This window comes from Lygodium microphyllum, chromosome 8, assembly GCF_053477565.2.
Source record: "Lygodium microphyllum isolate KBCC chromosome 8, Lygodium_microphyllum_v1.1.10, whole genome shotgun sequence".
NCBI lineage: Eukaryota > Viridiplantae > Streptophyta > Polypodiopsida > Schizaeales > Lygodiaceae > Lygodium > Lygodium microphyllum.
The window spans coordinates 40571005-40643093 of record NC_141142.1 but is presented as its reverse complement, the minus strand read 5'-3'; the positions used below and the strand labels follow the sequence as shown (position 1 = coordinate 40643093).

The 72089-nt window shown below is 41.1% G+C and overlaps 1 protein-coding gene across 2 annotated transcripts; it reads right to left on the bottom strand.

Annotated features, from left to right (window-relative positions):
- Nucleotides 1-23810: 23810 nt before the first annotated feature.
- On the bottom strand, nt 23811-46919 carry LOC148032192 (zinc/iron-chelating domain protein). Of its 2 annotated transcripts, XM_087682824.1 has the most exons (5): nt 46783-46919; nt 46188-46704; nt 24955-25033; nt 24336-24423; nt 23811-24239 (listed from the first exon to the last, which is right to left on the bottom strand). In XM_087682824.1, coding segments are annotated over exons 1-5 (777 nt in total). In that variant the 5' UTR covers nt 46785-46919; the 3' UTR covers nt 23811-24148. The 2 variants fall into 2 exon arrangements, with proteins under 2 accessions (XP_087538950.1, XP_087538951.1); XM_087682825.1 differs by lacking the exon at nt 46783-46919 and having other exon boundaries at nt 46188-46772.
- Between the last annotated feature and the right edge of the window lie 25170 nt (nt 46920-72089).

Below are 72089 nucleotides of genomic sequence, written 5' to 3'. Positions count from 1 at the left end.
AGGAATATGGTGTTGCCTTTGATGAGGTCTTCTCTCTTATGGTCAAGATGATTATCCTATGCTTAGTACTAGCTTTGGTTGCACAGTTAGATTTGGACCTTTATGAGATGGATGTAAAGATGACTTTCTTACATGGAGACTTGCACGATGAGATTTATATGTAGTAGCCTAATGAATTTAAGGAAAAAGGTAGGGAATACCTAGTGTCCAAGTTGAGAAAGAGCATTTATGGCCTTAAGTAGGCATCTATCAAATGGTATCACAAGTCCGATGCTTTCATGCATTCAAAGGGATATACATGTAGTGATATAGATTTGTGTCTCTCATGATAGTAGCCTTATTATCTTGGTGCTTTATGTGGATGATATATTGATTTATTGGGAGAGCTCATGATGAGATGGATTCCTTGAAAAGTTAGCTCAAGAAGAGCTTTGAGGAGATGAAAGACATGGGACATGGCTTACATATTCTTCGTATGCACATTATAGGCATCGCTCTAAGGGGCTTCTTTACTTGTCACAGAAGGACTACATATAGAAGGTCCTTGAGCGCTTTCATATGCAGGATATTAAGCTTGTTGGATGTCCTTTGCATTTCCATTGAAGGTCAGTTAGGCAGATTTTCCCCAATGAGTTGAGCAAAAGGTTGATGTTAACCCCTGTGCAAGAAAGGCAAAAAATAAAAAGAAGGATGCACAAGAAAAATTTAAAATACAAGCAAACCGGAAAAAAGTGGTCCGACAGCAGAAATAAGAGGGGCAAGAGCTAAAAGCACAGAGACACCTTAAAAACCCAAGGCGAGTAAAAAAATGGAAGAGGCGTATTTTAAAATGCAAAGACATCCCTAAATCCTTGTAAAAGAGTGTTAGGCTGAGCTCTTGTGCAATTTGTAAAGAGTAAACGGGCATGGGTGAAGCCACAATGTAAACAGAAGGGAATATGAAAAGATGACCTATGCTAAAATGGCCAAGTATATAAAAAAGGGGTGGGAAATCCCAAAGGGAATTAGGGCATATATAAAAGCCAAAAAGTGAATAAAGAAGCTCATTCTTGTGTATGGCCAAAACTAGCTCTCCTCTTCTCTTCTTTTTCTTGTTTTTGCTTGCTTGAGCTTGTGCTTTGTTGACAGAGGAAGTGTGAGGGAGTGAGTGTGTGGGGGTGAGGGACCGTGGTGGAGAAGCTCTCCATCTTCTCGTCTCTGTTCTTCTTCTCTTCTCTTGTCTTATGTCTCGCTTGCGGCCATGGATCATGGAGCTTGAGGATCGAGCTTGCACCTTGGATCGTGGAGCTACTAGAGTGCTTGAGATTCCACTTGACTAAACTTGTAGGGGTGAGAGCGCATATATGGCTACGTGAGAGGTAGACATTCCACTTGACTTGAAATGCTTGAAGCAATAAATAATCTGTGGCTCTTGATAGTCAAGCATGAGCTCCCACATTTTGGTTTCATTGTCGTGACAAACAGATTCAAGCTTTGAGTGCTTGCATGCTGCCAATCGAGCATATTCAAGTAGGGTTTTCCCCGAACCGGTGCTTGAGATAGATACTAGAAAGCGAGGGAGTTTGAAGAGGTATTTGATCTCCTTGGCAAGTAAGTTTTGTGGTTTTTTGGATCTAGATGAGTAGGTTGGATTAGTGTAGGCATTTGGTTGTGATTTGAATGCATTAAGATTAAGAAAAACCAAGGAAAAAAATGTTATGCATAGTAGGATTTTTGCTGTTGTAAACATGCCAAACAGGGAAAAAGGGAGAAAAAGAGCTCTTATGTATAATGCATTAGAAGGCTGAAAGGCAGAAGATCAGAATTAAGTAGAGAAGGACTTTAATACGCTAGAAAAAGGTGGGAGAGCTCATTTTCTCATTTAAGAGAGAGAGAGAGAGAGAGAGAGAGAGAGAGAGAGAGAGAGAGAGAGAGAGAGAGAGAGAGAGAGAGAGAGAGAGAGAGAGAGAGAGAGAGAGAGAGAGAGAGAGAGGAGAGATTCTGCGTGCTAATCTTCATTGCAGTGTATTTTGGACTCCAGGTATGTTATGGATGTTGCTTGGTGCTTATTGATCAATGTTGACTCTCTAGCTGCAACCATTAGCAAGGTGCAAGTAGAAATTTTTAAGATTTTTCACCCTTCGGTAACCCGCTGTCGTACTCAAATGCTTGCCACATGGTTCGATTGCCCTAATTAGACTGTCCGAATTTTGTCCACTTGGACACACCTTTCCTCATTCGAGTCACTAAACTTGGACACTCGGACTCAAAACACTTGGAGAAGTTGTCCACTTGGACACACTCATGCATTCGAGTCTCCAGACTTGTACCACTCAACTCGGATGCAGTCACTTGACTTGGACTGCAAGCACATAGATGCCTAAAATTGGGCACTCGAACTCGGGCCGTCCGAGTCAACCACTCGGACAGACCTAGAATTAGAGAGTTGACTCTAGGAATCGAACGACTGATACTCAGATACTGAAACGGAACCTGAAAGCTGACAACACCCACATGCAGCACTAGACCACCCAACCTAGAGCTGAGCAATATCCCTGTAGGCCTCCAGACACATTAAAAGGCTCATAGAGCCTCCATAATCCAAAAATCATGACTTAACGGCCTAGGAAGCGGCTTCGAACACAACCTCTCAGACCACCCATCCGAGATGTCTCAAAGGACCTGAACCTATTGGAGCAACCATAATATGTAGGAGTGGACTAGAAGAGCGTGTGCTACACCACATTGTTTTCATCACAGTCACACACTGCATAAATAATAATTTGAAATGCATCTAGAAAGGTGAAAGTCTAATTTCATACTGCACACAAAAGGAAGCACCTCACGAACCCACTAATAGGAGAAGACCCTCAAATCTTGAACATGTGACCGAGGACGCCAAGTCTTAGAGCAAGCCTCTTGGGGAACACTAAGAGTTGACCCGATTGGGGACTAAAACTTACTCGGGTTGATTAGCTTGATCGGTACTCTAGTAGCCCAAGAGACCAACGAAATGTCAGGATCCAGCACTAATTCTAAAAATGGTGAGCTCGACTTGGGAGACTTCCTAGTTGACATCCCGCAAATGATAAATTGGTATGATTTGCATACCAAAATGGAGCACCATGGTAGACCAGTCGAGGACATCACATCGGACCTTGAGGAAGAGCGAAGACTAGCAAAGAAAGCACTTCAAGGCACAACCGTCTAAAATCAAGAGCAGCAAACTCAGAGGCTGAGGTAGGAGATAGAAATGCGAGAGGTCCAACAAGTTTTAGCACTTGCCAATAGAAATAGGATAGGGCCCAATGCTGAGAGGGAAAGAGGTTTTGAAGCCGACCTTACATTGATCAAGCTCTCACAAAGTGACTCATAAATGACACGACTGCAGAGTAGAGCAGAGAAGCCCTAGCAACTTCGTTGCTAACAGGACTATGTATTACTCTGAATTCCAAAAGCCAAGCAAAGATACCCATAGTTGCCAAGCAACTCAACAAGTATCAGCTAGATAAGGACCCATATAGTTTTGTAGAGCAATTTGAGCAAGTATGCAAGGTAAATGGCCTAACGGACCCTGCTTGACGCGCACATGCTTTTGGTCATTGCCTTGGGGATAAAGGATGGACGTGGTGCACTAGACTAGACAATACCGAACAAAATAATTTCAACAATCTCAAAAGTCTCTTCATGAAGAGATTCTTTGAGGTAGGGTACTAGGATAACCTTATTGTTTACTGATGAATGTCAATAAAAAGGACAAAGAGGATATTTGAGACTACATCACCCATGTGCGGAGTCTCTTTAAGAGAATCCCATCCCATAGAGCGATCTAGCGAATGAGCGGTCTCCATTGTGTTCATAAGTGGAATCCAAAGTGAGCAACTTTACAAGGCCTTGGTGGGCAATTTGAACCTGCAAAGGACGTGCAAGCTAGGGTATTTGAAGAAGCCATATGAGTGGAAAACTTGCTCAAAGACCACAAGCCAAGGTAGGGCAACCTCTAAAACCTCAGAGAGGGTCATGACCACTAGCAAGAGATCAAGCCAGAGCGCCGAAGAGAAAGGAAAGAATGTCGATCAGAGCCAAGAATTGGTGGACATGAAGCTAGAGTTGGCTAAGCTTCATGAGATGATGAGAATGCCCATAAGACCTCACATGCAATGCGTGCATTGTGGAGGAAGTCACCTTTCGACCGAGTGCATGGATCCTAGATCCAGACCCTATGCCAATTGCAGTAGGTTTGGCCATGTTGTAGTGCATTGCCGATGGCCGAGGTGGTTGCCATACCCACAACCATACAATCAGGCTTACTACCTAGGAAATAGATCGCCACCTTACAGAAGGGGAGCTCCTTTAGCTCTTCCAGCACCCAATGATTCAAGGCGAGCTATCCCTAGGATGGACATCAACCCCACACGGATACCTAGACCACATGGACCCTTCGTAACCCATCCACTGAGCTATGCTCCATTGCATTATGTCTAGGAGCCAAGTGAAGAAGAGGCGTATGTAAGCTCTCACATCTCCTATGATGAAGAGGGTAATCCCATTCTAATGGATTTTAGACCAGTACTTGATGATGGCGTTAGGTCGGGGATGGGGGTAGAGGCCTAGGAGGTCAAAACTTAGAACCTATCACATGCTAGACTAGTGATGCCACCCAAGACACATCTCATCTCATTGCCCTGAACGAGAGCAAGCTAATCGAGAAAAGGACGACTTGAGATGACCTGAGTGTGGAATCACTCATTTGTATGCTGAGCGCCCTAGGTGGAAATTGTCCATTAGTTTAGCTATCGTGCCATCCGTATCTTTGGGGCTATTTGGAATCGAGACATTTGATGGCGAGGCCACTTCCATCTCATTGAATATCATGACTAGGGCATAGAGAAGGCGGCAGACCGGCATCTCATTGCCTAGACCTAGCAACCTTGCTGCATTCTCCATAGGGAAAAGGAGTCATAGAAGGAGAAGAAAGAGAGTTGAGACACAAATTGCACTCAAAACTGATAGTGCCACTACACTACCGAAGGATAAGGAAGTCACGGATGCAAAAGCGAAAACATCTGCTCCTAAGACAACGGAGAAGGGGAGTGCCAAGGTTGGGGAATATCCCAATCCTAGGAACCAATTAGAAGTGGTTGACAAGGTCAAGGAGTGGGTGAGAGAGGCTCAAGAGCACCTAAAGGATGTTGAGCCCATCCTAGAAGACAAGATCGATGAGCTCTCTAATGTGAGTACACATGTCTCGCCTACTCGCATAGAATCTAGAGAAGCATCTGCACCCCATGTAGCACCACAAAGACAAAGCCTAGGCACTATAGGTGGGCAGACTGCTCAAGAGCAGTGGCAAAAGAGTGTAGAGCATGTTAAAAGGCAAGAAACTAGTAGCTTGTTTACAACATTGATATCGGCCCTTCTGACTTTGCCAATGGGGGATCTGCTTAGGCAAAGTCCCTCATTATAGTGAGAGTTAAAGCAATGGGCAGAGGGAATCTAATGAGCCAAGAGTAGCCGATTTGCATGACCTTGATGCAGTCATACAAATACTGAGCCTAACACTAAATTCAGTGTGTGCCTAAGTCCTTGCATGTAAATGCTTTCTGGGACCACACAAAAATGCATGCAGTCCTACTAGTGGTGGCATTAGGAGATGTCACAAGAAAGGGCATTGTAGACATAGGACCAGGAGTCAGTGTGCTTAGCCATGTAGTCCTACAAGCATGGGGTAACCTGCCAATGCGGTTTAACATCATGCTGGCTAATGGCATGAAAGTTAGGCCATTCGGAGTGCTGAAGGACTGGCCCTTGAAAATAGTGGGTATCAAGTTCTCAGTGAACTTCATAATTATGAAGGGAGTAGACTACGACATTTTGCTAGGCCGACCTTGGTTATGGAATGCATGAGTGATAGAATATTAGGGTAACGGTATTATATTCTTAGGTAACAGGTCAGAGGAAATAAGAGTCAAGATGGATCTTGAAAGGGGACTCACAGGCTAGGAATTTGTATGGGCCATTAACGAAGTATATTCCATGTCCTAAGAAGACGAGCGAGATTGGAAGCATGTGCTAGCCACCATCAACCTACTATTTTTGGACAAAGAAGATGATTATAAGCAAGTAGAAGGATAGTAGGCGAGTCTCGTAAAGCCACCACATCCCAGCTACCGAAGGGTGAGACCCCATCTTCAGCGTCACTTTGCATGATGGCCAAAAGCCCTAGTAAACGACAAACTCTTGCCCCTTTCCATATTCCTTCTAAGACTTGAGCGCTAAGGGATTCTTGAGTGCTTGATGAGGAAGCTAGCAGACAACCCAGCTGCCAATCTTAAGCTACCTCCAAGTCCTCATGGATGAGCTGAAATGGCAATGGACCAAGGTGCACGGCCTAAATCTTATGTACAATTGGGCATTCACAGATAAAAAAAGAACTAAGAATGGTGACCTAGACAATGACAAGCAGCCAGAATGTAGTGATTCTTTCAAACAACGAGTATGAGGAATGTGGCTCCACAAATGAGGAAAGGGAAGAAGAGGCGGGGACGATAGAGTACATCACAGACGACTGACTAATCAAAAAAATAAGAGTAAACTCCAAAGCTTGGAGAGCTAATGCTTTTAGAATTAAAAAATGAGTCTTTAGAAGAGTTGAATGTGGTAGCACCTGGTTGGATCACTTAGGGGTGATAGACCATGAGCAAGTAGGGCTAGTCCAACCAAGTGCCACGCTTCTCTTTAGAACAGAATCAGCCTCGGAGCTACGACCACCAGGGGGGGAGACTCCTTCCTCTAGCAAGGGTTGCAAGTTTAACTCGAAATTGAAAGTAAGTTCTAAGATACCCTGACCATTTAAACCCAGATGCACCAAGCAAGACTTGCTAGTCCATCTAAGGCGTAGATGGTTGAAGGAGGAAAAGAGAGGACAACCAAAGGGGTTGGAGGCTGAATAACAAAGGAATCCCCAGGACTTACCAAAGTGCTTCACTAAATTCAAGAAGGAAGATAGGGTAGTGATCCTGTTGGGAGTAAAGAGGCGGGGATAGGCAAGCCAACCGATATAAGGACCCGCCAAAGTTAAGAAAGTCAACTTAGCAGGGGAAGGGGAGAAGCCTCAACCCATGTTAATAGCCGATTACTTGACCAAGCAAGAGGAGGCTAATCTCGTTGCTCTCTTGCAAGAGTACATAGACGTGTTTGCTTGGTCCTTAGATGAACTCAAAGGAGTCAATCTGAGAGTCATAACGCATAACATTCCAATGACCCTGGATGCAACATCAGTAAAGGAGCCACCTTATCCGATTAATTCGAAGCATGCTCACATTGTGAAGAAAGAGATCGATAAACTATTGAAGCATGGACTCATCTATGAGATTGAGCACATGAATTGGGTATCACCCATCGTGATTGTCCTAAAGAAGAATGAAAAAATATGTGTGCGTAGATTACAAAAAAGTCAATGCTGCAACTAAGAGAGACAATTATAAATTGCCCTACATGGAGCACATGCTTGAGAGAGTAGTGGGAAAAGAAGCCTACAATAACCTAGATGTCTTCTCGGGCTATAACCTAAGTTTAGGTGCACCCTTGACGATAGACACAAGACGACATTTACCATGGAATGGGGTGTATTTTCTTGAATAGTCATGCCATTTGGGTTGACTAATGCACTGGCCACCTTCCAACGTCTAATGTGCGCCATCTTCCATGATATGCTTAGGTGAGAACTAGAGGTATTCATTGACAACCTATGCATACATAGTTGGGTGGAACACCTAGATAAGCTTAGCGCAGTCTTTGAATAGTGTAGATTGTATAGTCTCTCTTTAAACCCCTTAAAGTGCTAGTTCTCGGTAAAACATGGATGTATCCTAGGGTACGTGGTGTCCAAGAACGGCCTTGCCACTAACTTCTCCAAAATCAAGGTTATTGTTGACTTGCCACTACCAATGAATTATAAGGAAGTTCAAGGCTTTCTGGGGCACACAGGGTAGTATTGGTGCTTCGTCTTGAACTATACATTAATTGCTAAACCACTTTACAAGTTGATCGTATTCGAGTGGACCGAGGGGTGCTAACACACTTATAAGGAACTGAAAAAGGCCCTCATCACCACTGCACCTATTCTATGAGCCCCAGATTGGAGCATAAAATTCCATGGCCACATTGATGCATCAAAGTTTGGCATGGGAGCTGTTTTGTGCGAGTCTGGTGAACATAATCTTGACTATTTGGTGAGCTTTGCTAGCAAACAACTCATGGATACGGAGATGAACGACTCTACAACGGAGAGGGAAGGACTGGCCATGGTGTTTGCTATAAAAAAATTTCGGCATTATCTTTTGGCTACGCCTTTCACCTTCTTTGTGGACCATCAAGCTTTAATTTATCTTGTAAATAAACCTTGCACTACAGGACGCATAGCATTACATGGATGATCACATGCCTTGCATACTCACAGGAGAAGCCACTGGAGAGGGGATTATAGATGACCTACCCGAGGCGCACATGTTTAGCATGTCTAGTGAAAAAGACTTGTTCATGGCAAATTTAACGCCATATTGGGCGGATGACATAATCTAGATCTTAGAGCATGTACTACCTACGATACCTATCTAAAAGGCCAGGCTAAAGTGCCTTATCCTCAAGATTCAACCCTATCAGTTAATTGCTGACCAGCTTTATAGATTAGGATAAGATGACTTATTGGAAAGATGCGTGTGTCAGCACAAAATGCATGATGTGCTGATTGAAGTGCATGTTGGAATCGCTGGAGAGCACTTCCATGGAGATATCACGGCCCACAAGGTGCTACAATCTCAATTGTGGTGGCCCACCCTATTTCGTGATGTTTCCAAATTTGTAAAGCATTGTGATGAGTGCCAAAGGGTCAACATCCCTGTTCGTAAAGATAAGATGGAGTTGACCCTGATTATAGCACAAAAACCCTTTGAAAAATGGGCAGTTGACTTCATTGGGCCGACCAGTCCCACGGCACAATACTCCCAAGCTAAGTTCATCATAGTAGCCACTCACTATCTCACAAAATGGGCCGAAACTCAAGCCACCGGGAAGAACGATGCTAGGACTACATCTAAGTTCCTTGGGGAGTAGGTGATCTCATGATTCGATTGCCCCATTGAGCTAGTTAGCGACCAAGGCATGTACTTCATTAATGAAGTGATTGCTCATTTTCTATCCACATTCCTAATCATTCGTAGGAAATTATTACCTTACTACCCTCAACCCAATGATCAAGTGGAATTCACGAATAAAAACCTAGTGAACATCTTGACTAAAGTGGTCTTTGACTCGCACAACGCTATGGGCCTATAGGACAGCCTACAAGATGACAGTGGGGCAAACACCCTTCAAGCTGACCTATGGGACCGAAGTGATCTTGCCATTAGAGTTTTTCATTCCAAGCTGGAGAGTGGTAGTACAAGAGAGATGGGATGGAAAGCAGGCATGGACAAAACGCCTAGTACAACTAGAACATCTTTCTAAGACCTTGAACAACAAAACTAACCTTGAACTTCAGCCCGGCTTTCCGAATAAGCTGATTCTTTAATATTCCCAATGGCTGAATTCTTCTTTGGTCTGCCATTTTAACCTGAAATGGTGCTGCCACAAGTCCTTGCAACTTATGTGCCAAATACATCTCTTCAGGCAAAATATTAACTCCAGAACCTCCATCTAGAAGAACATCATCAAACTTGCTACCCAAATAGTCAACTTGGATAGTCGAAACCTTATAGTCTACCACCTCCATCTATGTGGGAATCACCGCTTGACAATATGAGGTCTGTTCTCGATCCATAGCATAATACTTAAACACTTCATCCTGATTCGACATAATCTTAGCTAAAAGCTTTTCTTTAAACCCTGGAATTAAATCAAGGATTTATTCCAAAGTCAACTATAATGAAGATTTGGTTAGTGCAGCAAACAACTCATGAGAACCATGCAATGCCTCATAAGGCTTCAAACTTTGTGACTGTTCACTGAACTGCATTCCTAACACAAGCATATCCTTCTGATTTTCCTCATGAAGCAGCTGACTGTCTTGAACTTCATAAGGCAATTCTGCAACTTTAAGCTGTTTTGAAGACTGTTTTTTCTGCAACTTCATAACTTCATTGGAAGCCACTTCCCTAGCCTTTTCTTGATCTTCCCAATTAATCTTTTGCTTAGCTTTTGCTCTGGTAATGGCCAAAACTACTATCTCATCCGGACAATCTTCCACAACTATGCAATTTGAACAGTCACAGCTCACCTGCGGCTCTAAACCATGCTTAGTAACATTTAACACACCCTTACATAGCACTTCTTTCTGTAAAGCTTCATGAACTTGCTGGTTCTTTTGATGACTTACTGCCTCACTCTCCATGACTTCTATAGGTAACTCTACTAGGACTACTGCTGCGGGTGCCGGTGGTTGTTGTCCAAGGGGTCGTCCTGCCGGTTGCATTTCTTGCTGCTCCCCAGTTTGCATTCCCCTTTCAGTCCTTTGGCATACCCATAACTCACAGTTAGGTCCAGACATGTGTCCCTGCCTGCCACAGTAATAGCAAGGTCCTCGCTGCCTCTACTGAACATTATTCCACTGCCTTGGCTGGTCATTACCCCATTGCTTAGGTGGTTGACCCTTCCTACCAAAGCCTCTAAATCCTCTTTGCTGTGCCAATTCAGGTGCAATTTGGTTAACTGGTGCCGCTAGGGATGTTGTTTGCTGCCTTGCATTCCGTACAATTGGATTATACCAGCATTCTCTAGCCTCATGGCCCACTTTCTAACAAATGGTACATAACTTTACACTTCTGGAAGTTGTCAATACTCCCATCTCCAACAATTGCTTCTTAATTTTCTTTTCCAACCTTTTTCCCAAGGCCGTTTTTTCCTCTTTCTCTTTCCCCTTCTTGCTATCCCTAGAAGAGGTTTTATCTTTCCTGGATTTCTTTTTGTATCTCTTCTGTCTCCACTTACTTCGATCATCATTTGAGTCACTTGATTCGGTTTCCGACTCGGAGCCTGATGAAGTATCTCCCTCCTCACTACTATCCTCTGAATCAGAACCATCAGAGTCTGAGTCTGAAGAGTCATGTTTACTCTTCTTCTTGGATCTACTCTTACCAAGTCTCTTTTCCACCTGCTGCTGGGCTGCTTCAACCAGCCGATCTATACTATTATTGTTTCCAATTTCTGCATTAGCAATTGCTGCTGCAATTGCTTTGTCCAAACCCTTAACAAAATAAGAGTATTGTACCTCCATAGAAGGTCTATCTTTTGATTCAACCTGTTTAATAAATTTTTTAATTTTTGTTCATAATCCTGCATTAACATTGTCTTCTGCTTGATCTGCTTCAACCTTTTCAACACATCAGTAGCTGTCTTATGCTTTCTAAACCTACTTAAGAAAGCGGTTTTAAGGTCACCATATGTGGTAAAGTATCCAGCATCATAAGTACTATACCAATCCATAGCCTTACCCTTGAAAGTTGCCGCAAACTGCTGTAATTTGACTTGATCCTCAAACATATTGTTGAACCTACTCAACACCCACCTTGTCTCAAACTGAGCGACATGACAATCCGGGTCTTCTTTCTTCTTCCCTGAGAATTTAGATGCCCTAACCTTAGGGTTAAGTGGTGGATTGGGATTCATAGTTCGGAACTTCTTCTTCTTTAATGGGGGCAAGGGATCAAAAGTTAAAGACTTCCTAGTAGTACCCACTTGTCTCCTCAACAAGACTGCACTTCCTAACACCAAATGTTGTAATCGCTGTGTTGCACGATCTGGAGGAGTTGAAAGATCTTGCAAGTTAGGTACTCCTTTTGCTTCATCAGGAGAGCTTGAGGGAGATTTGGTGGACGACGCAGGGGAATGATACATAGTAGCGGTACCAGCAAGGGTACCAACATCCTGGAACTCCTCTCCAAAAGATGGAAACTCCTCCTCATCCAGGGTGTCAATTCCTCCTGCCTCCCGGCTATCATTTTGCAATAACTCCCTCTGTTGTCCTACCAATAACTCTCGTAATTCTCTGGATTTGCTTCGAGTTAGAATAACATTTGATCGGTATGGGTAATTTGCTGACATATATGCAGAAATGCAAAGTTAAACCTTTAATCTACATCATGCTGCTTGAAGCAATATACCATTGCCCCAAGAAGCAACTAGATTTTCATATATATATCATCAAAGAAAAGTATTGCGACTATGGTTCAGCATCCATAAATAGAAAACCACATAAAAAGATTTGAATTGTCTTGATTCTGGTTCTTTGTCTTCATGCAGAAAACTTCTGCTTCACGCAGAAAACTGTTGCTTCATGCAGCAACTTCGAACATCTGGGCTTAATCTTCATCATTTTGAATAATGTTTTGATACAAAGGTTCCATGAAGGCAATGGCAGGATCGCCAAAGTGTTGCTGCCCTTTCTATGTAGAATACATAAAAGAACAGAGAATACTTCATGAAGCAAATACCTAATCTCACACCCAGAAATCATAGAAACTGAGAACTAACCATATGAAAGCATAGATACACTATATTCAGCACTACTAATCAGAAAACAGAGAATGAATCACACAAGACGTGCTACAAACGAGATCAAGACTCCAGCCATGATGGCACCAACTACCAGATCCTCTTCATAATTAGGTAGAAACATCATACATCAGGCGTAATCATCATAAGTGATCAGATAGACAAGAAGAACATACAAAATGCCTCATCAGGTCACGTTTTTGCAACTGCCCCAAAACTGCACTTCATGATGCAGTGAACTTCATAAGACATATAAAGGCTGCTTCACATAGGAAATAGTAACAACTAAGGTAATACACCATTCTAAGGGTAAATGTAGTGTCAAGCCAACGACTAACAACTACCTATGTGCTAATCTATGAAAAAGCACGATGGAAGATTTGGTTTGACAAGCATGTCAAACAACATGACTTTGAGCAAGGTGACCTTGTGTTGCTATACTCTGTGAAGGGCCATGAGCAAAAAATGAAATTCAAAAGGTTAGGGCCCTTCAAAGTCTACAACATTAGTCAAATCGGCAATGTCGAGCTCGAGACCTTAGAGGGCGAGGGCATAGCCTTTTTTAAAGGTAGTCGCTTCAAGAAGTACTAGCCTCCAACCCATCAATTGCATGAGCCAGAAATGCTGTAACTCCTTGTAAATGTAAGAGTGGCCACTATCAAAGAGTTTGAGGACACGAATGAGGAAGTAGTAGCACCTACTTACTTGTTGCGAAAAACAATCTCACTGCTCAAAAAATACATGATTTTGATGCACTTATAACGAATGAGGGAGCTAACTTCAACATCCTGACATGAGCATTGAACTCTCATTGGCCAGCCCCAATTGCAACCCATGAATGCTAAGCTCAATCCATTTGGGGGGTAGTCCTACCCACAGCTATGAAAGTGCAAAGTAGCGGTCTCCATCTCAAGATTGAAAGTCTCCCTATGATCTTGCACTCGATCGTGCATTCAAGAAGCAAGCCCATTGCAATGTTGACTATGACTCGCAACACATTCGCCTTGCCGTTGGCAATGTGCAAATAGTGACGGCTTTCAACAAGGGCAACGTGGATCCATCCAAAGTCCAAGGAGGGGGGTCATGACTTGTCCCAATTCACCAGGAAAAACCCACCACAACCCAGAAAAGACATGGCACAAACCACTAAGCCACAGCTCAAATGGGTGCCTAAACTACAATCACGACCACTTGAAAGCCAACCTACACAGATCCATAATCCCTGAACATCACGCCCATTGCCTAGGCGAGAAAGTCAGCAGTATAGAACCAAACAAATGGCCAAGACGCAATAGGTGCCCAAACATGTATTGCGTACTTAAGGCTATCATGAAGGCAACAACTGGATTTGGTTGCCTAAGATCATGAGTGGCATGCACACCTCTTAGCCATCACCTCTCTTAGCCATCTCTAAAAACTTCGAAACTGCCTAAAACTAAGTTATTGGCCCCACTTATGTACCTCCTTTAGAATATTGGCCATTACTCGCAATAGACCCTTAGAAGAGCATGACATGGCCCACCCCTATTTAGATCAATTCCTCACAGAGGAAGAGCAACACATTGCCAGCAAGATCAGCTCTAGTGACTTCTTAACTAATGTCCTAACCTACGTTACCCACATAGACATTCAACCTCATGACATGGACCGACATACTCACTTGGAATATAACCCACACTTCTATGCTTGGCTCATGCAAAAGTGAAGCACCGCAACATGCGCTTACTGCCCTTAACCCTTCATCCTCCAAACCTAGGAAGGATTTACATCATTCTCGGGGGGGGGGGGGGGGGGGGGGGGGGGGGGAGGGTAAGGTGGAAAAGAAGACATGTCTTAAAATCTCAACCAAATTTTAAAAGCTAAAAAGATAGATGAAGGTCAACTTATGATCAAGGAAAAATTCAAGATTGTTGCTTTGGATGTATGGACTGCTTGAAGTAAAAGTTTTCATTCTAGACTTAAGCATTTCACCTTTGCATAGCTTGCATTCATTATCTACTTATCCTATCACAAAGAGTTGTCTCAAGAAAACTAATGATGAGCTGTAATGTCATGACAAGAATTCGACATGGCAGGTCAAGATAAAGGTAGCAAGCTTACGAAAGAAGAGCAAGAGAAGTATGGCCTAATGGCTAAAATAAGGGCCTTCAACCAGTTCAAGTTCAAGAACATCATGAACTTGGAAGACGTGGTCATGGAAGAACAGGTTGTGAAGCAAATTGTCAATCAACGAAACTTGACAAGTATGCAGAGAAGGTTAGATGACAAGTTGTGGATTACTATGAACTTTTAATGCTGACAGGAACCATGGCACCGTAACGGTAAGACAAGGAGAAGAAACCTGCAAGGTTGAAGTTGAACTGAGCCCCGAATTGGTGGAAAGAGCACTCGGCTTGGCCAACAAAATTGAGTAAAAGGGACGTCTACAGCATGCTAGGAATGGACAAGGCCCTAGTTCTCATCAATGGACAGAGTCAGCTGACCCGACATCCCCAGACCCTGAGGGTAGGCTGTAGGTGAAGATGATCCATGCTCTATTCTCCAGTCAAAGGTACAACACTTTAATGAGTCGGATTGTAGTACCATTGCTAGCGAGCCTCACGGCTAGGTCCTTAGACAAAGTGAATTGGAATGGCTATGTGTCGAAAACCATTGGAGCATCAACAAATACACTATTTACATATACAAGACCAGCAGGTAGGGAGTCCACGGCTTCCACAACAGCAAGGAAAGCACGGAAGAAACCATTGGGCGAGGCCTCCATCATAGGATTTGGAGATGTGCTCACCACGATCATTTAGGAGGCCGTTGGAGACCTAGAAAAGCCTGAAGTAGTGGAAGAGACTCTAGAGTGCTCCCCTGCCCATGAACCATCAACTCATTCACCAGTACAGGTGTAGAATACAATCTCTTTCTCCATAGGACACCTAGGAGACGAGGAAGTAGCAAGGGTGCAAAGGGAAGAAGCTCAGCAGCTACAAGGAAGAGGAAGCAACTAAAAGAGTCAAAGAAGTTGGAGGATGAGCGAAGGAAGAAGCAGGAAAAAGCGAACGAGCGGCTAAAGAAGATTGAAGAAGAATCACGAAAAGCAGAGGAGGAAAGAAAGAGGAAGTAGCTAGAGGAGGAGAAGAGGTTGAAAAAAGAAGATGATGAGCAACTTGCCCTTGCCATGAGGCTGTCAATTGAAGAGGCCTCCTACCCTTGAGAGCTGGTAGAAAGAAGCCTAAGAGAAGAACTAGGATCAAGCACAGCCATAGAAGAGAGGGCTCAAGAACCCATCGTGTTGGGCAAGGGGAAAGGCCTTGCTACACCCACCATCTCCAGCCTTGACGGTCACAATTGCCACCGCTCAAGAGACCTCAAGGGTCCAAGTGGACCAAAGCAACGTGGTGGTGTGGGTACAATACACTTACTAAGCTCAAAGCAACTAGGCCTAGTGCCTAGTGGTGAAGCTCTTGTGTTAGGGGCAAAGAGGTCGGCCTCACAGGGGGAGACGTTGAATCTCGAAAAGATCGAAAGAAGCCCAAAATAGGAATGTCAACAACATCCATGCCACTAGCCCCATCACCAACAATTAATTACAATGAATATGTACAGGAGCTCCAGGGACAGCTGGAGAACATAAAAGAGGAAAGAAAGGCCACCATGGTAGAGCTAGAGATTGAAAAAGAGGCGTTCGTTGTCTATTAGCTTAAGAAGATGAAACATGTGACTGTATATCACAGGAAACTAAATGACCTAAAGAAGGAATTAGAAGCAAAGAAGGAGGTGGAGCTAAGAAAAGAAGAATAAGGCACACAGGAACTCCGGTTAGGGTAGCTCGAGAAGCTCTCGTTGGAGAAGGTAGAGGAAGAAACCAGCTTGGGAACAGATTTTTCAAGCCTCATCCACAGACAAAAGAACATGGAAGAGGTCCTTGAGAAACTGAAGGCGATCACGGACGAGCTCACAGAGGAGCTGAAAAGAGTGAAGACTCAAGCTCATGCGCAATACTGCAAGGAGAAAAGGCAAAAAGAGCTATTGCTCAAGGAGTTGCAGGAGGTTGAGGCCCAAAAGGATAAGGAGTCAACCAAAAAGTTGCTAGAGGTGGAGAATCAACTCCTAAGGCTCTCCAAAAGCAAGAAAGACTACAAAAAGAGTTGGCCCGCCATAAACAAGACAAAGAAAAAATGCTTGACACGTGGAAAGAGCAAGAAGAAGTGATGGCAACGTTATCAAGAGAGTTGGACGACAGTCAAGGAAAAATGGAGAAGAAGGCCAAAGCCTTGGAAGAGAGAAATATTGGAAGAGATAAAGACCTAGCCCAACACCTTGCTCTAGCAGAAAATGGATGGATCATGGTAGAGGCAAGGGCCGATGCAACAAAGGTAGGGCTAGAGGTCCACCTACAGGCCTTTCTAAATAATGTGATTCATGTAACTCCTGTAGGAGATGAGGACAACAAAAAAGGTCTAAAGAAGAAGCTAGAAATCACAAGAAGAGACATAAAGTATGGGCTCCAAGAACACACCCCCAGAACCAACTCAAGCCCAAGCCTAAAGCAACAAAGGCAAATTATGCTTCAAGCATGGCTCTCTAGAGAAGACTTAAAGTAGCTCGAAGTTGGAGGCCAAGAACAATAGGAACATCCGACCACGACCATTGAAGCGGAACCATCAACTGAAGGCGATGATCCCAAAAATTAGTTTGCTGAATAGAGCCCCATCTCCATCAACAGAAGCAAAAGGCCAAGAAGAAGATCTGACCACTATAGAAAGAATCATCGAGGCCAAAAGAAAATGTAGAGAGTTGGACGATTTCACGATGAGAAAATTTAATGCTAGGCCACAATATATTCCTAAGGTCTAGATGCCGCAAACCAAGGGACATCTGCCAATCAATTGGGTACTAAAATTAAACCATTAGGAGCAGTGGGAGAAGGGGGTTACACCATTTGAATTTAATTTCTTCTACCTTGCTGCCCTAAATCAAGTGCTACCCCCTCCAATGGTTGAAGGAGCCATCCAAGAGGCTGGAAAAGTGGTGGCTCGATGAGAGGGCAAGAAAACCCACACTATGGAGAAGATAGCCTGAGAGGTACTAGGAGGATAAGGTCATGGAAGAGCCTAGAAAGGTCAAGGGCTATGAAGCCCAACCTAAATGGCACCAAAGAATCTAGAACAAGAACTTTGAGGCATGGATGGCATTTTGCAACACGTTACCATATATGAAAGGGATGACCCCACCACCTACATGGCTTGCCTAATAGGCACCACAGTCTAGATTTTGACCAAGAGAAGCATGGCAGGTATACGCATTCCCTTTGATCTATAATGTCAATGTCTCCAACCCTGAATAATACCTCATTTTTGGAGCTCAAGACCTCAGGCCTTCCATCTCTCACTTCCTAAATGAGTTCACAGCGTGCCCTGACCCTGCCTTCCTTACCAGCTATAATTACCTCTGTCTCTTGCGACTCTTATTAAAATAGAAGCCAGTACCACAAGAAGAGTGCCTGCCACTGCTCTATTTTGACATCTATGTAGGGATAGACAGCTGTGCAATGACCCACCTAATGTTAAGGGCCCCTCTCTTGCCACCATTTTGCATGAGTCTCCTAGAAGACATGAAAGATAGTATGTTCTCAAAATGTAACCATCCTTTCCTCTCCACTAACCCACTCAATGTAAGGATTAATCAGAAGGGCTACATGCTAAGCCTTGCATTCCTTAACAAATCCCTTTGGCCCCAACGTGAAGCATTTGCAATGGTGGGAGTTGTAGCATGCTATATGGTTAAACCTGGTTGGTGACATTGGGATGTTGTGAAGGGTATCATGAGGTACTTGAAAGGCACTGTAGATATGAGTATTTGCTATGGTGGGTAGGATGCTACAATCGTGGGTTACACTGACTCTGACTATGTAGAACATATAGATAATGGGAAGTCCACCGCTCTGTATGTCTTTACTTTTGCTGAAGATGTTGTTTCTTGGATGCCCAAGGTAGAGTATATTGTAGCCACTAAGGTACTTGCAAGAAGGCCCTATGGTTAGGCAACCTAGGTATTACTGTTACTTCTACACTACATTTGGATTCTATGACTGCTATTTAGTTGGCCAAGAATCTTTTCTTCCATGCAAAGACAAAGCACATTAAGGTGCAATATCACTTCATCAAGAAGGTGGTAGAGGGCAAGTATGTTGAGCTTGTTAAGATCTCAACTAATGAGAAGCATACAGATTGGCTCACTAAAAGTCTCTCAACGAAACATTTTGCCTTCCTTAGTAAGATGATGGGCGTAGGAAGAGATGACGTCTATTCCTCATTCTATTGTACTTTTACATTTATACTTTGTTACTTTTTCTCATTGTCTCCTATAGGCACATCATATTTAAGCGGGAGGTTGTTAGGGGTATAGGTGCATGTGTATATGCCACCCTGTATTTACTTCACACACCGTGACTGTACACATGTACACTACATATTGTGACTAGGGTAAAGACCAATCACATATTGTGACTGTTGGAGTTCCCACATATGGTTTCTCTCTTTCTTGCTCTTTTACTCCATCTGCCATAGCTCTTGTTGTCACTTGTATATTTCCACTCAAGCTCTACCTTTCATTGACTAGTTATTTGTCTAGATAACCATTCAAGCTTTATGATGGAAGTGCGTGGGTGGATAGGGACATCTTGTATCACTTTGTTTGAAAGTGTAAGAAAGTTTTTGTTTTTCTCTTATTTGCTATGTATGCTTTATTTTGGGTCTATTTCTTGCTTAGATTATGTATGCTACATCATGTAATTTTTACAACTAGGCCTTCATGTATGGTTTTTTGCACATTAGGGCATAATCTAATGTTTAAGAGTCATCCCAATTAATTCACATGCTTGGTCCAAGCCTCATTATTCATTGGACCAGGAATAGGAACTCAACAAGTGAATGACCATAAGTGTGGATTGAAGATGTTGGAGTCACTCACAATCCCTAGCTTTGAAATCTCCATTTGTAACCCTTCATTATTATTTAATATACATCTATCTATTTCAATTTGTAATAATGTTATTCTATAATTACATGTGATGCCTAATATATCAATTAATTGCATCCAATCCAGCCCACCTTATATAATTTAACAAAACCTTTTTGTAATTGAATGGATCCTTAGATGGCTTCTTATTCTTATGAAACTAATATTTATGATAATGGTAAGGCATGAAAAGATAATATTTTACTTGATCTTGTGGCACAATTATTTCTAAACATGAACTTCTAGACAACTTCTCTATTCGAGATTTATTTTGGACTTCTAATAAGTGATGAAAATTCTCGCTTTATAGTTAGTTGTATTAAATAAGAGAATGACTAAAGTCAAGGATAAGTGATTTATCAAACTTAACCTTCCCTATCAACTCACGCAAGAGTTACTTATATGAATTTACAAAGGATGGAATTTTTCAAGGGTACATAAGCGAATGTCATATCTTGCTAGGTGTAAGAGAAGAGTGTCAAGTATTGATGCTTGTTAGAGAAAATCCACACAAGAAACTTTGAAGCAAAATTTAGACTTGTAACATCCTACATTCAAGCTTATGGTTATGGTAGCAAATCTATTTTCTTAGAGACAATTGAGTACACAATATTGCTTCAAGGTACCCTACAAGGCCAATGATTAGTTCCATTGGTCTCAAGCAACCCATTGAAGTTATGGGGGCTATAATTTGAAATAGATTAGTCTTGTATTGAAACACAATCCTCGAAGGGCAGCAATTGACTATTTCACCAAGTGGGCTAAGATAAAGGAGTGAAGAAGGTAGATACAAACATTATCGTCTCTTAGATTTGGCTAATGACATGATCTAGTTCTTGGTAGAGCTAAGCTTATCACTCATAAAAAGAAGAATAGCCTACTACCTCTAAGGAAACCATGAGAAAATAATGGGATATGTTGAGATGGAAACCAATACTAATTCATATTTCAATCAATATAATAAACATAATCAGACCTAGAATGAAGAAATAACAAAAGCTTGATTGATGTATGAATGATTGCCAAGTACAATGATAGTAATGCTAATCAATTTATGATTAGGATGAGAGAGAATCACTCAATCCACTCACACTAGGATGAGCTGAAGCTCTAAGCTTTGCTTATTGCACTAGCATTCATAGATAGAGAGCTAAAGTATTCTTTGTGGGAGGTCATGTGGAAGCTTTCCCCACAATCAATCCACCGAGGTTCTTGAAGAATGTGTTGCTTGTCAACCTATACATTGCTAGCAAAACCATATTTAAATATAGACAACAAATTTCCCTCAATAAAATGAGAGGTTTCAACTTCCACCATGATTTTATGTTTTTTCATCTTCTCTTTCAACCAACAATCTCTTTCATAATGTTCCCTTTTATGACAATAGTTATTTTTTACTTTGATCTAGAATAGCCTCTTCCTCTTCCATGAGTATGTCCATGATTTTGACTATTGTTGATGTTGCAATTGTTGTAGCCACCTCTACTCTCTACCTCTATTTATATTCTATTCCTTTGTCTACTCTTAATGGCTTTTGTTCTTTGATCCTCATCAAGGAGAATATGTTGAACCTCATCCAAAGAAAGCTTTTATTTTTGGGTAATCAACCCTTGCGCAAGGTTGCCATATTCTTCACCTAGTCCATTTGTGATCATTGTGGTGATCTCCTCATCTAACATCTTGTCTCCAACAACCCCACTAGCTTTATCATGGAGCTTTTTGACCTTCAAAACATATGAGGTAGCACTTTCTCCTTTGCTACGATGGCTACTTGTGACTTAATTTCTAATTGTTAATTGCTTTGGGGTGCTTTGAGCTTTAATGAGCTGGCCAAGCCTTATCAAATGAATACCAAGCATAGCTTTTCTATCCCATTTTTCTTTGCGCCTCATCATCAACTTTATGGCCTTTGTGTTTATCTTCCACCATGTTCTGGCAATCGTGAAGGGGGAGGATTGTGTCCATATGGTGCTTCCAAACTGCATAGTTGCTCTCATTGAGCTTTGCTAAAGATTCAAGGTTTATATTGGTCAAGGAAGCCAGCCTCTTTCTATCAAGATAGACAAAAGATCAATCAAGAAGAAAACTCTTACACAATTCACTAGGCTTGTAAGTAGAATCACTCATACAGAGTTTCAAAAAGAGAGCAAGTTGAGTCTAATATCATGTGAAAAGTGAACATGATGTGTTGAGATGAAAACATTAACCAATACTCATGCATTAACAATTTTTGGGCCAGTGAAATTCTAGATTTAAATGATTGGTCAAAAGTTTGAACACAATCTCAAATAATTGGAAGAAAATTTCCCATTTTCTAAATTTTGTCAAACTTAAGTTAAAGATAACTCACAAATAGTCCTGATGTTCTAAACTCACTATGGCCCTAATACCTCTTTGCATAATGAACGAATCCATAGTATGTATTGTTATAACAAAAAACTCAACTTTATATATGTGAAGTACCAAATTTCTACTTGCACATCAATTAGATATGTTGACTTTTGGAAAATCTACTCCTTTTAGTTCTTGTAAAACGTGCTTGTAGAAGTCTACAATAAGGAAGCCACTTATAAGGATCATACTCTCAAAATGAGCTTAGATTTCTTCTATTTGACATTTCCATCATATAACTAGTTCATTGGTCTTCTCGTAGGTGATAAAAAGTTGTAGCTTTGCCCATGTAGTGAGATATAGTAAAAAATCTCCTAGCTTTGAGAGTGTTAAACTAATTAATAAAGAGCACCAAAACTTTGCATAGAGATCAAAATCTTGAAATTTCTTGTCCGACCTTATTCACACATTATGAGTCTTATTATACACATGAATAGATAAAGTGTTATATATATAATTGTGAGGTGCATAGGTACATACTTGATTATGACAAAAATGTGAGTTCATGAGTAGGTACAAAATATTACGTCATCATGTGTGTATATGAGCAATATTTGTACATGTATTTAGGTAGATTGGTACTTAGAGGATTGCATAGGTGGTGTATGTCTTAGAGACTTGTGCCAACAGAGTTTGTGGTTCGTAACTTGAGAATTGTTTACAACACAAGCTAGATCTTGAAAAGTCGGTGCAACATAGGCTGGAACAGCTCCTAAAGCTGAAAGAGGACATGGTGTTACCTACCTATGTTTCAGGAATTACATAGTCCAAAAAGCAAGCATGGGTGAACATGCATGCAAAGAAGATTTTTCAAAAGGGGGATTGGGTTGTGGTGTACAATTCCCAACTTGAAAATTTTCCCCAAAAACAAAGGCAAGAAAATGTGTCCCATATTGTGTCACTTATCCATCCAAGCCTAGTCTCCGTGTTCCAATTTCCTCACTAATGAACTTTTTGAAAAACAGATAACCTCATTAGTGTCGTATAAAGTTATCTGTTCTTGTGAAGTAGTGGAACTAAACTCTCCAATTCAACGTCACCAATATTAGCAAACCTCAATACATAAATGAGAAATAGCTTACTACTATATGCCTCTTGGTCTATTTTGGCTTAGTCTAATCCATACATTTCATGAATCTACATCCCTACCTACAATCACATGTGTGTTCTTTATACAATATTATATCACACCTTGATCCCTTGGTGGCATATATGGTGATTCACCCTATGAGGCACATCTCAAATGCATGGGCAAGAAAAAGTGTACAACAATATATACATCTCTTGGCCTATTTGTGCTCACTTTAATCAATATATACATCCCTTGGCCTATTTGTGCTCACTTTAATCAATATGTATCATGCATCTACATCTATGTGTACCAGTTGGACCATATCATGTAATTCCTCTTTGTACAAAATCACAACCCCCCAATCCCCTGGTTCCACCAATTGTACATGGCCAAGGGTGCACACTCATTCCCATCTATATCTGGAGACTTCTCACAATGGGCTTTCTGTGCACTATCTCAACATACATTGCAATATCCTTGCCTCTAAATATGACCTCAAAGAACTTGCATTTGATTGACAAGAGAAAAAGAGAGTGCACGCACGTGCACCAGCTAAACACTCATAGAGTACCAAGGTATAATGAGGTAGCTCAAAAAAACTAAGAGAGGACCCACACAGTTATCCTACTTAATGTAAGATAGATCCTGTTGCAAGTATAGGAGGCATTGGCATATGATCTATAGGGAGCAATGTGCAGCAAGTGGAGCATTAACACTTTGATAACTTGAGATGCACCCCATATGATCTATGGGGAGCAAGTGGAGCGTAAACACTTTGACAACTTGAGATGAACCGCACCCAAAAAAAGGAATAATGAATCAGAATTTGAGACTAATATAATTTCACAAGGATGTAAACTTGGAAGTCTGTAACACATATATGAAACTTTGCCCAATAACCTGTGCCTGATAAGATGAGAGCGTACATCCTTGATAAGGCAGCATTAAAAGGTCAGAAATCGCAGCATGGCCAGTCTGTTTGGAAGCTCAACTGCTGCAACTGAACTCTTGCAGCAACCAACTTGTTTTACGCCTTGAAGCACAACTGATACACTCCAATGAAGTCACAAACCATGCCTCTGACAAAAAACATATTGGAGAAGCTAGCAGTGCCACTACTTCCCAGTGCTTAATGTTTGAGGTGACCTATTTTTTCAAGCTTGCAATCAAGCGCTCAAAATTTTTCATCTCCTTGGATTTGCAACCATAGACATCTGATATAGAATCCCGACACAGACTACAACAAGTAAAGAGAAGCAACATTTAGATTTCTTCCCTTACCCTGTTCACAGCAGTGTTACCAAAAAGTTTGATTTGACAACCGTTGCCTTACCCGCATGCTTCCTTCTCAAACTTGCGACTTGAAATATCAAATAGTTCCTTGAAAATCTCTGGCTCAACACGACAAAATCGAGGCCGCTCTGCACCCACAGAATAATAATGCAGGCATGAAATGATTCAGAATGAAAGTAGTGACTCGAATTGCATTAAAACACAGTATTGTTGCCCAATAAACATGTGCATTTCTATGTTCGCATTGGTTAGTGTATCCTCCTAGGGCGACTCAGAGGTGTGAGTCATGGATGATTCACATCTTCTACAGAAGTTCAATATAAGGTAGAACTTGTGCTGCTTTGCTATATTTTACCCTTTGCAGACCAATTTGTTCAATTTCACTGCTTGCCAATGTTGGGACCAAGCTACACAGAAAAACAAGCCAAAGCTTTCTTACCTTGAAAACTTGCAGTGAAGGTAAATGACCAAATTTATGAAAGAGAACCAATCTGGATCCCTCAATCTTCACTTGTACCAAATTCCAAAAATTGGCATGCATTTTGGCCATAATCCATAAAAGTAACTCTACCTCACAGTTCTGACGCCCTTTTAAGAGTAAATCAGTCTTTTATTAAACGTATGTCTACTAATTCACTTAATTTACAACTGCAACTCACCATTGAATATGGCACATTGCCTGGTTCGTTTGTTGAAGTTTTTGCACCACCCATCTTTTCCAATCATGCTCTTGTACAGCTGCTACATAAGAAACTATGATGAGCATGTATTCGTTCCAATGATGGTAAAAATTGATTTCGGCTTGTTTTCCAGAAGAAACTAACTCATACAGCAAACCAGAAATACCACCTACAAAAGTTCCACCAAGTGTCACTTACAGAAAATTGTACATTGTGCATGACACATTAAAAGAGATCCATCAATATGCAAAATGAGTGGTACAAAGATAGGTAGCTTTGACAGTAAAGAACAAGCGAGAAAAGTATAGATAGAAAAGATCAGTCAGCAAATTTTGTTTATGGACACAATTTTTTGTAAACCATCATTGTTCATCATCCAGCTGAAGTATATCTTGTATCCATTCCCCACTAGTTAACTTTACATTCTGTCATGAATAGACCCATGTATGCTTCTGAGAGATGTGCTTGAAGAGCAGCCCTTAAATGTTGGATACATGAGCTGAGGTGCTTAGTGTGCCAATCTACTTCAACCAGGAGTATATCAGGATCCGTGAAAAGCAGCACCTTATGATGTTTATGACTAATCAGGATTTGACATGTCAGTAGGTACTAGGGGAGATTCCATTTTTTCTTGCCACTACATTGATTCTGGTTATGCACAAACAATGAAATTCTCTTTTCTGATTCTTTCTTTCTGAATAAGCCTTCTTTATTATGTAGGCCAAGATGCAGTCAACTAGTCTTGACCCTATTTGATGCACCTAGAGTGTCGAATGCTGAAAAACATTAAGATTAAGAGGTGTGCTCATTCATGCAGGAGAATATTCCCAACTTTCCTCCCAAACCATGACACAAAATATGAGTGTAAGTGCCAAAGGCCTCCGCGATGCTGAGTGTACCATAGTGTGAATGTATCATGTTCATAAGGCTAGTACACAAAGGAAATAGAGACGTTGACACCGCTTCTGCTGTCAAATGCAGCCTCCCACGTTATCATCTAAGCCAAATGCAGCTATGTTTTGGCTGTCCCCTCCTACCTTGCAGCATCCCATGCTGATTCCTTACCTTGTGTGACACCCGAATGCTGGCTGGTTGCTTTGATTAGGATTGTTGTGTTTGGTACAAAGCTCACAAGTGCACATAGTGTAGACATATACGCGAGAGAGAGAGAGAGAGAGAGAGAGAGTCTTTTCATCATAGGTTTCTTTTCTGTCCGGTGGCATGGAAGATTTAGTCTAATCTATAAGAGATTTGGTGACACGTAGTGGGACCTGTCCTAGGATTGGGTGTTTGGCAAAGCCAAAATTATTGGACCCTATCTAGCCGCACATGAAAATAGTGTTCCACTTTCTACTTTTCTAGGGATGTTGTTTATTTTTTAGTACCTTTTAAATAATCAAAGTCGCATTGCTTGATTGAAAGGCCGCCTTCATTGGCAGCTTGATATGGTGCAACATGCATGGCTTCTCTGGGAGGATTTGGTCTCATGAAATACAGAAATTTCCTTCGCTACTCTACAATCCTTTTCGCTCATCTATGACTCTTGTACTTACCCTTCACTAGAAGAGATTGAGTGCACACGCTTGTGCGTTTGCATGTGCGCGTGCCAGAACATTATTAATAACAATGAGTGGAGATCCAAGTACAAGATCTCTAAGGTACTAAAATACCACTACCAATAAAGGTGGTCACACATTGGAAGGGTATGGGCAACAACCTTCCTAGCACGAAGCTAAAAAGTACTTATGCAAGAGACCATTCAAACCAAGCTACTGAGAGGAACACAATTAGTGTAACAAACCCCCATTGAGTGAATGATGTGAATGTACACAAGGTATGGCAGATCATCCCCAAATGGTAGTAAACCTAATGCCTTGTAAAAGACTTTAAACTTTTCTCTCAATAGAGCCTTAATAAACACATCTGCCACACTGTCCTATGTAGACATAAACCAAGTATTGATTGCATCATTGTCAACCCTAGTGGACTACTACTGAGTTTTGGGATCGTCTCGGGTACAACATGCTATTACAACTATTCCTAGCATCTCCGACACCATTCTCAGCTCCTCTCTACCTTAGTCCTTGAGGCAGATTTGAGACCCATTGTATAATGTACATTCCTAAATACTCATCCTCATTGAGCAATCATCAAATTGTGTTCATTGCGTTGTCTTATTTTTATATTTCTCTAGGTTTGCCCAGGATTTCCTACACAATATTAGAGCCAAAAGCATGGCATTGGTTATGAAGAGACCTTTGCAACAACTGTGCACTTTTCTTCTTTAAACCTTTACTTTCTTTAGTTGCCCATCATGATTAGCCAATCTATTTGCATCAAAGTGGATAGAGAGCGTTGAATTTATTAGCAGCATAGCAACAAAGAAACGTATTTCTTTGCTTTCAAAACTTACAAAATATTTCTTGAAGTAAGAAACATTTCTTTGACATTTGGTTTTTTTCTGGGTGGGTGGGACAATCGGACAATTTTTGACACACCCATTAGTTGACAATTTTTGACACAATCATGATGTTTGAGGTATGAATGGTAGTATATCTTGTCCAAAGACTAAAATGCAATATAAGTCAATAATGGATGGTGGATGTGTTAACACCCCCCCCCCAAAGTAAATAAATAAATACATCGTTAAACATTTTTATTAATGCACATTCGCATTACGTGATATGAATGAATCATGATGGTTGAGGTATGAATTGTAGTGTATCTTGTCCAAAGACTAAATTTTGATATAAGTCAATAATGGATGGTGAATGTGTAATGATTTATTCTCAATTGACTCTAGTCTGTTATATTTTATCACTTACGCTCAATTGGTTTCTTTTTGTTTAAAAGAGAGTTCCATAGAGGTTTAAAACCCCTTTTCCTAATTTAAAACTATAAAAAACAGTTAATAAAAAATACTAGGATTTCTTATTTTACCCCCTCTTGAAAGCAACTTACGAAACACGTTTCTAATATTTTGTTTCTAAACATTTCTGATGTTTCTGGCTGCTATGATTGGCAAGAATCTTGCTGTTAGATTCATTGTGGATGGGGAATCCCAAAATAGAAAGCACATGCTATTTTGTAAAAGCATATATCCACAGATCATTGTTCATATTACATGGCACACTGTTAGAATAATTTGTTGAAGGATATTGGGAAGTTACCATGGATTGATCCTATATTTGAGAAGTAATTAAAATGGTGACATTTGTACTCAAATCATCAGTACCTACAACATGAGTGTAGCAAGAAATTAACTAAGATGATTCACAATTACTCAACACACACGTTACCTTCAACTTCTCGATGTTAAGGTGCTTCAATTCATCCAATAGAGCTTTGAGGCAATTGTTCAATATTGATGAATTCACTACTGTAGAGCCACTAATATTATGTTTTGCACTACTCCCAATCCTCTACAAATAGGACTCTGTATTACTGCATCCTTACTCCCCTCATTCCAGTCAGCCAGTCTCCAGTTACTCTCATTTGCCACTGCTACCCACACACATACCAGATTTCATCACCAGTTCATGGAGCCTTCCCAGAGTGCTTCCCTGCTGCCTACTCCCCAAGACCATTCAGATGACCTGTTTTTAGCACCCTTTCCAGCTGCACCTCATCAGTCATCACCCTCCCCAGCTGAGCAAGGTTATCTAGTAGTCATACAACATCAGATCTTCTATGTTTTGCCTGCTGTACAAGTCACCCAGCACCCCACAACCATCCACCAGCAATCATCTTCATCACCAGCATTTACATTTGCTATTCTAGAGGTCTTACAGCTGTCACATCTGCATATTCTGCTACAGCAGGCTGCCAGTCAGCCACCCAGCCTTTAGAGCCTCCAAAATGCTTATGGCATCAATACTTGCTTCAAACTGCTATCAGTTCTGCGTTTCTGCTGGCATCATCAGTCATTATCAACTTCAGACATTGTGGACTGCTGCTGCTACATTTTGGCACCCACCTTGAGTACAACACACTCTGACACCTTCAAACACCTCTGCCCTGGTCCTAGAGCCACGGAAATTTAAGGTCCCCTGATTGTATCATTATCATTCAAGATTCTACAGATTGTGCTCTTCATGTTCATTTGTCGTGCACTTCGCATTTTTTGTGTTTGCCATACCATTTCTTTACAACTACTTTAGCCTTGGCTTCTACACACTTGCAAGTCGAAACTGTAGGTAGATCCTGAAACTTTAGGATTTTGGAAGGTTTCAAAGCATATAGATGTTATGGTTCAACCAGCTATCCATTTGGTTTTGCTTGTTGATGGTATGCTGCCATGCATTGGAAAGTTTATGAGGCTACAAACCATATGATGGAGAGATTTAGGGGAGTTGGTGTGAGAATGTGCGACCGAAGAAGAACACAAACACAGAGAGAAGGGAAGAGAGAGACTACATAGAAGAGAATGGAAGAAGAAATCTATACTGAACTCCAAAAGAATCCTGAATATGCAGCAGACTAATCAACCGCTGCATGCAACCCAAAGAGTTAGTGAGGTCACCGGATCAAGTTGATGAAAGCTTGCAAAGCAAAAGAGCTGCCAATCAACCGCGCCAGCTATAAATATCGAGAAATGACCAAAATTGGCCAACTACTACAAAAGCATGGCCTAAATCGGACCAGCTGCATCTGGAGCTGCAATTAATGCAGCAACTGATAAAACAAGCTGATTGCCAATGTGAATGCAGCCTTTGAACACTGAAAAAGAAAGGCATTGAGCAGGATCTCTAAAACAGCCAATGTGGACACACTAAAACTGACTGAAAAGTGTAATGCACTGAAATTCACACTAAAAAGAGCTGCCATCTCTATCAAAACACATGAAACAACAGATAAACACAATGTCAAAACTCCTAATGCCCCTGTCTAACTCAAACTAAGGTTCATAGGCACAAAATGAATATGCAAAACAACAGATAAACACAATGTCAAAACTCCTAATGCCCTTGTCTAACTCAAACTAAGGTTCATAGGCACAAGATGAATATCAAAACACATGAAACAACAGATAAACACAATGTCAAAACTCCTAATGCCCTTGTCTAACTCAAACTAAGGTTCATAGGCACAAGATGAATATGCATGATACAAATGACTACTAACACCCCCCTTAGATCCTAGATGTGGGAATCCACAACCACATCACCAATATCATGCCCCTCTAAAAGGGATGGGGGATAGGAGGGAACCACCAAAGGAGCTAGTGAGGGATAGGACAGATGGTGCACCAAGGGAAATGGGTGCGGTAATGGAAGACTACCTTGAAGGGTCCTGCACAATGGAAGGGGAATGGAACCTATATAACCCCCTTTCCTACCAACCTATCACTAGATTGGCTCCTGTAGAAGAATCCTTGACGAATTAAACCACAAGCTGATGCATAAGGTATGCCCTTCATAACAGTAGCAACTGCATCATCTTTTGGGCATTTAGCTTTGCTAAGCTTTGTATATGGCAGTAAAGGCACACCAAGAGGCCTAGCATCAGCCATATTCAATCTGTCAAGTACTTTGTTGATGTACTTGTCCTAGGAGAGAAACAACAAGCGCTGTCCTCTATATCTTTTAATGTGCATACCCAAAATGTGTTCAACTACTCCCAAATCTTTCATTTAGAAAGCTGAACTCAGCTGCCTTTTAAGAGAATGTAGAGTACTTTTATGCTTTCCTGCAATCAGCATGTCATCCACATATAAGACCAGCACAATAAGGCTTCCATCATCAACCTTTTTAGTATATAAGCAATGATCTGCATGATTGTGTTTGAATCCATGGCTAAGCATAAAAGTATCAAACTTTTTATACCACTATCTAGGGGCTTGTTTCAGTCCATATAAACTGCGCTTCAGTTTACAAACTAAATGCTCTTTCCCTGGAATAGTAAAACCTTGGGGCTGTTTCATGTACAACTCTTCATCCAGGTCACCATGAAGAAAAGACGTTTTCACATCCATCTGATCCAACTCTAAATCCAAGGATGCAATGAGAGCAAACAAAACACAGAGCATAGTCATCTTCACCACTCCTGAAAAAACCTCTTGGAAGCCTATGCCTTCGTTCTGTGTATAGCCCTTAGCAACCAAATGTGCCTTGTATTTGGGCTTCCCATCAATATATTTCACCTTATAAACCCATTTATTAGGAATAGCTTTCCTATCCTTGGGCAAAGGTACAAGCTCCCATGTGTTATTTGCATACAAAGACTTAATCTCTTCCTGCATAGCAAGCTCCCACTTTCTCTTGTTTTCACATGATTGTGGCTCTCTAAATGTCAGAGCCTCACCTTCATCAGTCAATAAAGTGCAATCCAAAGATGGCTGAAACCTCTATGGCTACCTTCTGACATGTGTAGACCTTCTTACCCAATGATCAATATTGATAGGCAATGGGCCTACATCCTCAGGTATGTGCACGCTATCACCTAGTGACTGATTTTCAGCATTTTCTTGCTGCTGTAACCTACTTTCAGCATATTCTTCTTGCTGTCCTATTCCATCATGTGCATCTATTTATTGTCCATTATCTTCTGGCTGTAGCACAATAGGCTGTTACTCATTTTCAGCATCAAAAGGGATAGAATCTTCAACTAATGGTTGCTAAATGGCTAGCTATTCATGCTGAAATTTGACCTTCTTTTTGTCAAGATCACTGTGTGTAGCATTTTTTAGCACTCTGGCTCATTAAATACTACATCTCGCCTGCATACTATCTTCCTGTCCTGAGGAAGCCAAACTCTATAACCTATCTCTCCCTCATCTCCATATCCCATGAAGATGCCCTTGATGGATTTCATGTCTAGTTTAGTCCTATGATTTGCAGAAATATGCACAAAAGCATCACACCCAAAGACACGCAAATGGTCATATGAAGTAGGTTTGCCAGACCAAGCCTCTTCAAGAATACCATTTTCCAATGCACGATTGGGAGAGCAATTGCATACATGAACTGCAATTTTAAGAGCCTCTCCCCAAAATTGTTGTGGGAGATTAGCTGTGGACAACAGGCATCTGACTCTCACAAAGTGTGAGATTGTATATTTTAGCCACACCATTTGATAAATGACTGTAAGGGGTTGTCAACTCCTTCTTAATGCCATGCATCTCACAAAACTTTTTGAACTCATTAGAAACATACTCGTCCCCATGATCCGTTCTTATAGCTTTTAACTTAAGTCATTTCTGTGTGGTAAGACCCGTCAGCCCACTAGACCGGTCACCTGCCGGACCTGTGCACGTGGCGATTTGCTAGACCTGCGCCAATCGTCCATCTCTCCACGCGAGCTATTGATTGGTCGCCTGTCACCCACGCCCCCACGCCGTGGTGTCCGCCAGGTCGCAACCATGCCGATGACTACTACCACGTTGGTTGACTGTGCAAAAGTATTGTCACTTGCTATCATGTCAACCTACTGTCGTCTACAAAGAACATGCCCCTCTTGGTTCAATTGTCTGCGACAGGCAGTCAATTGCTGACTCTGACCTATCTGAGCACAAAACGACCTGCACCTTGCTGTCGAGTGACTGTCTGAGCAAAAATCTTCTTCTCGCACACAAAACTGACTCGTACTCTTGGGAAGCACGAACACTGTTACTGTGACTCTAATACCAGTTTATTGTGATAAGAGAGCAATGGAGTGCGAGATAAGAATGGAGCAAGAACAGAGCTAAGAGTGAGAGTGAGGAAATCCCAAGATGAGTCCACCAGTAAAAATTACAGTACACAAAGAAAAAAAATGTATTTATATGTTAGGATATAAATAAGAGTGTGTTCATACTAGTAAGTTTATACACACAGAGATTAATGGGACTTTACACCCAAAGGAACTTTACACCCAACACAGAGATTAAAGGAACTTTACACCCAACACATATATACAAAGATGTGCACCCTTTCTCTGATGCCTTGGCTGCTTTGGGCTAGGATACCTCGGGATAAAAGAAAAATCTATGAGCTTAGGTTGGTACAATCCCTTGGTTCTAGTTTGGGCTTAAGAGGGGGTGTTGAGCTAAAAGTGCATTATATTTTGATTAGCCATATTAAACAACCCCAAAACAAGCTTAATTAATTAAATTACCAAAGTTTCATTAAAAAGAAATGCATTCCTAAAGAGTGTTTGTGTCCCATAAGCCAAACCCAAATTTGGGAGGTCCCAGCCAACTATAAATAGACAAGCTGCCCACCACTCAAGTCTCATTCCTATCTTGTAGATTGTTGGTGTACTTGTTTGGTGTCCACACCCCATTCATGGAGGATATCTCAGTTCCAGCTGCTATTTGCTACTGTCCAACACCTAGTGCCTGATGATCAACCATCTTCATGAGTTTGCGACCAGTCTTCAGCCTATGTTTACTGCTGATTCATCATCTACTACTGCCATTGGTCTCTGCCAGCCTGCCATATGGACTGCAGTCTGTGTTTTGCTGCTAAAAAAACCTGCCATACAGCTACCATGTCATCACAAACTGGTGCATTTGCTGTTTTCTGCATTGTCCAACTTTGTCTATCCTTGATCCAGCTCCTATTACTGTGTTTGCTGCTGTCAAACACAGTTGGAGACTGCCTACTACATTTCGGGATCTGTCGGAGTACAACACACTCTGCTACTCATACTATGTGCCCCAGTCCCTAAGACATGGAAGTTTTGAGGTTCAATATTCACCTTGCATAGTGTGTTTGCCGCATTGGGTTTATCAGTATGTGCATCTCTCATACGATTGTGTTTGTATTCTATAGTTCAACATTTCTTTACACTTGGCCCTATCTGAATGTGCTTTAGTGGTGTGCTACTGGCCACGTGTCTCCTCTTCTGTTGTCCCTATTTCCCCCGTCCCCTTCCAATATACTCAACACCTTAATCAGCTCTATACATATATGGCGTGACCACTTTCGACTCTAACCATGCTATTGATCGCATCCAATTGCATGTTCGAGTCATACAATCAAATAGACTTTACTTTGCAATGTGTCGTGTGAGCCTTCTTGATTGTTGCTAAATGTGTTACACTATTAGCAGACTAAATGTTATTTGCTATTGTTTGATGATGAGTTTCATGGTTATTTGAATGAACTTATGTACTTTGTAACAACTCGTCAATATGAATATTTTCAAAGTAAAGGACCTAGTCATATTGATTCTTTTCTCTCCACACCCCCCTCCCCTAGGCCAAAGTAATTGGAAGCTTATTTGGGTGGCACTGTACCACTTGTTATGCGACTACTATGAGACTGATATCAAAGCTGTTAGAATTTGCCGATTCTATGGGTAGCGCCCAATGTAATTTGTGTGGTGTGGACACTTATTAGTGTCAATGTAAGGTGTGTACACCTAGTGTCTTAGAAACTTAAAAGTAGTGACACTAGGCTCTAGAGTAAAATAAACCTAACTCTAGTTAGTTGGTGGAAGGCTAGTTAGGTCAACCCTTGACCTAAACATAAGTCGTACTTTTCACTCTATCTTTCATTCTTGCAAGTACACTCTACTCTTTTTGCTTCAGCTCACTCTCTTGCTATCATTGTCTCTCCTCTCTCTCTCCATAGCTGGCTGCCATTTTCCAAAATTTGGTATCAGAGCAGCTCGTATGCGTGGATTTCATTCAACCACCGTCAACTGGTGCCATCCCGCCCAAGGTCCTACTACTACCAGCTTGGTTCTCAACTCAAGGAAGAGTTTTCAGCTACTGTGAGGTGTTGCTGAAGTGCAGGAGGAGCTGTAGCTGAGTTGTCTCTTGTCTACTCCAGATCTGTCCAGTTCAGCCATTAGCTCCAAATCTATCCATTTGCTCCAAATCTGTCCAGCTCAGTCATCTGCTCCAGATCTGCTGTTTTCAGTCTGCATGCAGCCCTGCACACAGCTTGAGGAGCTGCTATTTTGGAAAAGCTGCTACTATTTTCAGCTTTGCCCGTCATTTTCTCAGCTCTACCCTCCATTTTCTAATTTGGGGCTTTTGCTCCCGGAGTTCAAATTGACAACCAATTCGAAGAAATTTCTCAATTTCTTGGACATTCCCACCAAAAATTTGGGGCTTTTGCCCGATTGGAAGCCCTTGGCACAAATTGTTACCAAACTCATAGACATTGCACAATTTCTTCCACATTGGCTCAAGAAAATTTGGGGCTTTTCAGTTTTTTGGATCCGGCACACATCAGAGGCAAATCTCAGCTACTGTTCATTGGTGACAAGCATCCCGAGGCCACACTCCTGCAAAAATTCCAACTATAAGGTACAAATTTCTTCAATATCTTTGAAATTTTAGAAAGAAATTTGGGCCTTTTGCCCGACACGCACTCCAAGGCAAGCAACAAGCAGTAAGCAGCATGTAATTGCTATTACCATCAGATTGGGCAGAGAATTTTGGGAAAATTCAGTAAATTTTGGTAAGAATCAACATTAAGTTGCTATATTTTATTTGTGGGCACACATTTCGAGTTGGATGTGGTACAGCAGTATAGTGCTGTAATTTACTGGCTGAGTGCTGATTTGGATGGCATTGTGCACACTTTGGCATTTGACTGACAGTTTGGTACTTGTTTCTTAATCCCGTGGGGAATTTTGGTACTCTAAGGAGTATACTCTATACTTCAGCATTGAAGTATTTGGCTGCAGATTTTTATCTATCATTGACAGCATGGCACGTCAGCGGCATAATGATCAGAGCAACATCCTTGGTGTCCTCACTCAGGAGGACAAACCTGATAGCTCAAACTACCCATTGTGGAGTTTTATGGTCCATAACCTTCTTGTGGCGAAGGACTTGTGGGATTATGTTATAGGTGATTTGCAGCGACCAAGAGGTCTTGCACCTCAGACACCTCAGCGTAACGCTCGAGGATAGGTTATTGGTGTTGCTGCTGCTGGTATGGTGCTACTACTGCTGTTGCCCCTCCTCTCCTTCCTACCGAGGATCTGAGGAAATGGGACTCCAAAGATGCACAAGCACTTTCTTTGATTGCCTTGTCAGTGAAAAGGGCAATTATTCCGCACATTCGGTCTTGTAAGACCTCAAAATCAGCATGGAATGTACTTGAGCGTATGTTTGCAGCACACAATGAGGCCACGATATCCTATCTCCATAGAGAGTTGGCCAATGTGACCATGGATGAAGGTGATAGTATTACAGAGCACCTTACATACAGGATTTGCGTGAGCAGCTACTCAATGTTGATGAGGCCATTCAGTTTATTGAATTGGTAAACATCACATTGAACTCTCTTCCAGAGTCGTATCTTGGTTTCCACACCTCTTTGTTGTCTTTGAGGGGGGGGCAACAGTCCCTTACATTTGTGGAGTTGGAAGGCCTCTTGTTGCTAGAGGAATAGACTCGAAAGAATGTAGCATTGCGTTCAGGTGATGTGGCTATGCTTTCTAAGTTCAAAGGCAAAGCAAAAGTCAAACAAAATGTAAAAAATCAGCAAAAGGGTGATGTTGGAGAGCCATCAAATAAGGTTGTCCAAGACACAGAAAAGACTAAAAAGAAGGGGAAATGCCATTATTGCAAGAAGCCCAGTCACTATATCGATGAATGCAGAAAGAGATTGGCCAAAGAGAAGAAAAAGAACTCCCGTTTGGCTGTCCAAGAAACATCAGCTAGCAAATCTACTGATGATGATACTTCAGCCAACTTTGTAGAGAAGGACTAAGCATTTCTCACAAGCAGTTATGATTCTTTAATGGCTGATTCAGCATTTAATGCTGTTGAAATGCAGCAAACATGGTATTTTTACAGTGGGGCGTCAAAGCACATAACTTCCACGAAGTCTTTGTTTACCTCTTTGCATTCAACCCCTGCTGGGAAGCGTGTTACATGTGCAAACAGCAGCAATTATGATGTATGTGGCATTGGGACAATCACTATTACTGCTGCAGATGGTTGTGATTTCATGCTTCTAGATGTCTTGTTTGTACCTAACATTACAAAGAACTTGTTGTCTATCTCTACTTTTAATAAGCATGGCTTTCACGTCATCTTTGAGGATGACAAATGCATTGTTAGAGACAGAGAGATGGATTATGCACTTAGGCTGTCCGGCACCCTGCATAAGGGTCTATTTTTGTTGGATACATATGACAAATAGTCTCATGATGCTTTAGCAGTCACTACTCTTTAGTCCGCTATGCAAAATGCAGAGCTATGGCATGCCCGCTATGGACACATGAGCTTTGGGAGTTTGATGACCCTTTAGAGGTGTCGTATGGTAGATGCATTGCCTCCAGTGGAGACTCCACCTCCTCATGCATGTGAGGGATGTATTTTGGGCAAGATGCATAGGTTTGCCTTAAAAAAGAATGGTGCAATGCATGCTGTCCAAAAAATGCAGCTTACTCACTCTAATGTTTGTGGTCCCATGAGGACACGTGCACTTGGAGGTCATCAGTACTTTGTTACATTTATTGATGACTGCTCTCAGTATACATGGGTGTATAGGCTGAAGGTAAAATCCGATGTGTTCATGCATTTCAAGCATCTTATTGCAAAGCTTGAAGCTGAAATTGACTTAAAAAGTGCAGACACTTCGCACAAATAGAGGGGGGGAGTACATGTCTCGTGCTTTTGAGACACTATTAGAATGACTCCTCAACAAAATGGTGTTGCTGAAAGGAAGAATTGGACTCTTATGGAGATGACTCGTTATATGCTAAAAAGCAAAGGCTACCTCATAAATTTTGGCTAGAAGGCCTTCAATATGCAAATCATGTGTTGAATTGTACACCCACTAAGGCACTGAAGATGATCACACCGTTCGAAGCTTGGCATGGCAAGAAACCCAAAGTAGACTACTTTCGGGTGTTTGGTTACATAGCCTATGGACATGTTCCGAAAGAGCTTCGTGGGAAGCTTGATGATAAAGCTGTAAAATGCATATTTATTGGCTACACTTCGGAGAGTAAGGGCTATTGCTTGTATGACCCACGCACGAAGAGATTCTTTGTCAATAGGGATGTCCTATTTGCTGAAAATGCTGCATTTTCACATGATCAGTTTCAAATGCCATCCACCCATGACATTGGTGATGTCTTTGAGGGTCTTCTGCCACTTACTTTGGAGTCTGTGCCTGCTGTAAATGGCAGGACAGACTTAAAACAGCAAGCTGTTGCTGCACCATATGCTCCCGAACAGCAGGGTATCGATGATGGTTTGCCACACACAATGGAAGAAGTAGTACAGATGAAAGGGCTGCTGTAAATGCAGCCAAAACAGTCCCAAGATGGCTGTTACAAACTCTCCAGGAGAGTAAAATGGATGCTCCTATACCTCAACGCACTAGAAGGGCTGCCAGAAATGCAGCAAATGATGCAAGGGGGGCACATTTGATTGATTTTACGGAAGTAGATGATTGTGATGAGCATGTGTTTATGAGCTCACTATTGGATGATGATGAGCCTACTTCCTTGGACGAAGCTCAACAAGATGTACATGCAGGCCATGCAGGATGAGTTAGACTCTATTGCCACTAACTCTACATGGGATCTTGTGGATTTACCACCTAGCAAAAAGGCCATTGGCACAAAATGGGTTTTTAAACTCAAACGCAAGGCTCATGGTACAATTGACATGTACAAAGCACGGTTGGTACCAAAAGGCTATGCACAGAAGAAGGGCATAGATTATGAAGAAACTTTTGCTCCTACATCCCGTATGAGTATGGTGAGATGTGTGATTGCTATGGCTACAAATTATGGCTGGAAAGTACATCGGTTGGGCATTAAGACAACATTCTTGAATGGGGATTTGCATGAAGATGTTTATGTGTCACAACCTCCAGGGTTTGTGGTTAAAGGGAAAGAGCACATGGTATGCAAGCTACATAAAGCTCTTTATGGTCTCAAATAGGCTCCTCGTGCATGGTACTCCAACATTGATGCTTATTTGGCTAGCAAAGGGTTCAAAAATAGTCCAACTGCGCCCACTCTATACATTAAGAATGAGGGGGGGGGACTTGCTAATTATCATTCTTAATATAGATGACATACTGCTCACTAGACCTACAGAAGAAAAATTTGCAGATTTTAACGCTGAATTAAAACATGCATTTGCTATGTCAGATATGAGCTGCCTACACTATTATTTGGGGATTCAATTCACCCAAAATCAGCATGGTATCATCATGTCACAGTCACAATATATGGATAAGCTGTTACATAGGTTTAGTATGCAAGATTGCAAACCTATGTGCACTCCTATGGAGCCACACTTAAAGCTGTCTATTCATGATGGTGAAGAGATGTCTGATGTTGCAATTTACAGCCAAGCTGTTGGCTGTCTTATTTATCTTTGCAACACACGCCCTGACATTCAATATGCAGTATCTCAAGTGAGCAGGTATATGCATAGCCCACGGACCATACATTGGCAAGCTATTAAGCAAATCCTTAGATATTTGCAAGCTACTCAGTCACATGCATTATTATTTCCTAGGGGGGAAGACTTGCACTTACAGGCTTACAATGATTCAGATTGGGCTAGTGATACAGACACTAGGCACTCTACTAGTGGACACTGTTTCTTTCTAGGCCGTTCATGCATTTCATGGCTAAGCAAGAAACAGCCTACGATGGCTATCTCGTCTTGTGAGGCTGAGTACAGGGCAGCCTTCATGCCAATAGTGGAATGTGTATGGTTGTGCAGATTGTTGGCTAATCTACATTTACCATTGAAGGATCCTACACCCATTTTCTGATAGTCAGAGTGCTATTGCAATAACACGAAATCTTGTGTTTCATGCTCGCACAAAACACATAGAGATGAATTACCATTATGTCAAAGAGAGATGCTATGCAAGAGAGATCAGCTTGATGTATGTACCCATACAGAAAAAATTTGCCGACATTTTCACCAAGGCACTACCACGCGAGAAGTTTGAGGCTTTTCGAAAGCCCTTAAACTTATTACCCTTTGGTGATTAATCATCCTTGTACTTCATCGCATTCGCACTGTAGGGGGGTGTTAGAATTTGCCGATTCTATGGGCAGCGCCCAATGTAATTTGTGTGGTGAGGACACTTATTAAAGTGTCAATGTAAGGTGTGTACACCTAGTCTTAGAAACTTAAAGTAGTGATACTAGGCTCTAGAGTAAAATAAACCTAACTCTAGTTAGTCGGTGGAAGACTGGTTAGGTCAACCCTTGACCTAAACATAAGTTGTACTTTTCACTCTATCTTTCATTCTTGCAAGTACACTCTACTCTTTTTCCTTCAACTCACTCTCTTGCTATCATTGTCTCTCCTCTCTCTATCTGGCTGCCATTTTCCAACAAAAGCAAGCCTCTTCCTCATTTGTGACAACAGTATCAAAGCAAGTCTCATCCTCAATTTTGTGACCAAAGACATCTAAGCACTTGAAGATGATAAGTCAATATCGTGCATAGAGAGAGAGAGTTTACAAATAAATCCATTTCGAGGTCTAGAAGATCTCCAAGTAGATCCATTGAGAGAGAGAGAGAGAGAGCGAGAATCCATCATGCTGCCCATGCTTACTTATTTTTTGTCACTTTTGTCTTAGACCGCCTCTACATTGAAGAATATTGCTAGACACATTCATTTTATGTTATGGAAAAATAACCCTTTGTGAAGAAAACTGCTAGGGTTTACACTGAGGACACACAGAGTGTACGACCACGACAAAAACACAAAGAGATGGACACAAACACAAAAGGCAAAACTCAAACTGAAACCGGTATATGACTCACATAAAGCAGTAGTTCCTTCAATTTAACACCTAGTCTTTTCACACACACACAAACAGAGACCTCACTCCCTCGCTCAACACCAAATTGGCCCAGAAGACCGGCACCCCTCTCGATATTTCTTTATCAACTAAAAGATGGAAAGTTAAAAAAATGAAATGTTCCAAAATACATAACCTGTAAACAATTGGTTTTCATCTTTTCTAAGTAAATCCCAGCTGCATAAGGACAGTACATCATGACCAGAACAACATCCCTTTTAGGAAAGTATTTCTTGTGACCATAACTCAATAATTCATGTGCAGAATTGCAGTTTGCAAAACTCTGTATTTACTGTCTTTACTATCCAGCATATTCAAAACAACATCCCTTTTAGGAAAGCATTTTTTTGTGACCATAACTCAATGATTCATGTGCAGAATTGCAGTCTCCAAAACTCTGTATTCATTGTTCTTACTGTCCAACATATTCAAAACAACATCCCTTTTAGGAAAGCATTTTCTGTAATTCCTACATTGGAGAAGCCAACAGCTGCCTCCTGAACCTGGACAATGAGGCTCTTGCCTCAACAAAAGTGCAAAGAAAATGCAGAATTGTACTTTCGATGGAATCAGCCCATCATGCAGAGCATTTCCTCTGAGAATAGAGAGAGAGTTGACCAAAGGAAGCGAGCTCTACCTCCGTACATGAGTCAGAGACGAAGTACTCTCCATAGCTAATGTACTTGTAGCAATCTGCCCTCAGCTCCTCAAAACTTCACTCTCAGATCTACCCCTCATGCCTATTACGTTTTTTTTAAATGCTCTCTCTCTCTCTCTCTTTTGGGAATTTGTGTCACATGGCATACATGTAACAATTTTCTCATTTAAACCTTCCGATCTAAAATTCTCCATGATCGGTGCAAAATTTGACCTCGGCACAAACCAGAGAATTAATCCTCATGCAAAAACGAAGATAATGACGTGAACAGATTCTGGGGTCTAAAAATAGTAACTCTTTAAATTTTAGGGATGGTGACCCTTGCATCCCTTAAGTTGTTCTCAGCACTTTCATCATTGCAACCACATCAAAAAGTATAATGTGGCTCAGTTACGGTGACTTTTATTCCGTGGGCATTCTTATATGTACATCTTCTGTCTTGGCCAGGCTCATTGTCTTACACCCTCTCCAATGGCTAAGCACACAGTCCCAAACCACTGGCATTTTATTCTTCAGTGCCCATTCAATATGGAACCGATCCTAAGGCTCAAACAAACCATTAGTCCAATTTGTCCCAATGGTTGCCTCTTCTAGCTATGCAAAGATCCCAGCTTAATCCAAGAGAACTATGGGGGTAAAAAGCAATAGCAACTAAAGAAAAGAAAAACAAAATATTTATATAAGTAAATAAGAAAAGCAACTGCAAAAAGTATCACCACCTGGTGACATACCCCCCCTCTTGAAAGAAGCAAGCGACCTCGATTGCATGCCCCACATGCTAACAGATAAAACAAGACGATAACAAGATTCTCTCTCTTTTGGGAATTTGTGCCACATGGCATACATGTAACAATTTTCATGTTTAAACCTTCCGATCTAAAATTCTCCATGATTGGTGCAAAATTTGACCTTGCATAGACCAGAGAATTAATCCTCGTGTAAAAACGAAGATAATGACACGAACAGATTTTGAGGTCCAAAAATAGTAACTCCCTAAATTTTAGGGATAGTGACCCTTGCATTCCTCAAGTTGATCTCAACAACTTTTATCATTACAACCATATCAAAAAGTATAATGTGGCTCAGTTACGGTGACTTTTATTCCGTGAGCATTCTTACATGTGCATCTTCTGTCTTGGCTAGACTCATTGTCCTACACCCTCTCCAATGGCTAAGCAAACAGTCCCAAACCACTAGCATTCTATTTTTCAGTGCCCATTCAATATGGAACCGATCCTAAGGCTCAAACAAACCATTAGTCCAATTTGTCCCAATGGTTGCCTCTTCTGGCTATGCAAAGATCCCAGCTTAATCCAAGAGAACTCTTGGGGTAAAAAGCAACAGCAACTAAAGAAAAGAAAAATAAAATATTTATATAAGTAAATAAGGAAAGCAACTGCAAAAAGTATCACCACCTGGTGACATACCCCCCTCTTGAAAAAAGCAAGCGACCTCGATTGCATGCCCCACATGCTAACGGATAAAACACCACGACAACAAGATTCTTTCTCTCTTTTGGTAATTTGTGCCACATGGCATACATGTAACAATTTTCCCGTTTAAACCTTCCGATCTAAAATTCTCCATGATCGGTGCAAAATTTGACCTTGCACAAACCAGAGAATTAATCCTCGTGTAAAAACGAAGATAATGACGCAAATAGATTCTGGGGTCCAAAAACAATAACTCCCTAAATTTTACGGATAGTGAGCCTTGCATTCCTCAAGTTGTTCTGAGCAACTTTTATCATTGCAACCACATCAAAAAGTGTAATGTGGCTCAGTTACAGTGACTTTTATTCCGTGAGCATTCTTACATGTGCATCTTCTATCTTGGCCAGGCTCATTGTCCTACACCCTCTCCAATGGCTAAGCACACAGTCCCAAACCACTAGCATTCTATTCTTCAGTGCCCATTCAATATGGAACCGGTCCTAAGGCTCAAACAAACCATTAGTCCAATTTGTCCCGATGGCTGCCTCTTCTGGCCATGCAAAGATCCCGGCTTATATCCAAGAGAACTCTTGGGGTAAAAAGCAACAACAACTAAAGAAAAGAAAAATAAAATATTTATATAAGTAAATAAGGAAAGCAACTGCAAAAAGTATCACTACCTAGTGACACAAACCCTAAACACAAAACTCAAAACTCAAACCCTAAACGCAAAACTCAAAACTCAAATATAAAAACTCAAACACAAACAAAAGAAGGGAGAGAGAGAACACAAAGCTGAAGTGAATGAATGTTGTAAATGAATATAAGAGTGTACAGTGTACTCAAGGGCAAAGCAATGTCAGAGTGTGACGTCCACCGGAGACGGATCCCAAGTCTATGACTACCAGTCGGAGTGTAGAAGCGCTGAATAGTGAATGGCAGTAGGCTGGTCACCAAAACGTAGCAATCTGGAGGCTGAAAACTGGTAAACGCAACAGTGTACCGCCGATCAGAAGCTGAAAACTATGCACGGATGTTGTAAACAACAGGGTAACAACTAGAGAAGGTGTGTCGGAGAGTGTCAGAACCTGCAATGCTGTAAACGCAAGCTGGCTGACCCTGGCGATAATGGACGACATGCTGAACAGCAATTTGCGACAGTTTGGGGCAATTGCCAGCAGCTGAGAGCTCTCGCCTATAACAATGGGCAAGCTGAAGATAATGTGGCTGCAGTCGATGATGGCTGGACAGCAGATGGAGGCAGGCTGCAGGCTGAAAACTGGGCGCCAACAGCAGCAGAGGGTGTGTGGGCTGGTGTAACCTGCAAACAAGGATGATGGTTGAATGGTGGGCAGGCTGTCTATTTATAGATGTGGATTGGAGCCTCCCAAATTAGGGTTTCCACTGAACTCTCTCGAACAGCTCCCCGTTTTAGGGTTTTTACTCTACAAGAGCATTTTTTAGTGTGTTTTAGGGCTGTTTAAGAGGCTAATCAGCAAGTAATGCATATTTTAGCTCAACACCCTTTGCATGCCCGTATCTCTTGGATCTCTTGAAGCCATGTTTGCACCCTAAAAGTATGGGTGGTGGGGCTATTTTGAATGTGGAAACTCACATGGTTGCTCTTCATCGGTCTCTCTTCATGTTATATGCACTAATCGGCACGGCTTGGTTTTTATTGCTCGTTTCTTCCTAAAAGATCAATGTGTGGTGCATGGTAATACAAGCATTTAGGGCTCCTGGTGGCATGTTCTAAATATTGATGTCCCCTTCTCATCATCTTCCTCTTTCCTCATGACTCCATTGGTATGCTTGTGGAAGTTGGTTCTTTAAAAGGTCCAATGGCATCCTACAAAGGATACCTTGGTAACTAATTCTTTTCAAATGGAATTATTGGTTGTGTCAAAGCTACTCTTGTGGGACAAGAGGACCATCCTAAATTTAATCGTATGGCGCGCCCACGCTTATCTTCTATTTTTTATGCCACTCTGGTGAGTCACAGTGGATTCATATCTTTTTGCACTACCAAGAGGCTTTTTTGGATCCCTTGAGGATATTGGGATTCATGGGACCAGCTTTTCTTGGTATTATAGCCTAGGGAGCCTTTCCTTGCCCTTGATTTTGATCGCATAAGACCACCATTGGCTGGTCACTAGGGCAGAAACTGTTTGGGTCTTGCATAAATCTCACGTTTGGTGGAAAATGACTGTAATGGAGAGTTGGCTCAACAAGACTACATATAAATGTAAAGTCTTCCTTTGGCATGTGATCTTTGGAGGGCTTTCCCATGCCTCGGTTCTTTCAAAACACCAAATCTCAAATGGCAATTGATTTTTCTATCTCACCAATGTGGAACTCTCTCATCACCAATTTCTCTCATGCTCTTTGGCCCAAAAAATCAGGACCCTTTTGTCTAATATTTGGAGAGCTATGGTTGACATGTCGCTGCACCCTTTTAATTGGCCGCTCCGGCACAACCGCATATAGATTATGCTTACTTTTTTCTGATTTTGCAGCTATTGGCACAATTGGGTCACCCAAAATACCCTTTATTTAAATTATGCCTCTGGTGTTCAAAGACATATTGCCAGGCTGAAGGGTCTCCTACATTGGTAGCCGGATCTTATTCAGCACACTGATCTCCTTTCCAGGGAGGACTTGGTTACTTGGCATACGGCTATTTTTGTTGCTTCTTTGCCTTGATTTTTGTACCCTTTTAGTGATTTGATAATATATGAGAGAGAGAGAGAGAGAGAGAGAGAGAGAGCACTTCATCCACCGGAAGAATATTAAGAAAGGCCTGTATAAGAACTTTATATTTACTTGGCATCACTAGAATAAGATGTGTCACTTGGGAAGCCACTATGAACTGCTTGGATTGATTTCTTAAAGGCTGTAGGAGCCCCAGCCTGAATACCATCAATTTGAGCTTGTTATAGGATCAGCATCCCCACAACAAACTATCTATAGAACTCGTAACAGTGAGTGAGCAAAAATTATTTTGAAAGCAGCCCATGAGCATCAGTTTTTCTTCCTTTGGAGCACAGTAGTGAGCCTCTCAATGTCAACCACATACGTGTACATGTACATGAAATCCAGTGTCTACTTTCTTTGAGCTTATAAAAATGGAGCCATCAAACTTGGTTCAAGTACAGGCAACAGACGTTAGGGTAAAATATATTGGTTGAACACATCAGAACAAGGGAATCATAAAGGCATAATCTTTACTGTTTGGGATGTAAAGGTCTTTCAAAGGGGTTATTCGATTCAGATTGTGTAAAACTTCTGCACCATACAAATGGCAAGGTGCCATTTGAGTCTATAATGTTCCAGCAGCTAAAATGAACAATTTTACACAGAGATGCTGATTGTACATACCGCGACTTCTTGCGGATCCTCCAGGATTTCCTCAATACGTGGGTAGTTGGACCCCTTGTCCAAGTAACAGCAAGCACCGCAGCCCTTCATGCAAGCCCAGTTGCTAGTAGTCCTCCAGGCAGCCACAGGCTCAGGATGGGGAGGGACTTTCTTATGCGGCAGCTTGGACGTCCCCTTTGCGAGTTCGGCCGTGCTACTGGCAGCGCCGCCTTCTTCCGCTTCACCTTCAGCACCTTTTGCCATTCTGCTGCTGCCAACATCTCCTTCCTCTGCCCCTTTCTTCTTCTTCTTCTTCTTCTGCTGCTGCTTCAGCTCCTCGCGCTTCTTCATCAGCTGGTTGGCCTCCTCCTCGATTGCAATATCCGCCAGTGCTCGCAGGATAGGTCTTATTCCTGATGAGAAGTGCCTGCACTGCCGGTGCGCTTGGTGGAGCTTGATGCCAAAGCCCATGGCAGACGCTTCACTGTGCCTGCCAATTGGCAACCTTACGTGCGGTACAAGGCCTCCATAGCAAAACCTGATGTGTGTTTTTTTCCTTTTTGAGACAGAGTGAGAAAGAATGTTGAAATTTAAATAGAACAGGTCAAATATTTACATCAGGGTGTAACCCTTATAAAAGATTGTAGATCAAGCACCAGTTGGGCCGCTCCTCCCGCCCTTGCACGAGGTCATACCCAAGTCACCCGCTTGCAAGGTCGTGACACCTTGACTGCCATGGAGGAGCTGGTCCCCCCGCACTTGCCCGCTCAACCCTGACCACTCATGAAAGACTCAAGTCCCCCAAAGCGCTCACATGAACCTGGCCACACGTGAAAGACTTAGCCCCCACATAGACCCCCGCCCATGCCGCCACATGCAGGATAGCATGCCCGCACTTAGGCGATTGTAAAGACCTGCCCTCTAGTTGCAAAGGCCTACCTATATCTTGCGCCTCGCAAAATGCTCCACCATCAGCAGCTTGAGTCCCACACACCTTGAGTTGCACCTCCAACACTTGAGCTGCAAACTACCATTCTCCTATGCAGCAGCAACTTAAACATAAGATATAAGTACCACTAGTTCTCGAAACAACCCTTTCAATGACTCGAGTTGGATACGTGCCCCCTACACATGCACCTCTCTCTCTCTCTCTCTCTCTCTCTCTCTCTCTCTCTCTCTCTCTCTCTACACCCCCACCCCCACGCTACTAACCTAGCCCTCCCAAACACCCTCTCTCTCTCTCTCAACCTCAACCCAACTCCCCCAAAATATGTAAGGGCTTTGTAGGTATACCATGGCATTGCCTATAAATGCACCTATATAAAGAGTAATAGTGACTATGAGCCCTGCTTGGTTTCCACTCCACATGTGACTCCCTATACCTAATGGTGAATCTTCACTTGTGTGGAATTACAAGGGTGTAGTCCTAGGGTATGTCTATATCATATTGTTTCTTTAATTGAATAATGCAAGAGTATACCTTGGTCTCATATATTGTTGTAATAACCTTGGCCTCAAGAAAAGATGACCCCCCACACATGCTCGCTCAACCTCGATTTGCTCATGAAGACCTAAGTCCCTTGAATGCGCCTGTGAACCCAACCATGCATGAATGACATAGCCCCCTACACACACATGCATGTGCGCCCACCTGCACGATTGCATGCCCATACTCACGTGATTGTAAAGACCCACCCCGTAGTTGCAAGGGCCTGCCTATATCTTATGCTTCACAAAATGCTCCACTATTGGCACCTTGAGTCCCATGCACCTCAAGCACTTGAATTGCAAACCACCATTCTCCTATGTAGCATCAACTTAAACATAATGTGTAAGTATCACTGGTTCTCTAAAGAACCCTTTGCATGACTCAAGTAGGGTATGTGCCCTCTACACACACACACACCTCCCTCCCTCTCTCTCTCTCTCTCTCTCTCTCTCTCTCTCTCTCTCTCTCTCTACCAACCCAACTCCCCCAAACCTGTAAGGGCTTTGTAGGTATACTGTGGGGTTGCCTATCCTACAAATGACTTTGAGTCTTGCTTAGTTTCTACTCCACATGTGATTCCATATACCCAATGGTGAACCCTCACTTGTGCAGCGTCATGAGGGTGTAGGCTTAGAGTGTGTCTATGTTGTACTATTTCTTTGATTGAATAACACAAGAGTTTACATTGCTCTCACATATCATGCTACCTTTCTCAATCGTGTCAAGTGAGTGATTGAGTGCAAATACATCACACTTGGTATCAAAGCAATTCTTGCTCACAATCTAGGAGTTCTCACGATCCAGTGCCTCAAAACTGTGTCGTAACACCTCATGTCGTGACACTCTAGGTTGAAATGCCATAGCAAGATACCCCAAGGTGCAACAACCACAACATGACATACAATCTAAAGGCAAGATACAGCTTCCCCGTGATGTAAGTACCACTTGAAGGTGAAACACAGCTTCCTTGCAGTGACAACCCCAGAGGCAAGGTGCAGCTTCTAGCAACACCATGGAAGACAATGTAGGGAATGCATCCTTGGTGGTTGTTGAAGCCAAGAAGAATAGTTGAGGTCAAGAATGGAGAGAAGCTCAGGAAGAGAAAGTAGCTAGATTAGAGAGGCAATCAACAAGCATGTCAAGCCTATTGGATTCCATCTAGAGGAACATGCAGCAGAAGGAAGAATAGGAGAAAAGAACAAGAAAGGTTGAAGAAGAGCAAGGGTTTAAAGAGAGTATAAAACAACAAGAAGAGAATGAGAAGAAGAAGAAAGGTTGAAGAAGAGCAAGGGTTTAAAGAGTAGATAAAACAAGAAGAAGAAGATGAGAAGAGATGTAAACCAAAAGAGGAGGTAGATATGTTAGCAAATAACTTAGCTATAAAGGAAGCAACTAGAAAATACCAAGAGAAGAAGGAGAAAGAGGGAGATATTCTAAAGTAGGGGACAAGAAGAAGGAGGCAACTCTAGCATCCCACAAGAAAAAGGACAAGAAATAAGGGATGAATAATGGAGAGGAGAGTGAGAGTTCAAGAGGTGACTATGGGAAGTTTGAGATGCCACAACCTACCAAGTATATGGGAGAGAGAGATGTATTGATTTTGAAAAAGTAGATCACAAAAGTAGATAGGTAGTTGAAGTATGCCAAGATTATTGAGGATAGGAAGGGAGAAGGGGCAACCATCTATTTCAAGGAGGATACGGTTAGTTTACGTGCCGGAACAACAATAGAGCCACACCATCTTCTCATGGGAGGAACTATAAGAGGAATTAAATGACTATTTCATCCCAAAGATGGAGAAATTCAAGGTTTGAGACAAGTGGAGAAACCTAAAGCATGCAAAAGGGACCATGAAGGAGTATATTAGCAAGTATAGGAAATTGATGCTTCAAATTCTAAATATGGATATAAACACTAAGTTACATGGATTCCTATTTGGCATGTGGGAGTGGGCCAAAAGAGATGTAGAGAGACAAGAACCTATGAGTGTTGGGGTAAAAGGCCTCTAGGCCTGCCCATGTACACTGTGACCACCCATTCTTTATTCATATATAATATGATAGTGTAATAAGGCTATCAGTTCAGTTGGATAGCACCTACATTGTATGTGCTCTTCTCTCCCGCATCTTCCTCTTCTTCTTCTCCACTGCCATTGCATCCCCTTCAACTAGTATCAGAGCTTTGGATCAAAGCTTGATCGTGGAGCTTGGCCCGGCATTACTTCAGCCTGGATTGAAGACCTAGAGCTTGGAGCTTCAATGCCATCCATGGCTTCTTCCCCTCGAGGTAAGATTTCATCTCCCGCCTCTCCCCGGCCCTCATGGGCTCTTTGCAGGTGTTCCTTGGCTTCATTGGGCACCTTGTATGCCCCCAATTGCCCCCTTATCCTCAGCATAACCAGCATACCCCACAGTAGTAGCTCACGTTTTTTTTGCGCCTGTTTCAAAATCTGGCTTAAAAATCCCATTTTTCTCATATCTCGGGCATCTCCGAAACTCAATTTAGGAAAGGTAAGAGTCTAACTTGGGGTTTTGGCACACTCCGGACGCAATGTTGATGTCAGATCTTCCAAATTTTGATTACAGAATTTTTTGTAATAGATTTGAGCTGATTTACCACAAGAAAATGTCATGCTCTTAGCTTATGTGATGCTCCCGAGGCTTGGTATTTGATGCCCAAATACTTTGGGATGTTTGCCCAATGTTTTGAGATGCTTTGGAACTTGGTTTGAGCTTCCATAGCTTGATTTATGTAGGGATTTACTATTGTACATTGTTTAGGCAGCAGCAAGGTTTTATTAGGGACGGCTTATGCATAATGCTCTTTGTTGACATTCGGGTGTCGTGTTAGATGTATTGATGCTTGGTCATCGTGGTTTATGCCCAGATATGCTATTTGAGAGCTATTGAGCCTTGACTTGGATGCGGACACTTCGTTGTTGGTTGGGATTTATGCTACCTTGGTTGACATGTTATTTTACCTCCAATTTGGTTATGCCTATGGTCTACGAGTGCTCCCGACTACTCGAGATGATATGATTATGTATTTGGATGATGCTACTTTGATGTTTATGCTTCCAGATGCTTCTTAAGCAAAGAGTAGAGCTCAATTCTTGGTTCACTATCATTTTCTTTGCAGTTGGCATTTCACTTAACAAGGTTTATGCCCCGTGCTACCCATTATGAGACTGATGTCTGATGTGGATGCTTTTGGGTTTGGCTGCAGTATGGCAGATGTTTGGGCTTGAATCGACTTGCATTTGAGAATTTTGTGGAGTAGTTTGCATTTGGTTGGCTTATCGCTTATGCAGCTTGGATGGTATTTGACCCTTAATGCCCCGATTATGGATCTTGGAATTACTTGGATGCAGATACATGTTTGAGTAGTGCTTGCTTCATTGTCTTGGTAGTTGATTATTGAGCTTTCATTGCTCATTGATGCTTGGTTCTTTGCGGGTTACTCCTTGATCAGTGGACTTCTTGATAGTGCTTGGGTTTAGCAGTTATGGCTTTGTTGCTTCTGTGTTGCCTAGCTTCTATGCTAGTTGGGTTGCTTTTGCATGTACAAGTCAGAGAGCAGTTGCTCTTGATGCTTACCCGGCTATACACTTTTTCTACTATCATGTACTTTCTAGAGCCACTTATTCGGATGTTGTTATACAGATACTTGGGCTTCTCCTGGAGCTTGACCATTGCAAGATCTTATGCCACTTACCGGTCTTGCATTGACTTGGATGCTACTATGTGGTCTGATGTATTGCAGAGTCGTGTTTGCCATTATGGTTATGGGCAGATTTCATGGCTGAATACCAATGCTCTTATGACAGATGTCTTATGCTTTATTGTACTGTGGTTGGTTATGTCATGCAGTTAGCTACGACTCTTGTTCATGTGGGAGCTTTTGCATCCTTGGTTGATGCCTTTATGTCCTCCCATTTGTTGAGGTTTCACGAGCCTTTGCAGCATGCTTCTACCACTGATGTACTTGCAGATGATTGTCTTTATGAGCAGGTTCCCTCCGTTGGGATAACACTCGATTGCTTGAGCTCTGTGGATGCTATGGATAGCCCTATTCATGATGACTTGGATTCATTGTCATCTTCTATAGGTTATTCTACTTCAGATGTTGTTTGCTTCCATTGTGGGAAGCTTGGGCATGTTCAAAGAAAATGCTTTAGACAGATTAGAGAGTAGCAGAGACAAAGACGGACTCAACATGAGCATAGAGTCAGAGATACAGCAGATGCAGCAGGTGTTACTACTCTTACTAGTGGTGAGGCACATGCAGTTACCCATGATGATGTAGTTGAGCATGTACTCCTGCCATCTTGTTTCCCTACAGCTTACTTGCTCAATGATCAGGCCTATGCGTTTGATTGGCTTTTGGACTCTATGGCATCTTGTCATGTTACCCCTCACAGAGCATGGTTCTCTTCTTACACGGAGGTTGACGGATGTATTGATTTGGGCCTTGAGCAGTCTTATGCTATTGTTGGTACAGGGGATATACACCTAGCTTTGCCTAATGGGAGTTCTCTTATACTCAGGAATGTTTTACATGTTCCCATGCTCAGTAAGAGCTTGATTTTTGTCAGTTAGTTGTATAATGCAAAATACATTATTTCTCTTCAGGATAGGTCATGGAAGATCTGTCGTGGTTGCTTGGTTTTGGCCAGAGGTTCTAGAGTTGGTTCTCATTACCCAGTGCATGTCTCTCATGTGGGAGATTCTATGGTTGCAGTTATTTGGATACCACATGCATTGTTATGGGATTATCGCCTAGGCCATATGCACCTAGGCCTGCTGGTAGCAGGCCTAAGTGCTTGCAGATGGATTATGAGAGTCGTGCTCTCTCTTCCAGCTTTCGAACCTCTTGTCAGTAGTATGGCATTGATTTCTTGTGCCCACGGTATTATGGGATTGCTCATGGCATATGCCTAACCTTACACGCAAAGGTTGCTTCTATGCTTACCACAATTGGGTTGTCTTATGGCTTTTGGGCTGAGGTCCTTATGACGGCAGTCTATTTGGTTAACAGGATGCCATGCTTGACCTTGGATCGTATTACACCCCATGAGGCATGGAGTGGCATGCAACCCTCCTATGATTACTTGAGGATGTTTGGCTACCAGGCATCTGTACATATGCCACATGAGCCTATGTCACGTAGACGTATCCTCCTTGGTTATGGAGATGGTGACTTTAAGGCCTACAGATTATGGGATTTGGATGCCCAGTAGGTCATACGTAGCCGTCATGCTATCTTCTATGAGACACAAACACCTCTCAAGCCTCTTAATGAGCATTGAATACGCTTTATGGCTGGTTTTACAGCAGCTACAGTGCCATTACAACAAGTTGTTTATGCTAAAAATGAGGCACTTATTGGCCCATATGACATAGCTATGCATAGCAGTCAGGGTCAGGATGTTGGTGGTCAGTTGCTAGACCCCTTGCAGGTTCATGAGAGTCATTTTCTTATAGTTTTGCAGGCTGGACAACCAACAATATATCAGTCTTCCACTTCGTTAAGGCCACATGTACTCTTGAGACCCCGTTGGACGAGTGTCCGGGATATTGGCTCTCTTTCAGTGATTGACTCTGGAGAGTTTGACTGCTTTTCGATGTCTTATATGCACTCTAGTGATGTTATGCATGACTCTGATGCTTTACAGTCGTGCACTGATGAGTTGTGATTGCTTTATGAGAAGAATTCTTGGATTACTCTATTGCATGGAGCTGCGGGATCGCTTATCTCCTGGATGTCATGGACTCGGGGATGCTTGACTCTTCTTCTGCAGAGGTTCCCGACACTTCTTGCACAACTCGCTTTTCGATTGGGCGTTGGGAGAGATGTCATGATTCCTCACCTTGTCTTTTTTTTTCTTTTCTTTGTTTTCACTCCCCGTGCACATTGGCCTTTTAGTGGGAGGTTGTTTGCGTAAAAGGCCTCTGGGCCTGCTCGTGTACACTGTGACCACCCATTATTTATTCATATATAATATGATAGTGCAATAAGGATGTCAGTTCAGTTGGATAGCACCTACATTGTGTGTGCTCTTCTCTCCCGCATCTTCCTCTTCTCCTTCTCCACTGCCATTGCATCCCCTTCAATGTGTTAGCCAAGGCCATGAGAATGGCTAATAGATTGGTAAATTTGGAAGAAAGGAGGACAGACCAAGGGAACCAAGCTAGATTCAACACCAAACTCACCACCAACACTTGGACCATGAGACCAAACTCCCTAAGAGCACTCACCTTTGAAATTAGAAATCATATCTCAGGGGTAACCCTAGCCATGTCACAGTCCACCTTGGTACCAAGGGGAGCATTTGGAGGGGGGAAACTATCGTCCAACTCTAAGTGTACCTTATGGATTAGCAAGATCACATACATCATGGTGGAGACTCCAAGCCTTAACCACAAGAGTTAGACATTTCAAGTGTGGTGGTCCATACTATCAAAATAGATCCCCTATGGAAGGCACAACATCAAGTGGATCCAAAGTAGCACTTATGAGTGCATACAGAGCAGATGAGCCACAACCCCTAGGTATTCAAGAAATTCCAAATGGGAGTGAGGACAACCTAGATCATCTAAGATTGGAAACAGTGAGTGCACACCCCCAATGCATGGCAACATGAGTAGAAGCAATGCACCACCTATACCTGAAGAGAAGATTTAATGAGAGAGATTTGACAATCATGGTGAATATTGGAGCAACTCACAATTTCATCACCCCCCAGAGTATGCAACAAAGCATGGACTAAGATTGACCAAGGTACCAAAAGGGTTGACATTGACCTTTAAGTAAGGAGAAGTAAAAGACTTGAAACAAGTATTTTCAATTCAAGTAGCAGCAAGGAAATGGAAGGCCAAACTCAATTTTCTAGGGATACCTATGGATGACTTTGAAGTTATTTTGGGCCTTGAGTTTATGACAAGTATGTCATTGCAATGTTTGGGAAAGGATTCAATGAAATGTTGTTAGATATGCAAGGAGAAGAGTCTCATGTGAGAGACCACAAATCCCGAATAGAGCACTGATCAAAGTGCAAATGAAGGAAAGCAAACCAAAAGCCTCTTGACAAGCCACAAAGTCAAGACCCAGTAACCCAAAAGCTCCAACTTAGGCAACACAAGAACCCATCACAAGAATTAGGCCTCACATCATGGCATGCAATGCCAAACAAGTGGAAAAGTCACTAAAGTAGGGGAACATGGTGTACTTATGCATGCAAAGACCTGTGGAGAAGGAGTCAAGTAAAGGCCCAAAACTACAAGTTGGAAACAAAGAAGTAGAGGAAGTGCTCAAGGAATACGCAGATGTGATCCCCTCAAAAACTACCCAAAGGATTAACCCACAAAAGAGATGTAGACCATAAGATCGAGTTGATCCTAGTAGGGGCAGTTCCACCAACTAAGGCCCCATATACTGAACAAATGACATTGAGTTGATGGAATTGAAGAAACAATTGCATGAATTGGAAGAGCAAGGTTTTATCCAGCCAAGTAAGCCCCTAGTTATATTTCCAATGTTGTTTGTTATGAAGAAGGATGGAGGACTTAAACTGTGAGTAAACTATAGGGAACTCAACAAGACCACCTTAAAAAACAAATACCCTATGCCCTTAGCGGATGACTTGTTAGATAGACTCAATGGAGACAAATACTTTAGTTGCATAAATCTTAGGTCTAGCTATCACCAAATCTACATAGTTGAAGAAGGCATCCCAAAGATGGCCTTTCACACTAGATATGGAAGCTTTGAGTGGCTAATCCTAGAATTTGAGCTTAGCAATGGGCCGAGAAACTTTTATGGGTTGATGGATGGAGTATTTAGGCTAGAGATAGACATGTTTGTCATCATTTACATATGATGATTTGTTAGTCTATAGAAAAAACTTAGAGGAACACAACGAATACTTAAAATTGATATTTGAGAAGTTGAGGCAATGCAAACTATATGCAAAGCCAAAAAAATGTGAGTTTGCAATAAGAGAGCTATAATTCCTAGGACTCATTATAAGGAAGGATCGAATTAAAGCAGACTCCAAGAAGCTAGATGTAGTGAAGCAATGGCTAGTGCTAAAGATAGTGCAAGAATTCTGGGAATTTCTAGGCTTCACAGTATTCTGTAGAAGGTTTGTGAATGATTATAGCATGGTCATAGCCCCACTATCTCAACTTACCAACGGTGAAGGAAATAAGTGGGGGATGGGGACTAACAAGTAGCCTTTGACCTTATGAAAGAGTGTATGAGCAAGAACCCCCTGCTCGAAGTGGCAAACTTTACTAGACCATTCAGGATCTTAGTAGATGCCTCAGATAATGGCATTGGGGGAGTGTTGATGTAAGATGGCCACCAATGGCTTATGAATCTAAGAAATTCACAGACATAGAAACACAGTGGAGCACCATGGGAAGAAAATGCTAGCACTGATACATTATCTTAGGAAGTGGAAGCACTATATGCAAGACAAACACATCATAGTCTTCATGGACAACATCTCTCTCAAATACTTCCAATCACAACCTAAGTTGTCTACCAAACAAGCAAGATGGCTAGACTTCCTTGCAAAGTTTGGCATGGAGATCAAGCCCGATTCCACAAACAAAAGCTGAAAAGTAGTCTTGATAGCACTGAATGTAGCCAATAGCAACTTCTTAGAGTTAGTAAAGGAGGCACTAGAGCATGGCACAGAGATTCACAATTTAATAGAAGAAGTGAAAGCTGAGAAAACACTATATGGTATGTATATACTTGAAGAGGATATATTTTTTGTGGGAAAGAGGTTGTACATCCCTAATAGTATGGAGAAGAAGATATCTTTTTCATGGGGAAGAGATTGTACATCCCTAATAGTATGGAGTTGAAGAAGATCATCTTACATGAGGCATGTGATGGGGAACTAGGGGGACACAAAGGCCAAAGCAAGATCTTAGAGGCCTTAAGGAGACATTTATTCTAGCCAAACATGAAGGAGGGGGTTATAAACTATGTTGAGACATGCCCAACTTACAAGCTAGTGAAGGCTCCATGCACCAAGGTGGTTGGCTTGCTTCAACCAATGCCAATGCTGGTAGAAACCGAATGGATCACGAGAGAGCCCGATGTTGCAAGCATGGATTTCATTGTGGAACTCCCAGAATCCCATGGTTATATCATCATCTTAACAATGGTGGACTATTTTCCCAAGCAAGCAGACTTCATCCCTGCCAAGCCACCATTGAATGCCAAGGAGATAGGCCACATTTTCTTCACTCATGTCTTCAAGCTACATGGGCTACCCTTAGCCATTGTATCAATTCAAGATGGTCACTTCATGAGCAACATGTGGAAGGAACTCTTCAAGATTCTAGAAACATAGTTCAGATTTTCCTTATCTTTCTACCCAGAGATAGATGGGCAAACAAAGCAAGTGAACTAACGAATTGAAGCCTATCTCAGAGGCTATGCTTAAGTGGACCAAAAAGATTGGGCCTTGCACCTTAATGTGCTCAAGTTCCACTATAATAGTTCAATCCACTTAGCAATAGGTTAGACCCCCTTTAAGTTAGCCCCACAAGAAAAGAGGTCATCACCCCATTGGCCTCAGCCTTCGGAGTTACCAAAGCCGAAGATGAGAATGCATAAGATTTCTTAAAAGAAATTGAGAGAGAGAAATGCAGCAACCAAGTAGAGTCTAGGAGAGAGAGAAATCACCACGACTAAGCAAGCCAACAAGAAGCACAAAGAAATTATCTTCACTAAGGAAAACACAATCCTTATTAGCTTTAAGCATGTCTTTACACAAAAACATGAGCCCAAAGTTCAATCATCAATACTACAAACCATATCGAATCACCCAACTTCTAAACAAGATCATTGTCAAGTCGGACTTGCCAGAGAGCACTTGTGTATACAATGCCTTCTGTCCATGCCTTCAATTCACATTCTACCCGAATACACAATAGGGGCAGCACATTCCACTACTTCATTCAAATAGCTACTTCAAAGCATAGGCAATCCTTTGGTGTCAAGAGCACAAGGGTTGCCCAATGTAATTTTCCAAGTGGAAAGGGTGGACTCTCAAAGAAGCCACTTGGAATTCTAAAGCAAAGGTTCACAAACATGGCAAAGAGGCCTTCACTACTTGTTGAATACTGAAATGAACTTGTTTTTTTTGTTGGTTTTTGTTGTTTTTGTGGGTTGAATGGATGGTTTTACATGATGATTGATTGATTGTTTTGGAAGTGGTTTGAGAGTGTTTTGGATAGGGTGGGATGGTTTTGATAACTCATGATGTCTTTCAGTAGAGATATGAGGTTTTATGATGTTCTGTTATGATTTGATGATGTCTTGATAGTGTCTGATAGCTTCTGTTGAGCTTCTATTTTGTTATATTTTTCTTATGTATGGAAGGATGTAGTAACGATTGATGAGGTTAGAGGTTGTTTGAAAGCTCATTGAATGGTTTTTGATTATTTTGATTGGTTTTAGTTGAGTTGGGTGCTTTCTATTGACCTTTTGTAACCCTCTGTTGAGCTTCTGTGTAGAGCATTTGTTCTGTTCTGTATGCCTCTGTAAGCGTTTTGCTGGATGAGGCTATAGTGTGGGAAAGTTTTCTAGCCTTGTAAAGAGGTGAATGCAAGTTCAAAAGAGCTCAAAGAAGTGGAAGAAGTAGCTGTTGAAGACGATTGGAGTGAAGTGACAGTGATGAGCTTTGAAGAGTCACTGTAGTGGCTCTAATGACCTTTCATATTAGACACACCTCTTAAGAGGGGTATTCACGACCAAAGAAAGGTTTTTGTGAGTGATTATTGAGTATTGTAGTGAGGATATGATGATGTACTATTGAGAGAGAGAGACAGAGATAGCCAATTCTATGCCAAACAATGTATCTATCTATGAGAGATTGTGAGAGAAAGCTATGAAATATTTGAAGATCAATCATATGTGATATCTTTCCATTCAAAGTGGAGTATTCTTTTGTGTTTTTGTGGTCTATCAAAGATTTCTATGAAGAATATGAAGAGAATGATCAATTTTGTTAAAGTTAAAGCTATGAGAGAATTGTTTCTATGAAGCTGCGTGAAGATTTCTTTTTCATCGTGTTCTTTTCTTTGTTGAGATCATATCAAATATGAAAAAGATGGTTGTTGATAGTACAATATAGATTTTATTGCAATAGAAACCTTGTTTTCTTGGTGTCTCTCTTGGGGCTCCACTACCTGGCTCAAGGAGAATCCCAACAATACTTCAAATGTATCTTGAGCCCTTAGCGTATCATGGGAATTTGAAGCCTTCACTCCTCAAATGTAAGTGAGTCGAGGGTGGACAGAAATACCAAAGTCAATTAAGAAAATTGTCTAGATGGGGCAAATACTGGTCAATTTGATGGGAAAAAGTTGTATTAAGACCCCCAAGTTATAGTGCATTAGACACTCACCAACCTGATAGTAAATCCAACATTAAGACCCCCCTCAGGAGTCAAGTCCAATAGACATTGACTAGCTTGATAACATGATATATGTTAAGATCTTGAAATGAGTCAAAAAAGCAATAAAGTCTTAGATTGACGAGGATAGCAATCCATTTGGTAGGGGTGAGTGTAAGAGCTTTGTAGGTATACCATGGCATTGCCTATGAATGCACCTATATAGGGAGTACAGTGGCTCTAAGCCCTACTTGGTTTCCACCCTATGTGTGATTCCCAATACCCAATGGTGAACCCTCACTTGTGTGACCTCACGAGGGTGTAGTTTTGGGGTATCCCTATGCTGTACCATTTCTTTGATTGAATAATACAACAGAATACCTTACTCTCACATATCACATTACTTTTTGTGATGTGTCGAGTGAGTGATTGAGTGAAAGTGCATTACAAAAATTCTCACTCACTCACTCTCTCACTCACTCACACACACACGCACGCATGCATGCATGCACGCACACACACACAAAGTTTTCTATTTAGCACGAGTTGGGGGATATGCACCCTTTCACTTGATCACTTGCCTACTAGGTCACGCCAACTTGATATTGATCGCTGCGAAAGGGCCAAACCCCCAGAATGCCCACTTGACACTAGATGCTTGCAAAAGACTCGGCCTCTCCATGCATCTACATGCCCCCAATTGCACATGAAAGACTTGAATCCTTGCATGCCCTCGCCCTTATGCCCACCTACAAGATAGCCTAGGCACTACCCATGCTCACACAATCATAAAGGCTTGCCTACTATTGATCACAAAGGCTTGCTCGTATCTTGCACCTTGAAAAATGCTCTACCATTAGTCCTACGCACCTAGACCACCTCGAACTATGAACCACCATTCTTGTGTGCAATGGCAACCTAAATGTACATTACCTACTTCTTAGAAGAACCCTTTGCATGACTCAAACTCCAAACTGTTGCTCTCTCTCTCTCTCTCTCTCTCTCTCTCTCTCTCTCTCTCTCTCTCTCTCTCTCTCTCTCTCTCTCTCTCTCTCCCTTCCTCCTTGTCAATGGCTAATGGGTTTATGTGTGTGCATCATTATATTATATTGTTTAGATTATACTATATGGTGTTTAATATGATTTAACATGACCTTTAGGGTATTTATAACACATATATTATTGTTGTTGTTATATTGTTGAATATCATGGGAATCAGCCTTTAATAGTTTTTACCACTATGCCTAGGTTGTCAATATATGGGATTTTTATATATTACTTGGTCAAATAATTAGACTAACCCTAACCTTAGAAAAGCTAGATTAAAATTCCCACACTATTCTAATGTCTTATCATTTTCCTATTCAATTAAGTCTCTCTAATAGTGACCACGTGGTCAAAACAGGCTAGTTTCACACAAATCCTAGGCTATTGAAACTTTGTGAGGGTAGAAACGCCATTCAATATAGTTGGGCTAGTTCCTTTCAATCCTCAAACTCCCAAGCTCAATCCTAGACTAGAGCCATTAGAGAAACTCAAGATTTCCTTAGATAGGTCAAAACCCTATAGGTTAGAAAACATAGAGAAGCCAAAGCAAGTGAATATTCCCTTAGCAAGGATCTTGAAATCAAAATTGATATATGGCAGGACTATTTACAAAAAGAGCTAATAAAAATTAAACAAGAACTTAGGGAGCTAGAAAATAAGGAAGCCTCCAGCATCCTACTCTTTACAAGACAATGGTGGCTTAGTAAGGCTAATAGGCCAACCCCAGAAATGTTCAGCATGCTTAAGAAAAAGAAAGGAAAATACACAATTCCTCTTCTTACCAAAGAAGATGGAGCCGAAGCCAAAAACAATGCTAAAAACCTTATAATAGCTAAGGATTTCTTCTCCAAGATCTTTAGCACACCAAGAGTTAATAACACTGAAGCAACTAATGAAAAAGCAACTATTGCTAGAGCAAGGAAGAAGATAGTCCCACTAGCCTTAGTAAACACTTGGGAGGAAGACTTAACAACTCGAGAAATAGCAGTCACCATAGATGCCTTAGCTAAAGGAAAGATTCATGGTCTCCCCAATGAATTCTTCATAGAATTCAAGGAATTCATGATTACTTCACTACTCCTAGTACGAAGGGAATCCTTAAGATATGGATCCTTGCCTCACATTATAAATGGAGTAGTCAAGCTAATACACAAGAGGGATGACAAAGAAGAGTCGGCAAATTGGAGACCCTTGACATCTACCTATAAGGTATTTGCAAAAACCTTGGCAAGGAGGCTCTCTTCACATTTAGATTCATGGGTAAGAAAGCAACATAAGGGTTTCATTTAAGGTAGATACATATTAGACTCTATCATAGCATTGTGGGAGGGTATTGAAGTCGCTTGGAAAAACAATCAAGATTTTTTCTTCTTCAAAATTAATTTTGATAAAGCCTATGATAGGCTAGAATGGGACTTCATACTACGATTACTACATGATATGGGGTTGAGGAAGAGATTTATTAAATTTGTTAGTACTTTGTTTGGAAATACCTCTACTAGAATTGTTGTAAATGGTGATATGACTGATTCTCTCAGCCCTAAGAAGATGAATCAGACAAAGCTACCCCCTTGCCCCTTTACTCTTTGCCATTGTTGTAGAATCTTTAGGTTGGTTGATTCAAGACCAGGTAGAAAAAGGAAACATAAAGGGAATCAGGCTGCCTAATAACAAAAATATGGTTCTTAATCAATTTGTTGATGATACCAATGGAACTATCAACAATGACCTAGTTTCATTAGTTGCATTTTGGAACTGTCTATAAATATTTTGTAAAGCTTTAAGGTAAGTCATAAACCCTGCTAAAACAGGGATCAAAACTGTGATCGTCTTCCCCTCAAGATGACTTTTAGAAGTAGTGTGTAAGGAGATTCAAGATGGGAAAGTTTCAAATTGCTGAGAATCCCAGTGGGATTTGGTAGCAGAAGTTGCATGAAGAATATCAACTTGGCTCCAAAGTTGAAGAAATTGCTAATGGAGATGAACAACAAGTTCAACTAGGAGAAAAAGGAGTATCCTTTTTTTTATAAGATGCTATTGTAATTATCTACATTGAATCAAGATGCTTCCCTATACTAAAGCTTTTGCAACACCCTAACATTTGAATATAATCCTTTTTTTAACTCGTTTAATACATTTTAAGCTTTCTCCAAAAAAAATCTCCTCTCTTCTCCTTCCTTTCTTTTGCTTTTGATCCCACAATCAAGCACATCAGCTGGCGTTATAGTAAAACATCCATCCAACCCTCTAATGGGTTAACCCAAGTGCCTATCCTCTCAACCTTTGAAGCCATGGTGTAGGGTGGATGCAGACTACTACATGTTCAATTGGTCAAAGTCTAGGTGTTGATTGGGTGGCAGCTTGGACTTTAAACTTTCCCTACTCAGCCAGCCACATTAGTCCATAGGCCACCCCCTTGGGCCACATCAAGGCTCAAACCTACCACTTGTACATAGGCTACATCTAGGCACTTGTGGCTTGGTAGCCACCTACTTTTCAACTTGCCTAGACACCTTCTCAACCACCATTCTAGCCACCTTCTTGCACTTTTGCCTTAACCCTATGTGGCTTGTTGACACCTTGGCCCCATGAAAGGGCCACCAAGTTGACCCATGTTGGTCCCCTTGCATGCACATGTCACCTCCTCGGCCATGTAGAGTAGCCCCCCCTAAGGCTCTGTTACCTTAGAACATCATCCTCTCTGACTCTCTCAAGATGAAACCTTAACACTAAATCTTACCTTTGACTTGACTATGAATAGGACCTTGTGATGGTGATATCTTTTTAAAAAATCCAAAAAGCAATTCAATCACACATTGTGACCATCCAAGTGAATACCTTGAGGGTGAATACGCTAAGCATTATACTAGTTGGAAGCATATCTTGTATGAAAGTGATACCCACTTCACCATCTCTTGCCGTAATCTTTTCTTGAGGACTACATGCTTGTGGGACCAATTATTAAAAGGCATTCCCATTTTGTAAGAACGGCCTTGAATGTAATAATGCCTTGGGGGTTCATTTTTGTTGGCCACAACCCTCCTATCAAAACAATGCATTGTCCTAGGACTTTAGCCCTCCACAGACATTGCCTTAGGACCATTGCATTGACTTCATTTGGGTGAAACTCAAGTAGCATCTAGGCACCACTTGTAACCATGGAAAGAACTTTCCATTACGTCACTAAACAATGGCAAGGTTTGGCATCTTAGAATACCATTAGGGGCAATTGACCAACCTCTTGGGACTAGGGTCCTATCATGATCATGCAAGGTAGCTTGCTTAACATCACAAGGAAAGTGCTAACACCTTAGAGGCTTAGTGTGTAGTGTTTCTATCATCAAGGGCAGGATGCATCGATCCCTTGAGACTGTCCCCTTGACATAGGCAGTGTTGCTTTAATGGTCTTGCACTAATGTTGAGCCATTGACAACTCCAAACGGTAGTCTAGAAGACCTACAAGATGTGTATTAAGAGGCTCACCAATCCTTAGTCACAAGGAAGGAGAGAAGTCTCCCTTAAGGTAGCATCCTTGAGGCACTTCACTTGGATAATTGAATAATAACTCGGCATGATCCACTACATTGTGCTCACACAACTATGATAAAGTGAACCCACTTTAACATGAGAAAAACATGCCTTAAACGCAAAGAAGATAAGGTGCTCTCATGGACACCCACAATCACACTAAGGAACCAACTTCAAGCTTGATTGTGAAATTGGAAATTGGTCTAGAGTGCATTAGGTTGTCACACATCCCCTACTCCTAGTTGGACTTAGTGAGTTAACATTTAAGGGCAACTTGTCTCAAATGCTTGACTTAGAAGCATTCCCATGAAACAAGACCCTCACACTTTTGGTTGGGCCTTTTCTAACTATCTAGCTTCCAAGGGTGAAACCTGTAGCCTAAATTATACCCACAGATCACCCTAAAGGTCAAGGCATACATATCTTAGGAGTTTCTTACTAAAGATCCATGCCAACTCAATCCATTGATTGTATCAAAGGGCCAAAGACCATAGGTGGCTTGACCATATTGTAAAGTGGGTTAGATCTTAATTTATGTTGATAGACTTTATGGGCATTGAGTGGGCTTTGGGCAAGAGTGAAAAAACCCTTAACTTTCCAAAGATAGGTCAATCTAATGACAAGTCATTAGGACCACTATCTACATGATTACCATAAGTTGAGCTACAAACTTGCCACTGTTTCGAGGAGCCTATACCACTTGAACTATTCTTGAACTAAATGCATGATCTCTTGAACTACCTATCAATGATCAGAACTACCTACTAACTCAATTAATATGGTAGATATAGTTAAGTTCTATGCAGATGTGCATGTGCACTTGTGTGTACTTTATGTTATTTTATAAAAAATTTATATTTAATAGCATTAGATAGGTAATATAGTATTTAATCCTATCAAATAGCATTCAATAGATATTGTAGTTAAATAGTTAGTGATGATTAGTGTTCCCGCTAATTAACTAATTAGTGTCGACTAGTGATTACTAGTATCATAGCTAATTAAGTAATTAGTTAGAGGGAGTGTGTATAGATAGTATATGTTTTATTTGATAACTAATAATGCAATTAATTAATATGTTAATTGACTAATTAGATAATTAGTCAGTATATGGTGTGACAAATAAGAGAAAGAAAGAGACAGAGAGAGAGTGTGTGTGAACATTTGTGTAAGTACTTAGTTATTCGTCTTTAAATATATCATTATTCATTCTTATTTTTGAACATGAAACTAATTATTATTGTACTTAGAGTTAATGCCATTTGTTCATTCTATTCTCACATCATTGCAAGTTTCACTAAGGTGAAGGCAATTGCAATCTTCACATATACAATCTTTCACAATATTAAAATCTATGTTTTTTTCTTTTTGTGATAATGAAGAGTAAAGGAAAGTAAAGAAAATCAAAGAAAAGTGAATATCTTCTTAAAAGATGAGGGAATAACACCTTTCTCCATGATTATAAAATAGCAAAGAGACTTGAGAGAGGTCTTTGACATATCACTTATATATCGTCGCATATACATTTTATCCTCTTGGAAGATAACATAATAGCTATGGATAACCTTTCAAGCTTGTGGATCCTGAAGACAATAGCCCATCTCACTTGCATTGCCATATCCAAGAAAGATGCATTTGACAAACTTTGAATCTAACTTATTTCAATTGTCTTTGGAAATATAGCAAAAAGCCTCACATCCAAAGACTTGCATATGTGCATACAAGGGAGGTTTACTAGACCATACCTTCTCTATAACTCTACTACCAAGAGCATTGCATGGGGATCTATTAATGGGATGCATAGCAATACCAACTATCTTAGTCCACAAGTAGTGTGATAAGCCCACCTGATCAAGCATACTATGAACTCTTTCTTGAATAGTCTTATTCATGCACTTTGCAACACCATTTTGGGGTGGGATGTATGGGATGCTGAATTAATGCTTAATATCCCTCTTATCACCTAGGTGCTCAAAAGCCTCAGAGACATATTCACCCCCATTGTTAGATCATGGTCATTTCAACATATGTCTAAACTAGTTCTCAACCACAGTGAGAAAACAATGAAACGTAAGTAAAACATCTTATTTCTGCTTAATGGGATAGCCCAAATCTTATGCAAAAAATCATATGTGGATGTAACAAAATAATTCATGCCATCTAAGGATTGATATGGCAAGGAACCACAAACATCTAAATGCACAAGAGCTAAAGGCTCACCCACATGCATAATGCAAATTACAAGCCTGCTTGCCATAAAGATAATGATCACATGAGTCAAAACAAGAATAATCCAAGGGTGAGAGATACTTTAAATAGGTCCAATGTTCCATTCCTTTTAAAGACATGTACCCAAGGAAACAATGCCATAAAGATACATGCCAAAGATAGATCACATGTAATGTATGGTCAATAGATCCAAAAATAAGCAAAGCATAAAGGCTACCAACCTTGGCACCTCTAGCAAAAACAAGATTACCACAAGTGATCTTTTGTAAAAAATCACCAAAGGATACATAGTACCTATCATCATCCAACTGTCTAGTTGAAATTAAGGCTTTTGGCCAAATCTGGGACATGACTCACATCATGAAGTATAAATAGAGCACTAGTACCAAATTGTAGTCTAACATCACCTATGCCAATGATATCCAATATAGTATCATTCCCAGGCTAACAGAACTTGTAATAATACGATAGCTATAAAACCAATGGAGATACTAGGTAATATGCAATGAATCTCTCGAATAAAAAAGCCAACATTGAGAGTAAGTGGACGGTGCATCAATCAACTGAGTAGCATCAAGAATATAATATTCCAAATTGCACTCCAATGCATTTATCTCCTCTATCTTCACACTAGACCTAGATACAATCTCAGTGGACTTTGCATTTTCATATTACTTTCCTCTTTCCTTTGTCATTGTGCATTTTAGGGTGTGGCCTAATGTGACCATGCTGCCTATAATAATGACATGTCAAAGAGGACTTACGACCATGGGAATTACTATCAGATTATCCATGAGATTGAGACTTGCCCTTGTTGGGCTATGAATCTCTACTATAGCTTCTATTACCATTTCCACCATTTCTACATCAATATTCTTCATATTTTCTTCTTCTATTAGTAAAACACTCTCTACATCACTACATTTAAAATCACCCTTAAGGAGATTAGCACTCGTAACATTATGAAATATATCCCATGATTCTAGTAATGTGACAAGCAAGAATAAAGACTTTATATTATCCTCAAACTTGATGTCTTGTGAGAGAAGGTGATTGAAAATAGATTAGAGCTCATTCAAATGAGTAAATATAGGGGTGCAGTCCTTCATGCAAAAGTCCACAAGCTTCTTCGACCAATACGATTGAGAGGTAAGACTTTTCTTGTCATAAAGATCAAGGGCGATGGAATTCCTGATGTCTGCATGTCCTATACATAATCAAAGTTAGTGTATCCCATGACTCTTGTATTCTGGTCACCATAACATATGGACACGTGTTGTGCCCTTTAGATACCTCATGTTACCTTTCATGATATCCCAATGTTGCCTGCTAGGTGTAGCCACATAGAGTGCCACAACTCCCATTGCATTCACTGAGCAACCAATGCTAGTACCAAGTGTAGGGTCATCATTTTGACTACAAGGGAAAAGACTTCATCGAAATCAACACCATGTTTATGCTTGAAACCCTTAGCTACCAATTTGGCCTTATAAGCAGGCTTGGGATGTTTAGGGATACTTTTCAACTTGTATACCCCCTTGCATGGCAATGTCTTCTCTGCCACTGGACAAAGAAACCCAATCCCATGTATGGTTTGTTTGTAAGGATTCAAACTTTGACTACATAGCCCTCTTTTGTTATTATATGCTATAAGGTTATTGCTATGATTTTACAAAGTTATAAGATAAATATTGAGAAACAAAATATAATGATGTGAAAGCTATCACATCTTAAACTTTGACCAATTTCTCATTTTTAATTTAATTTTGTAAGGTACTCTTTATTAAAATGGCATCTGAATTTGTATGACAAGTTTCTAGGTAAAACTATTGGTGGTTAAAGGCCACATGCACCTAGCCGCCTACAATTAGTTGTATACATATTAGCACACATGTACACTCCAAGTAGTGGGTGCCCATCAACATCACTTTATCCTTTATTCTTTTAGTAACAAATAGAATAAGGAAAGGCAGGTCACACATTGTGATTATTGGAGTTCCCACTCACCACCTCTCTCTTCTTACTTGAACCTCTATAGATGTTGCTCTCTTCTTGCTTCTGCTCATGCTTCCATCTTCTACTCACCTCCCAACTAGTATCGGAGTGGGCATTTGAGGAGCTTTATCGACATTGCATTCAACTCCAAAAGAGAGCTTACTTACATGTTTCATAATGGCTTCATTTTAGTCAATTTGAGGTATGCATTGACTGATCTACCTTCCAACTCTTGTTTGAGGTTGATTGAGGAACTTTCAAGAGCTTAATTCAACCTTTTTGAGTGCTTAATGGGTTGATAAGTAGCCATTCTATCCTTTTTGAGTAGATACAGAGCTTGCTGCAGAAGTTGTGGACAACTATGTTAGCTTAACATCACTTTCATATTTTGGCCATAACATTTGCATATGATATTAGATTGAGGTATTCTATAGCTAGAAACAAAGAGACTAATGAGAACTTCACATCTAAGGACTCATAGAGTTGATTCTATGTAGTTTTCAATTCTCTATTTTATATAGAATAAAACAATTTTGATTCGGATAGTAAGCTTATAGGTTATAGAGCTTTATGTATTACATGCTTACATGTGATTTGGATCTTTCATATGCTTATCTTGATGCACTTCATTGATGTTTATACCTATATATGCTTATGGTAACCTTTGAAGCTTGGATTTGAGCTCCATTGGATGTATTTATGTGTTAGCCATTTGCTTCAGTGATTCTTCACATGTGAGTTGAAGACATATTGGATGTATATGCTCCCAAATGTATCATTGATACACTTGGGCTTCGTGGATATTATATGCTTGATGCATTGAGCCTGGTTGTACTCTTGACCATTTTAGATTTTCTCCTAGTGGGAGATACTTATATTTACATGGGGAAGCTTGGTTCTTCAGAGGCAGTGGGAGTCTCTTACTCATATACATGTTTAGTTTATATACACATACATGGTTCTTATAGATATTGACTCTTGTGGGATGATTTGCTCTTGAGCATTTGAATACCTTGCACTTATCAATGTCAATGGGTTGTTAGTGATGGATGCTTGGCATGCATTGGTTGTATGCATCTATGCATGTAACACTCCGTATGCTTTGATAAACCTTGGTACTCGGTTGCTACACTACTAGTTGCATTCTATATATCCTAGATTTCTACCTAGATATTCCTAATAGTGGGGGCTTACTCTGTCAACCATTTTCATATAGTTCTACGGAGTTTATGGATAGCAATGCTAAGTATAGTTTATAAGTAGTTTCTTTGAGTATAGATGCATTGTTTGACCACTCTATTGCATATTGATTGTGGACAACCATATACCCTTTTGTTCATGCTCTCTTCCTCGCTCTTTTGGCTTACTTTTGGCGTTGTTTTGCTATAATTACAATAGTCCATACTCTTGTACTTTGTAGTTCTTTGTAATCATTATGACATGTATTAGTCAATTGTGATATTTTCAACATTGAAAAGCTTGATGGTAATAACTTCCAATATTGGAAGACATAAATATAGCAAGCATTAGTGTAGAAAAAATAGATTCAGCCATTGAAGACAAAAGATATTGAGCCAAAAGGTTAGGATAGAGAAGATAGGGATGAGCTTGATGAGTTATGCAAGTCTACTATCATACTATCTTTGTCTAAGTAGGTGTACTTCAATGTTATCTCTACTTAGGGTGGTGCATATGAGTTATGGATGTCTTCACCTTTGATGGAGGTGTTGTTTCTTGGATGTCCAAGGTGCATAAATGCATGGCACTCTCTACTACTGAAGCTGAGTATGTCGCACCTACTAAGGCTTGTAAGGAGAATCTATGGTTAGGCCATCTAGTGATAGGCCCTACTGTGTGACTGATGTTATCTCTACATTGCATTCAAATTCTATGAGCACTATTTAGTTGGCTAAGAATTCAGTCTTCCATGCAAAGACAAAGCACATTGAGGTGCATTATCACTTTATCTGAGAGATCATTGAGGATAAGTCCATTGACCTTGTTAAGATCTCAATTGACCAAAATCTTGCAAATTTTCTCATCAAAAGTCTCTTAGCAGAGTGATTTGCCTTCCTTAGGAAATTGATGACGTCTTTTCTCATCCTGTTGTACTTTGTCACTTTTTTCTTATTCTCTCCTTGCTAGGGATACATTCGCCTTTAAGTGGGAGGTTGTTGGGGATAAAGACGCTTGTGCCTAGCCACCCGTGTATTAGCTACATTGACATTACCCACACACCTGTACACTACAGGTGGCAAGTGCCCATCACTGTCACTTTATTATTTATTCTTTTAGTGACATTTGAATAAAGGAAGGCTAGTCACACATTGTGACAGTTGGAGTTCCCACATCTTGTGTCTCTTGCTCTTGCTCTCTTGCTCCTTCCACCATAGCTCTTGTTTCCACTCATGGGTTTCCACTCATCAAGGTTCACTCCCTTTCAGAGAAAGAGGGAGGGGGGAATATTAATACACACAATAGCTCCCTTTAAACTATTTTCCCTATAAGCAAGAGCGTAGGAGGAGGAGAAAGGAATGAAGGGGACCATGAGCACAAAGCAAATATGAATGGCTTTTAAGAAGGAGGCAAGAAGGGGTGGGTTTTGGGATTTTGACCTAGCAATAGGACCTAGATTAAACTCTTATTGTTTTAAGAGCTTGAGCTATATTAGCTACACACTCTCTCTCACCTAGCTACATGTACTCCTCAATCCAACCAATCATTCATCAATCTACTAAGAAAATAAATGCATGAGTACCTTCAAGATGCAATGATCTCACCTACTCACCTATTGCATTGTAGTCTTCATTGCTTGCTATATTTGCAAGTGGCTCCATGATCTGAGTGATGCCTCCTCATTTAATTTGCTACTTCTTGGCTTCAAACTCGATCCATAAATGCTCTATGGGGTGGTAGATGAAGAGGATATGAATAAGATGATACAAGTATTGGAGAGAAGTTTCTCCAAATGGTCTCTCTTCTCCCTCATATTCTCACTCTCCCTCACACATAGCCCTCCTACCACACACACACACACACACACACACACACACACACACACACACACATTCTCTCTCTCTCTCTCTCTCTCTCTCTCTCTCTCTCTCTCTCTCTCTCTCTCTCTCTCTCTCTCTCTCTCTCTCTCTCATGGATAAGATAAAAGCAAGAGAAGGAAGGTCTCAAAGTTGGTGCCACGAGAAAAATCTCATCTATTTATTTTTTAGAAATTTATATATGGACTTGAATTTTAGAGTTTCCCCTATTGGGCACCCTATCCCTTTCTTGGGCTCTTCAACAATCCTTTGTGAAACATGGATATATTTGAAGTTTAATTTGATTCTCTCTTAACTAAATTTTGATATAGTTTGCATGAAAGTGAGCTTGTCTCTTGAGTAATGCAATTGCAATATAATATCCTCTTTCAAATTTTAATTTTGGCAAAGATCTAGTTACATGTGTCCTTAATAGTGGACTCATAACATTTTGCACTTATTTTCTCCTTCAACTTTGTCTTTCAAAAAAGAGGTTAACATTACCCCCCTCCTAGGCAGTTGTCAGGCCCGTGGGCATGTACCATTATGGGTGGGAGCTTCATGCTAGGCTCTACTAGGTGGTAGGTTGAGGATGTGGACAAAGATGTTATGGATACATGGTCACTATAGAGGATACATGGCCATCAATGTTGCAGTTGCTCCTTAGATCTTTAGTATACCTACAAACAACATGTTCTCCTTGAGGGTATGATTATTTTATTATGTAGTGTTGAGTGCTCATGTAAGCACAATTGGGAGATGTGCCAAACTCCAAGAAAGCTTACAATGTTGTCCCACACTTGAGGACTTAGTTGGTGCAAGGTTTTGTTATGTGGTACAATTCTCAGGATGTTAGGTTGTTTGAGCAATCCTAAGATGTCATGCCCTTGATGTGCTCTAAGGTTATGTTGTGAGGAAAGTGCTAGGGGGCATTAGACACATCTAACTTAAGGATCCCTAGGTGTAGTGAATGTGTGGTGCACTTATCTAGGTTAGAGGAATTTCTCTCTTTTTTTGTGTCGCCAATCTTACTCTTCAAGGAGTGGCTCTATGGTGTCAATGAATACCTTTTGATGAGTAGATAATACTTAAAGGAGTGGCTATAGGGTGCCCATGAGACACCTTTTGATGACCAAATAATCCTTCAATGCTTCCCCATATTTGAATGGAGGATTCTAGGTAAA

What these genes read in the sequence shown, in the direction of transcription:
- LOC148032192 (XM_087682824.1), bottom strand. An exon ending in GCAATGTGCCATATTCAATG is followed by an intron (nt 24,424 to 24,954) that starts GTGAGTTGCAGT and finishes CTGTGGGTGCAG; the next exon opens with AGCGGCCTCGATTTTGTCGT. An exon ending in TTTGAGAAGGAAGCATGCGG is followed by an intron (nt 24,240 to 24,335) that starts GTAAGGCAACGG and finishes TACTTGTTGTAG; the next exon opens with TCTGTGTCGGGATTCTATAT.